At 47.3% G+C, this 60,802-nt stretch overlaps 7 protein-coding genes, 2 long non-coding RNA genes and 1 pseudogene across 23 annotated transcripts in view; 2 read left to right on the top strand and 8 right to left on the bottom strand.

Moving 5' to 3' along the window:
- LOC100835536 (dnaJ homolog subfamily B member 13) overlaps positions 1 to 1,918 on the bottom strand; it is a 3,902-nt gene extending 1,984 nt beyond the window's left edge. The window contains exons 1-2 of the mRNA XM_003569004.4: positions 1,548 to 1,918; positions 1,022 to 1,437 (exon numbers count right to left, since the gene is read on the bottom strand). Of these exons, the coding sequence (XP_003569052.1) occupies positions 1,022 to 1,437; positions 1,548 to 1,706 (575 nt within the window). The 5' untranslated portion in view covers positions 1,707 to 1,918. The remainder of the gene's footprint in view (positions 1 to 1,021; positions 1,438 to 1,547) is intronic.
- Positions 1,919 to 7,339: 5,421 nt separating this feature from the next.
- LOC100826219 (putative serine/threonine-protein kinase-like protein CCR3) lies at positions 7,340 to 10,416 on the bottom strand. Its single transcript, XM_010233502.3, has one exon. It carries the CDS (start codon positions 10,178 to 10,180, stop codon positions 7,604 to 7,606), a length of 2,577 nt encoding a protein of 858 aa, XP_010231804.2. The 5' UTR covers positions 10,181 to 10,416; the 3' UTR covers positions 7,340 to 7,603.
- A 2,590-nt stretch (positions 10,417 to 13,006) lies between these two features.
- On the bottom strand, positions 13,007 to 19,654 carry LOC112271165. Its single transcript, XR_002964110.1, has 2 exons — positions 19,336 to 19,654; positions 13,007 to 13,697 (listed from the first exon to the last, which is right to left on the bottom strand). It is a non-coding gene; the product is annotated as an uncharacterized LOC112271165 (long non-coding RNA).
- LOC100825905 lies at positions 13,112 to 19,086 on the bottom strand (annotated as a pseudogene).
- Positions 19,655 to 20,060: 406 nt separating the features above from the next.
- On the bottom strand, positions 20,061 to 21,357 carry LOC104582768. Its single transcript, XM_024460231.1, has 3 exons — positions 21,218 to 21,357; positions 20,510 to 20,704; positions 20,061 to 20,439 (listed from the first exon to the last, which is right to left on the bottom strand). Exons 1-3 carry the CDS (start codon positions 21,230 to 21,232, stop codon positions 20,203 to 20,205), a joined length of 447 nt encoding a protein of 148 aa, XP_024315999.1. The 5' UTR covers positions 21,233 to 21,357; the 3' UTR covers positions 20,061 to 20,202.
- An 11,989-nt stretch (positions 21,358 to 33,346) lies between these two features.
- LOC100835224 (phosphoinositide phospholipase C 2) lies at positions 33,347 to 38,622 on the bottom strand. Its single transcript, XM_003569003.4, has 8 exons — positions 38,048 to 38,622; positions 35,652 to 35,984; positions 35,276 to 35,512; positions 34,694 to 34,923; positions 34,465 to 34,582; positions 34,205 to 34,354; positions 33,991 to 34,077; positions 33,347 to 33,866 (listed from the first exon to the last, which is right to left on the bottom strand). The coding sequence occupies exons 1-8, from the start codon at positions 38,405 to 38,407 to the stop codon at positions 33,573 to 33,575; spliced, it is 1,809 nt and encodes a 602-aa protein (XP_003569051.1). The 5' UTR covers positions 38,408 to 38,622; the 3' UTR covers positions 33,347 to 33,572.
- Positions 38,623 to 43,220: 4,598 nt separating this feature from the next.
- Positions 43,221 to 44,001, bottom strand: LOC106866260. The gene is made up of 2 exons (XR_001406402.2): positions 43,859 to 44,001; positions 43,221 to 43,778 (listed from the first exon to the last, which is right to left on the bottom strand). It is a non-coding gene; the product is annotated as an uncharacterized LOC106866260 (long non-coding RNA).
- Positions 44,002 to 44,087: 86 nt separating this feature from the next.
- On the top strand, positions 44,088 to 45,007 carry LOC100825591 (uncharacterized protein At4g08330, chloroplastic). Its single transcript, XM_003566617.4, has 2 exons — positions 44,088 to 44,224; positions 44,336 to 45,007. Exons 1-2 carry the CDS (start codon positions 44,151 to 44,153, stop codon positions 44,688 to 44,690), a joined length of 429 nt encoding a protein of 142 aa, XP_003566665.1. The 5' UTR covers positions 44,088 to 44,150; the 3' UTR covers positions 44,691 to 45,007.
- Positions 44,815 to 48,590, bottom strand: LOC100834915. Of its 15 annotated transcripts, none has more exons than XR_002963727.1 (6): positions 48,285 to 48,588; positions 47,365 to 47,551; positions 46,576 to 46,817; positions 46,184 to 46,239; positions 45,081 to 46,019; positions 44,826 to 44,906 (listed from the first exon to the last, which is right to left on the bottom strand). XR_002963727.1 is itself a non-coding variant. In XM_024459789.1 (6 exons), exons 2-6 carry the CDS (start codon positions 47,491 to 47,493, stop codon positions 45,500 to 45,502), a joined length of 330 nt encoding a protein of 109 aa, XP_024315557.1. In that variant the 5' UTR covers positions 47,494 to 47,551; positions 48,285 to 48,590; the 3' UTR covers positions 45,087 to 45,499. The 15 variants fall into 15 exon arrangements, 2 of the variants coding, with proteins under 2 accessions (XP_024315557.1, XP_024315558.1); XM_024459789.1 differs by lacking the exon at positions 44,826 to 44,906 and having other exon boundaries at positions 45,087 to 45,516; positions 45,938 to 46,019; positions 46,772 to 46,817; positions 48,285 to 48,590; XR_002963733.1 differs by lacking the exon at positions 46,184 to 46,239 and having other exon boundaries at positions 45,081 to 45,516; positions 46,772 to 46,817; positions 48,285 to 48,589.
- A 4,359-nt stretch (positions 48,591 to 52,949) lies between these two features.
- On the top strand, positions 52,950 to 60,335 carry LOC100825285. Its single transcript, XM_010233500.3, has 5 exons — positions 52,950 to 53,288; positions 53,391 to 53,727; positions 53,839 to 54,567; positions 55,086 to 56,204; positions 57,117 to 60,335. Exons 2-5 carry the CDS (start codon positions 53,517 to 53,519, stop codon positions 59,960 to 59,962), a joined length of 4,905 nt encoding a protein of 1,634 aa, XP_010231802.1. The 5' UTR covers positions 52,950 to 53,288; positions 53,391 to 53,516; the 3' UTR covers positions 59,963 to 60,335.
- The last annotated feature ends 467 nt before the right edge of the window (positions 60,336 to 60,802 follow it).

Genomic DNA, 60,802 nt, shown 5'->3' with positions numbered 1-60,802 from the left:
GCAGCAATAAACATAAGCTACAAGCCTATAAACTTTCCAGCGTAAAATAGTCTCCCTTGTTGGATCGTCAAATGCACGGGTATGGTGAGAGATCATACTAGTGATAGTTTAGTGTGAAGGTGGTAATGACTTCTATTGGTGAACAAATAAATCATTTAACGTGTAATGAACTAATGACACAAACACAAATAGAAGAGCACATCAGGGTACACACTATAGAACTATCCCCTGTTCATTGCCTTATTATTTTGAAGCTACACGGTTTCTGCAATGTTCCTTTGAGGGTGATTCCATGGAACTGGAAATATTGCCAAGAATTTAAATTTATTCAAAGGTATAATATTGCTAGAAGCTGGAGACGACACCTGGGAACCACACCAAAGATGTAGCTTTCAGGGCCTTCAGGCACCTGTGTTATTGTCAAAATGTAAACATATCACGGTAGTTTTTTAGAAGTATGAGACTACATTTCAACATGTGTCATGGATCCAAATCGCGTATAATTTCGACGTCATGTCAGTGTTGAGTGGGTATATAAGAGAACATTGAGTGCTTTAGCCCATAAGAGGCATCAGAGAAGGTAAACAGCAGCTGTCAGTATTGTTCTAAGTTTCCCATCCTCTTGCCCACCATGTGTATAAAATCTCTCTGTTATTAACCTTCCCTCTGCAGTTCCTCACTATGTCCTGCCCTTCATATTTTGTGACTTGTCAACTAATTAGAAAATGCAGTGATCCCGGTAGTTCAGGGAGTGATAGACCAAGAGCCACCACAAAAAAAGCGCTCTTTTTTCTAGTCAACACAACTACACAAGCATATCAAATGGCAGATAAAATTAAAATATCCATACCAAGCGGCAAGAGCTGGTTACTGAAGCTACTGCTAGTTCTTACAACAATTCTCAAACTGAAATCATTCATCAAGATCACAACAATGCAGATGCTTCTAAGCTAATCTACCAATAAAACCTTATATATCAGGGGAAGAGTAAAGAATGAAAGAGAGAAGGGATCTGTCTCACCCGGAGGAGTCGAGGACGTCCCTGGAGATCTTCATCTTCTTGGTGGCTCCCTTGTGCAGGTCCTCGAGGCTACAGGCCAGCTGCCGCTCGATCGCCGGCGACTTCCTCGCCGACGCCCCGGACGTCTCACCTGACCTGGGGGAGATGCCGCCGCCGCTGGCGGCGCTGGCGCCGAACCCTTGGAAACCTGGTGAAGGGGCGGGACCCCCGGGGGCCGGCCCGTAGAAGGAGCCACCGAACATCTCGCGGAAGATCTCGTCCGCGCTCCTCGGGCTGAAGCGGAACCCGGGGCCGCCGTGCCCGTGTGGGTGCACGTGCGGGGGCGCGGCGGAGGCGGATGGCGGCGGCACGCCCGCCTTGAGCCCGTCCTCGCCGTACTGGTCGTACACGGCGCGCTTCTGCGGGTCACTGAGCACCTGCGAGGAGAACGAGAGATAGAGAGACCGTAAGGCGATGGATTCAGCGCTTCTCGACGGCGGCGGCGGCGGCAATGGAGTGGGGGGATAAAGGGGAGGACGGAGCGTACGTCGTAGGCCTCGGAGACCTGCTTGAAGAGGGAGTCGGCCTGCGGAGAGGGGTTCTTGTCCGGGTGGTACTTCATGACGAGGCGGCGGTAGGCCTTCTTGAGCTCGTCGTCGGTGGCGCCGCGGCCGACGCCGAGCACCTTGTAGTAGTCCACCCCCATGGATGGACGGCGACGGCAGGGGTGGCTCGGAAACTTGGATTGGCTTCCCCTGATTTTGCTGCAGACAACAAGGGGACGAGGAGAGGAGGAGGGTTTTGGTTCCTCTCACTTCTTCCTTTGAGACCTTTCTCAGGAGATTTCTTTTCTTTGTTTTGAGATAATCCTGCCTAATACTTATCTACTGCCTCCGTCTAACAATACGAGGCATACTAGGATTCGGTTGACCAAACATTTGACCACAAATTACTTCATGAATGCGTGACTACTGTGATCAAAATCATAACCGTAAGCAAATATTCTTGAGTAGTAACATAATAGATATGAATCTATGTCATATAATTATATATTAATAGAATAATTTGTGGTCAAAGCATTGGTCAAATGAAAACTAATACGCCCCATGTTGTTGGATGGGGGGAGTATTACTATCTATTAAATTGAAGTCGGTGGTGATTGCCGCGGTTGTTATGATTTTGATCAATATATCACTGTCCGTTATTTTTTTTTCTTCAGTTTTTTCACGATTTCTCATGCTCCGTCTTACAACCGACGCCACCACACCCGCATCCCGACCTCTATGGCGCCATGAGTTGCCTACACAGAAAATAAAATTAAATAATTTGTGATTTTGTTAACTCGTAGCAACGCGCGGACACACCTGCTAATATAAAATAAAATATAAGATGCCATTAAAGAAACTAATATATGTGATGTGTAAATAGTTGTTTTCTAGGGCCATCTTTGCTATCAGCAAGCGTTGATACTATGTGATAGGGAAATCATAAGTTTTAAGGATATTATCGAGTATAATGGTCTAACAGTATATATGCTCTTTGAAAACCAAAAAGTACTTTGAGCGTGACACGTAATTGTTCTGATTTCGATTTTTTCTTATGTGCCTACAATTGTGGACCTAGACTATGACTTGATTTAACAACTCTATTATTGTTTGACTTCGTGCAATCTCGTCAAGAATTGTTATGTTGCTGGGCACTCTACCATTTTTACATGTACATGGATCGATTTAGTTTTACCGATCTCTTTGCTCAGCCGACTCTGACCCCGCCTTACGGTTCTTTGCTACAATTGTTTCCCTCAAGCTTATGTGAATACTTCTATGTTACATCGCTATTTGTGCGTCGAAAAGAGAAGGGACTCTAAGTGAGGCATGGACATCAGTAGATGCCGGCCTATGCCGGTGCCGAATAGGGTGGCATATGTGGTAGTAGAGTAAGACATAGTAACATATATCCAAATTTGGCTCTTAATAAACGGTTTAAGAGACCAATTTTCTCACTCTTTTACACCCTTAGTTGGCCTCGGATGCTGGGAGTTGGACTTGTGTTTTTTTTTCTTGAAAACTTATAATTAGGTAAGCTGCAACTGCAAGTGATTTCTAAATTGGAAGTGTAACTTTAGAATTATTGTTTTTCTATAATCAGAACATAATAACATTTTTAGACTGGGACATTGTGTCATTTTTCTTGAAAAATATACTTTTCCGGAAAATAAATAATATAGTCTTTTATAGGACAACATAACATTATTTAGGGAAACCTAGGGCACCAATTTAATTTTTTCTGAGGATCAACTAGGACAACAACATTTTTGTTTTGAGGGAACTAGTACAACAACATATATAACTTTTGTTTTTGAGAAACAACAACATATATAACTGAACCTCTTGAAATTCCCGTGAAACTCCAACATGTCAGGGGCCCAAGTAGAACAACACTACGGCTGGCTGAGAGTCCGCAGAATCTATAACTCAAGCCCAACAATGTAGCCCTAAAATATTTAACTAAACCCATCCAACAGCTCGGCCTACAGTCAGCCCACTGGACTGGACCGTACATTGGTGCCCCACCTAAAAAACATTCGCTTGTCTTCCTGACCAAGAAGTGAGAGTTGAATAAAGGTGTTTTACCCGCTCAAAAAACAAACCTAAAAAACATTCGCCCTGCGAAATTGGCAAAATGATCAGGAGCAGAGATAATAAACGTTGTGTTCACAAAACATCCAACAAAACATCGAACGAGTGCTACAGGACACACTGGTGCATTCTTATCTCAAATTTATCCAAAATAAATGTATCTATTTTAAAAAACATCTAAATACATGTAATATTTTGACAAGAATTATGAGACGGACGGAGTGCATCTTGGTTTTCTCACGTGGTGTGTGCCTCTCTGCGTTACCTATCAAGATGTGTAACAGTGTAAAGCGTTTATCTTATCCTTTCCTTCTGGACAGTGCAATCTAAGACTGGAGTCTGGAGATGAAGCTCAAAGGTCGGCGAGCTTAACGAGCGCTTGTTAGTTCGGCTCGTTCCAGCTCACGCTCATTTTGTAACGTCCCGACCCGACAGTAGCCCGTAACCTTGACTCCTCTTCCTCGTTCAATCATTCTCACATGCGTCATGCCGAGTGGTGTCCGGCAGATTTGAGCACCGATTATATTCGATACTAAATTTTTGACTCAAATTTGTCTAAAAATGAATGTATCTATTCTTAAAAAGCGTCTAGATACATGTAATATTTCGACAACAATTCAGTATCGGAGGAAGTATTACTTAACAAGCGCTAGTGATTGTTCGTGAGCTCGTAACGACCGGTCCTTAATGATGTATTTCCATCTTGTGCAAGCAACCACATATTTCTAGCCATCATCGCTGCAGCTCCTCAAATCTCTCTAGTTTTCCTCCCTCCGGTTTCCTCATCAACATCGTGTGATAGGGGGCCATGTATTCAATTAGTTGTTACTGATTTTTAGATTAGGTTTTCTGATTTCTTTTCCATATTTGTCCTTAGGCGTTGTTCCCTTTCACCAAGCGGATAATAACAGAAGTTACAATAAGCGTGCTACATCGTGTCAAAGCCTAGCAAAAAGTTTCGAAGTCTGCCGTCTCTCCGTTGCGGTGAGCCTAGGTTTTCGATCGGTTGTGTTGGTAAGTGGCGCAATTTCAAGCTATTGTTTCTCGTGCTTCAGCCAATCTTGATGGTACGCACCAGAAATATTATACTCCCTTCTCCCTCTGGTGTTGACGAGTATCGTGGAGATCTTATATGTAATAACATGATGGTGTCGCATGCGGATGTTGTCCCTTTAAGCGAGAAGGTCGAACATGGACCGGTGGCTTCAAGCTGCCCTAGGGGAGAATTCTTGTCGAGGACGTTGATCCCGTGGATCTGTATCTTGATAACTTCCTATCTATTCTCTCCGATCCTAAATTCTTGTCGTGATTTTACTTCAAAAGAAATACAACATTAACGTCAGGCTGGCTGACTGGATCTACCAGTGAAACGACCCTAGTGACCCGCCATCGATTCATGCTAGTGAAAGTAGACAAAGAGTTTTTCAAATACTAGTGCCGTTTACGAAGAACTGCTTTTCCAGAAGAAGAAAGAAGAAACAGGAGTATATTACCTGCACTGCACCAACCCAAATCGATCCTGTAATCAGGGCCAGCTTGACCGCACCGCTTTCGGCTCAAAGCTTTTGGCCGCGGGCCGCCTCGAGTCGGCCGGCTGCTCCTGCACTGCACTAGCCAGTCCTCACTACTGGCCTACAAATCAAGTTTGCTTTGTGAAAAGATCATCACAAGGGAATTCAAAGCCAGGTTTATTATACTACTAGCAGCAGCAGCATCTCACAATGGCGCCAAATATATAGAGGCCCTTGCGTTCCCACACATTAGAGAATGAAATGAATTCAATAAAGCGGTCGTTGCCGCGCAAAACAAAACAAAACAAAGACAGGGACAGGGACCGGGAGGGGGGACACAGGGGGGTTGGTGATGGCAAAACCAAAGCTCACATTTGAATAAATCAGACCCATGCGTGCACTTTGGTTAGTTAGTTACAGGCCAGTGGTACCTTGTTTTTGTTGACTGATCATCATCATCATCATGCAATACGCCCACGAGATAAGAGAGAAATTAACGATTAGCATCAAGTGCTTTGGAATTTGGAATTGTTTAATTTGTTTCGTTAGGCAGGCTCTTTTTGAATTGAGACGACTATTGGATGCTCTCGCACGCCTATTGGATGCTCTCGCACGCCTATTTTGGGGTAGAAATGAAAAGTCCATTTTAGGGCTTCTTCGGTTGACATTGTTCCGGAACTTATGATTGAATATCATGACATTGCTGAAAAAACATACACACTGAAAGCACATGGATTTGAGTGCACCACAATAAAAATGCAAGACTTTTCTTGAAAATTTAGATATTTACTATATATGGTGGTCATAGACATGGAAAATTTCCATATCGGTGAATTTTGTTCGTTGGAATTCCATGCAAGGTAATTTATAGAAAATAATTGTATGATTTTCAAACTATATAAGCTGGAAAATATTCGAAAGAGTATAATATTTCAGTATTCCTGTGGAATTTCTCATCAAATTGAGAGTTTGGATGGAGTCATGGAGTAGTCATAGATTAGTGGTAGTACAATTTTCAGTAGCCCTTTGCAAATAAGAAGGCTCCTGGCCTCCACATTACTTGACCAAATCCTCCTCACCCTCCTCTCATGTCTGGGGAGGCACATTATCCCGTCTTTTCTCTGTCAATGCACTGTCGGAAATCACATAACATGAAACGACCTTTTCTTGTTCACATGATCTTGTTCATTCCTTTCACTCCCCTCCATTGACAGAGATCGAGGTTTTTGTCCACAACTGCACATGCATGCTCTCCAACCCTCTCCAAATATCCATGATCGTGTTTTTGAGGCGACAGGACGAACTGAAGGATTCGTTTCACCAACTCCCCTTTCCTTTCCATATATAATCGACAAAGTGTATTGTTGAGATGTCTCACGCGTGCCAAGCATGGATGGATCGAGCCTAGATAGGTCAATCAATCCGTGCGACACTGTTCAGTGATCAGTAGCGTGTCACTCGGAGGAGAAAAGGGCACAATAATGCATTGGGAAAACGGAAAACCCAACAGCATATATGGAGACCGGAAACTGGCTGATCGACCCGTCTGATCACCGTGGAGAAAGGGGCTACCTGCCATGCATATAATGTCTAAAGGAAGTAACTCAAAATCTAACGACACAGGACGAAGGTTTCATACGGATTTATTTAATTTACAGTTTGTCTAAAGGAAGTAACGAAGTCAAAATCTAACGACAGAGCTCGATGGTGTCATCACTGCACCAGGAGGGAGGAGGAGGAGAGTACTGCGGCTACCAGATCGGCGGCCAAACCGAACTGATGTGAAGAAATGCAGTGAGAAAGAAAACGACCTGCTCTGGCCGTGACCCGTACAGTTCCCACCCGTCGTCTTTGGTACAGAGTTTGCAGACCAGATACACACCAACCTGGGAGGAAGCATCCAAGCTTCGAACTTGTACTACCAAGGAATCAACGAACCCGTCTTGACCGCCCGGCGAACGGTGCGTCGAGCGTGCTTGCACGGCTTTGAATTTGACCAAAGAAGAAGAAGAAGAAGATAAAGAGGAACCGGGGAGGAGTAGTAACGAAATGCTCACGGGTTGGAATTTGATTCTAGTGTCGTTGAAAACTCCAAAACGTGTACTACTAGCAATGAACGATGACCATTCAGGCCTTGTGTTTGAAAAGTCGAGAAGGCACTTCCGTTTCCTAGAGTGATCATGGAAAAATCATGGAAACCAGGGAAAAGAATTTACTCATGTTCTCTTCTTTGGAGGAAGAAGAAGAGATGGATCTAAAAAGTGTATATCATGTACAGCCACCAAGAACCAAATGCGTGGAACGAGATATTTCCCCACACACGGACGGACCTCCAATCTATCCGGAAAATCAAAAAAATTGAACTAACCAACAGTTTTGAAAGAACCCCTTCTTCCCGGGCTAATCACAGTTTGAAAGCTCTCGAATTGATGGATTCAATGGCGACTATACCACTAATCCTCCCTCCTCCCGGACAGCTCCATGGACGTCAAGGAGATGCTAGCACTAGACGAGCTGTTCCCAAACCCTCCGCCGCCGGCTCCATTGCCGCTGCCGCGGCCGCGGCTGCCCCCCGCGCTGCCCTCGCAGAGCGCGAAGGCCGTCTCGAGGTTCGCCACGATGTCGGCCATGGCGGGCCGGTCCTTGCCCTCGAGCCTGACGCAGTGCACGGCCGTGTACGCCACCAGCTCCACGGCCTCCGCCTCGTGCGGCGTCGGCTCCGGCGCGCGCCCGTCCAGCACTTTCCCCAGCTCCCCCGCCACGATGCTCGGCTGCGCGTAGTCCACCACGCTCACCGGCGCGCCCTCGTCGGCGTCCTTGAAGATGGCGCGCTTCCCGGTCAGCGCCTCCAGCATCACCACGCCGAAGCCGTACACGTCGCTCTTCACCGTCAGGTGGTGCAGCCCGTAGTACTCCGGGTCCATGTACCCCACCGTGCCCGCCGCCTTCATGTAATGCTGCGGCGCCGCCGCCGCCGCCGTTGTCTCCTCCGTCTCCGGCGGGCCCATGAGGGAGAGGCCGAAGTCGGACACGCGGGCCACCCAGTTCCCGTCGAGGAGGATGTTGGAGGACTTGATGTCGCGGTGGATGATGGGCGGCACGGCGTACGAGTGCAGGTAGTCGATGCCCCGGGAGGCGTCCAGCAGGATCTTGATCCGCAGCCTCCACGACGCCACCACCGGAGACGGGGAAGACGACGGCGAATCAAGCTTGGGGTGGAGGTGGTCGTAGAGGGCGCCGTTCTTCATGAACTCGTAGACGAGGAGCCGCTCGTGGTCTTCCTCGCAGTAGCCGACGAGGGGGACGAGGTGCTTGTGGTGGAGCCGGGACAGGAAGGCCAGCTCCGACCGGAACGCGCTCTCCTTCTCCTGGAACCTCCGCGCCGGCGAGTCCCCGGCGCGCTTGATGGCCACCTCGCGCCCGTCGGGGAGCTTCCCGCGGTACACGGCCCCGAAGCTGCCTTCCCCGATCTTGGCTTCTGGAGCGAAGCCGCCCGTCGCCGCCGAGAGCTGCGCGAAGGTGTACTCCTCCGTGGACTCCTTGAACGACGATGGTCCGCTCCGCTGCCGCGTCATGGCGCGCGACAGCTGCCGCCGCAGGAACAGTCCCCCGCCGCCGCCAACGCCGCGAGCTCGTGACCCGTTGGGCGAGCCGTAGGGGCTCGCCGCGACGCCGACATTAGTGTCGGCAGCTGCTGCGGCTATGGCGGGGGCTCCGGGGAGATTGGGCTGGACGGAGTTGTGGATCCGCTTGTGGCTGCAGAAGCCGAACACGAAGCAGTAGACGAGGGAGCAGAGGCCGATGAAGGCGCCCACGGCGCCGACGGCGGCGAACGCGATCCAGCCTTTGGACACGCCCTTCGAAGGCGCCTCCGCCGGTGGCGGCGACTGAGGCGGCGGGGACGCCGGCGGCGGTGACAGCTCGCAGAGCCGCTTGCAGATCACGCCGCCGCCGGAGCCGGCGCAGAGCTCCGCCGACCGTTCCAACACGCCGCAGGCGCAGGAGCTGCCGTCCGGGACGCACGCGCCGGGGAGCACCGGCGGCAGCGGCAGCTCGACGGCCACCGAGGAGGAAGAAGATGACCAGCACTCGACGGTGAAGTTGGTGCTGACGAGGCCGCAGGTGAGGTTGCCGCCGGCGACGAGGAGCTCGAAGGGCGTGCCGTAGGCCGGGTAGTAGAGGGTCGGGGTGGGCCCCGCGAGGCTCCAGCAGACGGCGGTGTGGTTGGGCCGGAGGAGGCCGCAGGCGTGGGAGTCGCCGACGGCGAGCCCGTGCGGGTAGATCCCGGTCTGCGCGAGCGCGCCGGCGCCGGAGCCGGAGCAGATGACCTGGCCGCCGGACCCCTCCTCGACGCCGCAGGCGCGGGAGCCGCCGGCCGCGAGGGAGGAGACGGACGTCGCGTTCGCGAACGCCGCCTCCACGGCGCTGCCCTGCGGCCCCCAGCAGCGGACCTTGGAATCACCGGAGGAGTTGGTGGTCTCGAGGGCGCAGGTGAAGCCGTCGCCGGAGACGATGGAGCGGAAGGCGCCGAGGACGAGCTCCGGGAACTGGCTCTGGCTCTGGTCTGACCCCCGCCGCCACCATCGTATCCCGCGGGCCTGCGCGTCGTAGGCTGCCACGTGGGTGTCCCCGACGGCGAGGTCAGCGAGCGTGGCCGCGCCCCTGTAGACCCGCCTGAGGCTCCCCGGGTCAGTCGGCGGCCAGCAGAGCAGCGCGCGGTCGACGGAATCCCCAACGCCGGAGCCGCGGGCGGTGCCGAGCGCGCAGAGGAAGCCCGCACCGCCGGAGACGCGGGAGAAGACGAGCGACGGCGCGACGGGCTGGGCGGAGGAGGAGGAGGCGTTGGCGGTGGCGTTTGGGAGCGCAGGGACGGCGCAGTAGAGCGTGCCGTTTTCGGAGGCGACGGCGCAGACCGCGGAGCCGGCCGAGACGGCGAGCGTCGATGCGGAGGCGCCCCCCGCGAGCAGCAGGAGGACGAGGAGGAAGGGGATGAGGAGCGCCGGTAGGTGGACGGTGGGCGCGGGGGTCATTGGAGGGAGTCAGTAGCGGCGGCGGCGGCGGCCGTCATCTGCGAGGCGCTGTACGGCCGGCTGCGGCGCGCGGGGGGAGAGAGAGAGAGAGAGAGACGAGTGGCGGGCGGTGGCAGGACAGCCTGAGCTTCGTTGGGGAGCAGGAAAGAACGGGCGCGGGATTAAATTAGATCGCCGTGGAAAAGGTAAAAGGGGGAGAAAGAAAGAAAGAAAGAAAAGAAAGGCAGCCGCAGACAGCGAGGAAGCGAAGAAGACGCGGGACGGAATGCAAATGGACCGCGTCGGGGTGGGCCGGGGTTTCGTCTTCCGCGCTGGGTTTTGGACCCATCGATCTTTTCTCGCGTTTCCACTGTGCCTGCCGCGGCAGGATTACTACTGATTTCGTCGTTTCGCACGCTACACGTGTTGGCGACCGGCCGTCTCCGGAGACGCGGTGACCGCGGCCGGGGCGAACCACGCGTCAGCCAGTTTATATAACCTACTGCCTGTTCCGATGCTCCGGGTCGGGAGGAGGAGGAATATTGCCTTCTTTCCCACAGCAGCAGGAATAAAACGGGCTCTTGTTCCTGGTGCCTATCACGGGCTTGCAGTACTATCTCTGAACCCCCATTTGCGCTCTAGTTTTCCATGCAGCACGAGTGGAGTGTTTCTGAACGAAAGGGATACCACTGTTTTTTTGTTTGTTTGAGGTTCTTTGCTTTGCTACGGCTTAGATCCACGGCGATCTTCAGAAACCGCAGCGACATTCATTCACAAAATCGGACGCCTCTCTCGATCTCGATCTCGATCTCGAAAGAAAGAGCGCTCGCTGAACACTGGCCGCGCTTGGGTTATGCTAGCTTTTCACGGAAGCGAGAGACGTACGTACTGACGGTTTTAGTTTGCCGGTCTTTCCTGCCGGCGACGATTCACTCGTTCACTGATGATCCGGCCAAAGAGAACGGTCAACTTTAAAGGCGCGCAGTACTCGTACCAGTACAAGTGTGTCCTGATCATCATCAAAAAGTAAAAGCGCGTGTCTGGCCGCCGGACACGTAGGACAGGGAGAACCTCGGGCTTCCCGTCAGCCTTCCAAGTTCCAACTCTCTCGTTCTCTTCTTTCTTCTTCCTCCAGGGAGGATAACACAAAGGAGCTGAAAATGTTTGACCAATTTTAGCCCAAAAATTGCCTGTATCATGACGCAAAATGGAAGGACGACAGAAAAAAAAATACTAGTACGCATAACGCCGATGAAGAATAAGGAAAGAAGGGGTCTAGGGTCCAGGCCAGGACTTTTTGCAATGATCGTAGACCAGTCGCTGTTCCACCTGATCATTTGACTTCGGTGTGTCTGCGGCTGCGGCTGCGGCTGCTACTGCCTTCAAAGCTGAATAACTGACGTGCTCTTTGCAGGGACCTAATTTCCAATTGATTTGCTGTGACTGATGCAGATAACTTTGTCCTAGTGTAGCCATTTTTTCTTTCTAAAACTTCTTCACGGCCAACGGTATGAGCTACTCCTTTCCGTTTGTGGTTGCCCGAAAGGCCGGAGAGCAAACTGACGGCAAAGATAGTGCCAAGTGGACATCCAACGGGGCTCTTGCGTCCTTCTTTCTTTAAGCACCTGTCACTCTGTCAGAGAAGAGCAGCTGAGCAGGCCAGCTTCTCTGGCCGGGTCAACGATCACCCGGGCTCGTTCCGAGTCCAAACAGGATTAGATTGGAGGCCAATATGTATATTCTGGATAACATAGACTAACAGATGGATCTAATTTGTTTGATCATGCTAGACCTGAATACCCATGCAGTGACAACGTTCGTAAACATACTGTACTGTCCTCTGAAATCAATCTTAATTTTGTGGCCAAAGAAAAATACCGAGATTAATCAGAAGGCTGAAACTGGGGTAATTATACTATAATATGACTGCATGAATAACGTTGTGAGAAAGTACGCGCGCATGTTTAACGTGACAGCAGCATTTGACGTTCTTTATAAATTGGGACTAATCTGATCGATCTCGGCTGTTGGTTGGTTCACATGCTCAGCCAACAAACATGGGTGTTGCTTTATTATACGGAGTATATGTACTACGTACAATACTATTCCTTCCATGTTTTCCCATTGTTCACACTGCGTGACGTGTCGCATGATTCACATCACACTCGTTGCAAAGGTAAAAAAAGGGAGTATGATACGTAAGAGTCTCGTTGCCAATGCCATATGGGGAAACACACACGAATTAGCTAGGTCAGAGTAATATATGAAAAGTCAGCTCAATTGAGTTGCTATACTAATCTCACTTTCTTCAGGAGGCTACAGCTCAACCGGTCACGTTTTACCGTTCATGTATGCTGCAGAACCCTTTAGGCCGTACTCGTACTCCCTCCGTTCCTTAAAAATTGTCATATTAGTTTTCATTAAGACAAGATTTTGACATAAATTATCATGTCAATGTATGTTTATATGACATGAAATTAGTATTGTTAGACTCGTTATTAAAAGTACTTCATGATATTTGTGGTTACATGTCATATAAACCACACTTTAACATAGTAATTTGTGTTCAAAGCCTTGTCTTAATGAAAGTTAATATGCCATTTTAAAAAAAACGGAGGGAGTATTTGGTACCAGAGTTTTTGGGGTGTTTTTAGGCATTATCCACTCCAAATTGAAAACACTATAAACCTCAAATGGTTGTTTGGTATGAAGATTTTGAAGGAGATTATCTCTAGTTTTCCCAACAAAACACTCCATTTGTTACCAAATTCAAACACTCCTCAAAACACTAGTGTTTTGGGTTAACACCCAAAACTCTCAAATATCAAAACACCAGTGACTAAAAAATACACTAACACCAGACAAGACGTTAGGAACACGTGATGCAACTGCACATGTATTTGTTCGGTTCGTGTTTCGCAGGGCTAATTGAAGCCCACGCTGTTTACCTCAGACTAAGAGGAAGCATGTATTACAGTTCCACTTTAATTAATTGGGAACACAAAAGCTCACGGTGTTACATCAAACTAAGAGGCTGCACCTGCAAGCGACGTCTGACCCTCGATCCCCCTCTCTTCGATTAATTTTGGCCAGCATGCCGCCATGTCTGACCGAAAGTCGTCTGGTCAATATCAAGACTTCTCCGGCCCCTCTCTTCTTAAGAAAACTCTACTCCGATATCAGGCTGGAAAATTGAGTACGAAATCTCTTAAGATCATACGTGAAAATGCATTTTGCTCATGACGTCTCTCTGCTCTGAAAACCAAGACGTTTTATCTACTCCGTATTTGTTAATTGCCCAATCTCCGGAGCGCCGAGTTCCCGCCCTTGGCCTTGGTCGCTCATCGCTGACATTTTTTCTTTCAAAAACATCGGTGAAACATGAGAAACGCAGACGCTCATACACGCGCATACACTCACAGACGCACACACGCACACGCTAAACCCTGAGTACCTCCAAGACATTGAGCCGGCAGTTCTTGAGAGATCGACGAAATCACCGCAGACGCCTCGTTGTTGACGGATACGTCACCTACCACTGAAAAAATAGTGTCGGTTAAATTCTGAAATATATCCAGTTAAATGTGAGCATCCACGTCAAGTCTATGACTTGAACGAGTTTTGTCATGCAACGGTTCATAATTAAACGCCGACTTAGAGAAGATGCTCTTTGGACTTGGCTTGATGATGGCCCCCAAAATACCTCTGTACCAAATGTAACTATTTTTGCTAGTAATAAGCTCAAGTTCCTGCTTTTTTAATAAAAAATCCGAAGAGGAGCCATGGCAGTCATCCCGTGAAAGCCCAGCAAACAGCGACGTAAAACGTCCTCTTGAAGCCACCGGACCTACAATCGAACAAGGAGCAGGATGCCATTGCCATTTGCCAGTTTGTCCTTCCAAGCAGAAAGCCCGGTGAATGGTGTCAACTGTTTATGAGAAGGATTATGAATCATGATAACTGCGACAAGGTTTAATGATGAGACAAACATAAATCAGAACCATATAAGAAGAGCTTAACTACCTGAAGATCACGTTGCCAGCTTGTGAAATAAAGGAGGAATAACAGAAGCTAGATAGGAACATAGCCTGGATGTTTCCTGAGACTGAGAGAAGAAAGATCGTTATACGAAAGAAGTAAGAACACCATTTTAAGCATAAGCTTGTAACACTGGGATGATGACCGATGAGAATGTACTGTACTAACATAGATGTTCCATTCCAATATGATGCACGTACAGTTTGCAGAATCAACAGGTTTGTTGAACCTCATGTTTGGTGTTCCCAGCAGTATTCATTCACGTGTCTGGTTCCAACATCTGGAGCAACTGGAACACATACTTCAGCCTGAAGATCGTCACTTGATGAGATTCTATTTAACAAGAAACAGGCATTCACCTCCAGGCCCATTGATCAGTTGTAGGCGCCGCCTTTGCTTTGAATTTTTTTTCATATGCAGAACTGTAATAGTATCCCTCAAAGAGAAAAAAAATCTCCGAAGCAAAACTAAGAGTTGAAAAAAAAACTGGCTTGTCACAAACTAAAGACACAGTCCCATCAGGGGGGGAAACAGAAACATGAAGCATCAGGCCTCCATCGCCTCCACATTGGTTTTATCACTCACAGCTTCGAGTAAAAGAGACAGACAGAATTCAGCTTCTCTTGGAGAGTTCGCCTTGATTCAGGGGCAAGAACTGACACCAGGCTGAGGAAGCTTGTCTTTGACATGAATTTGGAGTGCAGCATTTTATCTCCGAGGGAGAGCTTTGAACAACTCCCAGCGAGAGAAGGTAAGGTTGCTGGAGGAGTTCAGAAATGTGCTTGTACACAGTCTGCACCTGCTGTTACAAGATGATGCATGTACACTTTGGAGATTCGATAGGTGGTTGCACCTCCTGTTGCGTGTTCCCAGGAGCGTTCAGCACTTCAGTCACATGTCTGGTTCCAATCTCTGGGGCAATTGGATCACATACTTCAGCCTGAAGACGTTCACTTGATGAGATTCTATTTAAGAGTTAATCTAAAGAAGCAGTCTGAAGTAAGGACAGACTTTGTTACCTTGGGCTACGCAACATACACTTGCAAATCTTGGTTTGTTCTTTTTAATTTCTTCGCTTGCTCCTTTAGCTCAGGACTGCATTCCATGATGGTTATCTCTCGCAGAGAAGTGTTGATCCCCTCCTCTGGCAGTGACCTGATTTCCGGGCAATAAAAGACTTGTAGCGTCCTGAGAGAAGAAACACTGTGTAACCTCTGAGGGAGGGATGGCAGACCCGGGCATTCGTAAAATTCTAGTTTTTGGAGAGAGGTGAGGAGCTGAAGTGCATTCTCTTCCTCTTCCGTCAAGCTTTCCATGCGCTCATCAAATTTGAATTGTAATGTGTGGAGGGTAGAAGCGAAGAGGCTGCAGATGGGAGCAGCAAGCGCCGCTGAGATGGTATCCACACAGAGCACTTTCAGTTGAAAGGAGTCAACTGCAGGGGGTAGTAATAGTTTGCCCCGGCGCCTTGTTGTTGCAATCGCCAATTCTGACAGAAGATCAGCGGCTACAGAGCGAGGACCATTTTCTGTAGTGTTGTAGACCACCAATTCCTTGAGGTTGACAGCTGTGATGAGAGGATTGAACCCATCCATTGTTATATTCGTGCAATCTACAAGTTCTAGACTGGTGAGGGACGTGAGGTTTGAGAGCAGTTTCATTGACAGGATGCTTGGCTCTTCGTAAATCAGGATGTTTGGCTCGTGAATCCCAAGTTTCCTGAGGGAGGTTAGCTTCGGGAGTTCTGCCCCTGGGATTGTTGATCTCCCTACAAATGTGATGTTCTCTAATTTGCTGGCCATATTGTGCCAGGCTAATGCACATCTATACGACGTCAAAGACAATCCATGTCTAGCATACTCCATCCTCCCTGGACTACCAGACACATAAACACGAGTTAGTGTTGAAGTGTGAGGCATGTGGGGTAGGAACAACTTAGGGCAACTCTTAATTTCAAGTTCCAACAGATGGTTATAAGAGCCAGTAGAGCACTCTAGCAGGAAGGGCAGAGTAGAGAGTTTGGGACATTCTCTGCAAAAGATTTTCTCAAGCCTTGAAAAGGGAAGGGCATTAGGCACACCAACCCACTCGGTAAGTTCTGGCAAAGTATCAAGAACAATCTGTTTCAACTGCATAAAACTTTTATCCGTAACAGCACCAACGCCAGGTCTGATCTGAACAAGCCCATAAATTCGAATCAATGTGAGTGACATGAGATGCAATAGCTGCCCAAAAGGTGGAGGAGTGACCCAAGACACACCATCTAGGTGGAGAGACTTCAGCATTAAAATGGCTAATGTCATCACACAACCAACTGGGACCTGTTAAACCACGATGATTTTTAATGACAAGTGATCGAACATTAGGGTGTGGCTCAAGACCATCAAGAACATCAGATGGTTCTGTTGTACCGTCAAGGACACCAGATTCTTTCAGATGGCGTCTTAAGCCCCAGACTAACTTCAACTCTTTCAAATCACCTTTTGACACCAGTTTGGCTTTCATGGACTCTTCCTTGGTTGCAACCTTTTCAAGATTATATATACCGAGTTCTCCTCCTAGGTCTGCTAACTCCCCCAATTCACTCAATTCAAATCCAACACTCTCTTTCTTAACACAGAATTTTTTCAGCTCCTGTAAACACTTCATCTTTCCAACCTCAGGAACTTTGGAATGGAGTTCATTTCCAGCAAATAAATGGCGTAAATTGACAAGGCGGCTCATGTCTTTAGGCAACTTATCACTACCATACCAACCTCTTAAGTCTAATAGTTCCAAGTGATAAAATCTGGATAGTGTGCTAGGCAAAATCACTTCTGTGCGAACGCCATTTGTACTAATTTTTAGGTATCGGAGGTGGATAACTTTTGAAAGGTTGCGTGGCAAAGATTCTGTGGACTTGACTACTACAAATAGGACACGGAGACCATTTATTTCCTTCAAAATATCTTTCAAAATCTCATCAATTGTATCTCCATATTGTCTAAAAATCATCAAAGCTCTCAAGTTTACAATGTCTACCTTCGTCCTTAATTTTACCATCTCTCCCCTAAAATTCTCTTCATATCTATCTTCCATGGTAATGGACAAGTGTCGGATTGATTTTGGGATGTCATCGGCTCTAAAACTTTCACCACTATAAATATTGAGGCATTCTTGTGACGAAACACTCCGTGCTAGTTCATGCAATAAATCATGCATTACATAGTATTGATTCAACCAACGGTCATTCTCCTTCACGAGAAAACCATTGTCCACTAGTTCTTCCATGTAATTCTCATATTTGTCTATGATTCCTATTGCTATCCAAAAATTTGTTATCTCTAAATTCCTAAACCTATAATCTTCGGGGAACAGAGCAAAATATGGGAAACATTTTTTCAGATGGAAAGGAAGGTAATCATAACTAATCCTTAGGGATGGCATAATATCGTCAACATTTTTTTGTTTTTGCCATTCATTGTTTTCAAGAACTCCAATCCAGTGTTCCTGAGATAGTTCCTTCTTCAATATCCGACCAATTGTTTTGGCTGCTAGAGGCGAACCCTTCAACCTCTTTGCAATATCTCTTCCAAGACCAGTTAAGTCATCTTGGTAATACTCAGGCTTTTTCCCTTCAAATATAAATGCTTCAAAGAATGTGAAGAATTCATCAGGCTCCAGACCTTTCAGTGCTATTGGATCAGTTGTTTTCACAATATCAGCTTTAGATGGGAACCGAGTTGTGGCAAGAACCATGTTACCCTTGGCTTCCCCCTTCATGAATGGAGCTAGCAAGTTTTCCCAACCCTGGCTATTGCATTCCCATATATCATCAAAGACAACTAAAAACCTTTTAGACTTGAGTCTCTGTGCGATGGATACTTGGAGCTGGTCCAAACTTGTTGTTGGATTTGCGATGTTGCTTCCTTCTATGAGGCTAAGGATCTGTTGGCTGAGCTTAAGCACATCAAAATCAGTTGACACACAGACCCAAACCCTAACAGGGAAGTGCTCCTGTACCCTTTTATCATTATACAGGTGTTGAGCCAAAGTTGTCTTTCCAATACCCCCCGGGCCAACAATAGGAAGGACAAAAAGGGTTTCACTGCTGTTTATGGCATTAGTGATATCATCTACAGTTTTCTCAAAGATGGCTCTCCTCCCATACAATGTATCCTGTGCAACGGTTGATCCGATGAGAGGCCGTTTCAAGTTGACAATTGCAGTGCTGCTGCTATGGCGTGGAATTATTTTGAGCAACTCAGAAACAGGTTCGCACAGGGAGTGTATTTCCTCTATCGCTGACTTAATTTTCTTGGACATGGCCACTCTGTCGAATGGCAACTTATCAGCCGGACCATCATTAACGCCACTATAATGTTTATTGGTACCAGTAGCAGCACCAGCATCATCATCATCATCATCTTGCATCGTACACGAACAAGAAAAGCACGCAAGGCAGTTACCGACAGTGTGGCGAAGAGCGTGGCGGCCATGGCAAGCATGGCCGTGGAGGCCATCACCCAGATCCGGCACCGCATACTGGGTGCCGTCGAGCTGGTCCTGGATGATGAAATAGTGGAGCTCGTCCAGGGCGTCCTCGGCCTTGTCGGCCTTGGCGGCGAGCTGCTGCAGTAGCCCCTGCAGGCCGGGGTTGTCAGCCGCACCCCGCTGCCGGGCCTCGTGCAGCAGCCCTTGCGTGTACATCAGATCCCTTTTGATGTTGTCGGAGTTGAGGCCGAGCTGAGCGCTGGCCACATACGCCTCCACCAACTCATCGGACAGCTGCTTCACCACGCCGCTGACGAGCCCGCTTGCTGCTCCAAGAGCCGCCTCCATCCCCTCCAGCACCGGCCCCCCTCTTAGTTGTTTGTTTGTGTTACGTTTGATCAAAGATGTGTGTGCAATTGATTTGGGAAGAGTCCCACATGGTAATGCCTATGACTATGATTGGCGCGTGAATATTTTATCGAGATGCTTGTCTCTTGAACATTTGAGAAGGCATCAATACCCAGAAGGTGGTGGCATTTTCAATTAGAACAGACCCACCTCTCGCAATAAAAAAACAACAACAGACAGACCCACCCATTCCAAGGGAGTAGTTAACAAATTAAATAGCCTAATCGAACACTGCTTAGCGTGTAAGGCAGGCTCACCTGGACGCTGGACGCCGGCGTCAGCCGGACTCGGAAGACGGAGGCGATCCCCCTCGACCCTCCATGAATTTCGAATTGACTTGGCCAGTGCGAGGAGGGGGAGGGGGGGCGGGGGGGCTCGAAGGAAAGATCTCGCTGCCTGCGAACCAGGGCTCGAATCGGATTGTCACCGACGAGAAGGGAGGTCGCCGTCGCCGGTGGGGAGGCCGTCCGACCTTGCCGACGGACCCAGCGACCACGGGCAAACACGACGTGTACGGGGTCGGACGGCCTGTAATTCTTGTGAAACCGTCGGTCCAGCCCGTTCGATCATTCCAGCCCACTTGTTTTAAGTTTCCACCCCTTTGCCACGGCAGGCCAGCTGAATCGGAACAAAGAGCCATTCCAGCCCACTTTTTTTTAATTCTAAAAAATGAAGTCTATTTTTTAAGAAAAATAAATCGAAATCTTTAATTACCAGTCTAGCGCATAAAACAGTTTTTTATGGAAAACTAGTAAGTGTGCATGTGCACGCACGTTCTAAAACGTTCATGCAATTTAAATATTTGTCACTGTGTAACGACGTACGCTTCGCGTGAAATGATAATCCACACGTTAGTTCAAATAAAATACACGAGCAGAAAAGTACATTACAAATTAAATGAGATCAGGAGCAACAAATTAAATGTACAAGAGCTGAGAGTAGTAGAGGATAAAGGACCATGGCAGGCGGCAAACAGACACGGTTTACAAAAGAGATTTATTGATGAAATTATATCGAACCATAGTCTTACAAGAAACGCTTCCGTTCCAGCATCCACAAACTGAGCACTAAGCTATTTAGTACTAAACAAAATGGAAGGAAAATATTCACCAACTGCAAATGAATCAAGAAAAAGTCCAATAAACTATCCATGACATGGGGACTACTGAATCATCTGTAATATACACATAGTCAATGCAACCAAAATTCAGAGAATCGTCATCATATTTGAATTTTGTGTTGTTAATGTATTCAAAGTTCAAGCTTGGTGTCTTTGAATGCTGATCTCTAACGATATCAAGCAGCTTCATGATATTTGGACCACCAGAGCGATTCTGAAGTATTTTGATCTCTCTTTTCATCTACATAATCATGAGAAACATATGGTAATATCTTAGAAAACATGCGACAATTCAAAACAAGATGAATTACCTTCTTTTTTTCACAGGCTTCACAAACTATCTTACTCCAGAGCATAGGGAACTTCCAAGAAGCAATCTTCATCCGAGCTTTGGCTGCTGAATACAAAAGATCTTCGAGCGAGTCATTTTTCACATACTCATACATGAGTGCACAATGCCCAAAGGTCACACAATACACCAGAAGCGAACATAGGGGTGCTTTAATCTGGACATATTTTCAAAAGAATGTCCATGAGCTCATCTTGTTCAAAAAGCCATAGCCAGCACTCTATATGTACCCAAAAATTGAGTAGTCACAGGTCCACAGTGAAAATTAGCTCATTATTGTTGCCATTGCAGGTGCACTGCCTTTTCATTAAAGAAGGAGAAAACAATACAAAACTGAAGTCAAGAGACCCAAAAAGCAAAAGAAAAAACTAAGGATTCAATCTGAAGAACATATCAGATTGATTGTACAGGGGCTAGAAAACATCTATGGTGCCCAAGCAGCAGTAAGCATCTTAAACATGCAAAAATGTACTGCATACAACAGTTTAGTATACAGGCAAAGACTACATGCACTCAGCTAGTCGTCTACAAAATCACAACTTTAATCATATCAATTTAATACTAATGATGCAAAATGAGGGTTTAAAATATTTGTTCCGATGCCAATGAAGTTCGGTTTTCAAAACCATAGCACAAAACAATAAGGTGGCATTCAAAATTCTGATCTTACATAGACTTGCAACATTTATCCACATTTATAAATAGTTCATGTTCTCCGTCTTGGTATCTGCATCATGGGTCTTTCACTAAAAAAGAGAGCAAAATGTCATGTTCATAAAAGCATCCCCAATGATTTCTCTAAAACCAGACAGTACTCCCTGATTCATGGTTCCATCTCCCCCTTAATTGACTGCAACCAAAAAGAATCAGGATCTTCAGCGTTCAGATGGCTCATGCAAGAACTTAAAGTTGAATGCCTTATTTGCCTACTTATCTGAATAAAGTGCAGAGAGTAGTGAGCATAAACTGAACATTACGTTTTGATATCAAAGAGCAGGTAATTGCATATTTCTTTATTCTTTACTAAAGAATAGATATAGAGTACTTCTGTAGCAAACACTCATGTCACATGAAAAGAGTTTAGAATCCCTGAAACCAGCTTTCAGATTTTGTACCTTAGTCAACTATACCATTTGGCTGCCTCTGATGTTCACACACACACTTCACTCCTGTGCCTATGAATGAATCAGAATTTAAGACCATCCAGTCAATTGTTTTTAAGACAGACAGGCATGCTGCAACTAATAGGTAGCCGCCAATGTATCTATAGCTTCAATTGAAGCATTCGTAAAACAACCAAGATATCAGAATTCAGTAAAACAGCTGCACTGAAGATTGAAGAATACGCATAGGAAATTAGTCAATTGGTCAGTTCTATCTTTTCTTATAGGGTACCCATCTACTTACAGCAGAGAGGAAACTCCTATGTCTCATGTAAATCGGACAAGTATATTGAATTAATTCTCAATTACAAAATTTTACTTATTATTTTTCCATGAGAATGCAATTAACTTTACTTCTCAGCATTAACATTACAATGATGCTTCCATGGCAACCATCATTGAATTTGATTACAACAAAGGCACGCATTAGCTAGACACCTCTATCAGGAATTAAACAACAAATGTAACGGATGAAGGCTGCTGGTTATACCTGAATCGAAGCATATCTTACCCACGAAGGATGGATGTAGCCTGCTCCTGGATGACATCCCATGCCTGGGGAACAGGGCGCTCCGGCGTTGACATACTCCTCATAGCATGCACGTGTAAATTAACTACATTGGCGGCGCTCACCTCCTGCAGCAGCCTCCTACTGCTGTGAGAGATCGTATCAATCCAGGAGCTATAGGAGTAAATCCACCCCATGATGAGGTCAACGCCAGGAAACGATGCAGACACCACGACCCCTGTATCCCCAGCAGGGAGGACTACACCGTGGAGCACGATGTCGGAGGCGACCATGCGGATGGTGTGTATTACTGGGATGCTTGCAATCGCAGACCGCTCGATGTTAGAGACGTTCAGGTGTGCGAGGCTCTCGGCGATGGAGAGGCAGTGCGCGAGGATTCGACGGCGGCGGTGCCGGTGCGTGAGGAGGGGCAGGGTAGCGGCAGTGCGTGAGGATTCGGCGGCGGCGCGGGGGATAGGGCCGCGGGAGCTGCGGCGGTGCGTGAGGACCGCAAGGCGACGGGGCAAGAGGATTCGGGCGGCGGGGGTCGGCGGGCGCGTGAGTGGCGGCGGCAGGGGGCGGCGCGCGTCGGGCGCGGCAGGGCAGAGGCGGGCGTCAGGCGCGGAGTCGGGGGTGCAGAGGCGGGCGTCGAGCGCGAAGGCAGGTGTGCAGAGGCGGGCGTGCAGCGGAGAGTTCGGGTTTGGTTAGGGAGGAAGAGGCAGATCGGTGAGGCAGAGTGCGTCGGACGCAAATTAAAAGCTAGATGTACATGGCTAAAAAATTAGCAGAGTAATGTTAGTTGTTAGAGTTGAATTTGTGTACGTTTTGTGGGTAGCTAAAAAAAATGTTGGTGTCTTTATAAGTATATTTTAGTAGAGATGAAATTTAAAACAGTTTTTAATAAATTTCACAAAACCGGATTCGTGCAATGCCAGTTTTTTTTTTTAGAATTGACCAATGCGACTCAAGCCGGCTGGATTCGCATATGATCTGTCTCTCTAGGCCCAGCTTTGATCTCGTGAGGGCCCAGTAAATGCGTGTAGACAGCTCAGGCCGCTGGCCCAATTACAAGCGCCCCCAAAATCCATCAACGATCCAAAGAGTTGTGCTTCGCTAAAACAAAAACAAAAATCCAATGAGTTGTGCGAGTCTCCGGCTCTCCGCTACCGACGGTAAGACGGTAACCGTTCTGTACACGAATAAACGTCAGCGCCAAGCCACCTGACATGCGATCCCGCCCGTCCAAATTGAAATAAACGGTGCAGAGAACGACGCCAAGAGATCCAGCGGGCGCATATATAAACGGGTTCGTTCCTTTAGATAAGCCAAGCCACTCAAACCCCAGATCAGAGATCACGCCGGCCGCCGCCGCCGCCGCCATGGCCATGCCGCACCTGGACGAGGGCGTCGTCTCCGAGATCCTGCACCGGCTCCCCACCAAGGAAGCCTACCGCCTCGCCGCCTCCGTCTGACGGCGATGGCGCGCGGTGCTCTCTGAACCGACGTTCCTCTGCCGCCACCTCTCCGTCCGGCCGCTCCTCCTCGACGACCGCCCCTTCGCCTTTATCGTGCCGCCCAAGGGAAAGGTAAAATACACCCACGTCACCGTCGTCCCCACCGACACCGGCGACGCCGTCCGCCTCAACGTCCGCCCCAAGTTACATGCCCAATTGATGGGACGCGCCCGATCTTCACGACGTAGGATCTCCACGAGCACGATAACTAGCATCACCTGAGGGATACGGTAATGAACACTGACTCCAACCAACGACACTCTAGGGTTCCTACCTGCGAACAGCCAAAATGATAGTGCAACCTGACGATCTTGAGGCCAACCACCGCCTATGCAATGACCTGCAACAAGTATTCACCCAACCACACTCTAAGTTTTCAATCCACACAACCACGCACGAAGTTGGAAGCACAAAGAGGCTGCCGTCGAACGACCGCTTCTGCAATCTCACAAGGCAAGTTTTACAGGAGCAAAGGGGTAGAGAACTCTCAAACAAGATTCTGGTTGCTCATAGCTAACCTATTCTGAAATCAAATTGCCAAAGAGTTGGGGAAGAAGTGAGGGAAGGGGTATTTATACTAGGAATACCCCTCCTAGCTTAGCTGCTCATTGACATTGTCCATAAGTTGCTGCAAATCTTCGGACATCTTGTCTTGCTTTTCTTCAATTGGTTGAAGGCTGTTTCGGAACTCTCGACAAAGATGATCACGTAAGGCATTGAAGTGCAGCCTTGTGATGGGCTGATTGAGGTGCCCTTCGCCCTCAACATCAATGTCATCACCTGCCATAGTTAGTAGTGCAAATCCCTACACTAAAAGAGATGTGTTTGTAGATGGTGTAACAACTCAACCTCACCTTCTCTTACCAACCGAAGCTCATGTAACTTCCAAGTGAATGCAGATTCCGGCTCAATCGTGGGGTTGGTGATTGGTTTTACAAAGAGTCATAATCAAGCGAATACCAATCGAGGATTGCACATGCAGGGCCTATTTTGGTGGAGCTTGGGTGGGGTATATATGTAGCAAAAGAAACACAAATCTGCAATCTAGATGTTGCTAAACCAAGTAATCATCCAAAAAAGATTCTAATGCCTTAGTTGCTGAACAAGATGGAACTGAGGACTAGCAACACACACAAAGGAATCTGATTAGCTGCAAGCAAGGATTTGGAAAACAACACTTGTCTCAACTCTTATAACACAAATTGGGGTCAAACAATATTTGAGTGAAGGACAATCCCAGATTTCTCTTCTTTCTTTCCTGCACGCACTTTTACTTGGACAGATCTTTCTTTTTTTTGGATCCTTTTTTTTACAAACTTTCAACAAGGTACTTGGATCTGGACACACACTTTGGAATCCTCACAAGATTTACAAAGGGAAAACACAAGAATCCCAAACATGAGCTGAAACTTTGGAGCAGCAGAGTAACATGAACATATCTGTATTTTGGGGGTGGACAACAAACTGGAACTGAAATCTAAAAACTACCACTGGATACATCACGAAGAGAGCTTTCCAACAAGTACAAGAACAACAAAAATGGACTCCGGATTACAAAGATAAACACGATTTGGTGGAGGGGACAGATCTCAAAACTGTGATGAGAATGAACACAAGGGAAGAACATATGATGGGAAAAAAGCTCAGCAACCAAAACAAAAGATCTGTTGGACAAGAACTTGATAAAACTCACTAACAACAGATCTAGGCTGCAAAAGGCTAGGTAAAGGTAATCTTTTTGTGGGGCAATTTTTTGGACTATAGGAAGAACAAGAACATGAACTAAACTAAGGGTACAAGATCCTACCGTGTCAACCGAAGCTCTGATACCAAAGATGATGCGGGGGCGCCCGATCTTCACGACGTAGGATCTCCACGAGCACGATAACTAACACCACCTGAGGGATACGGTAATGAACGCCGACTCCAACCAACGACACTTTAGGGTTCCTAGCTGCGAACAACCAAGATGATAGTGCAACCTGACGATCTTGACGCCAACCACCGCCTATGCAATGACCTGCAACAAGTATTTGCCCAACCACACTCTAAGTTTCCAATCCACACAGCCACACACAAAGTTGGAAGCACGGAGAGGCTGCCGTCGGACGACCGCTTCTGCAATCTCACAAGGCAAGTTTTATAGGAGCAAAGGGGTAGAGAACTCTCAAACAAGATTCTGGTTGCTCATAGCTAACCTATTCTGAAATCAAATTGCCAAAGAATTGGGGAAAAAGTGAGGGAAGGGGTATTTATACTAGGAACACCCCTCTTAGCTTAGGTGTGAAACCAGTCCAAAGTCTGGACTCATAAGAGTGGTAACCAGCTTGTAGAAGGGGGCAGCCACATGGAGTCTCGTGCAGCATTTAATGCCCTGAACAACTTGCATTGAAACTCACATATCTTTTGACTCAAGGCTTCAAATGACGTGCCGTTTGATTTTTCTGAAAGTAAACTTCATATGCTGTCCATCTTTAACCTCCAAATGTACTTGACAAGTCCATAATCATGCGCAATGTTGCAGCAAGGTTGGTGACGAATTCTGGAGTTGCTCGTGCGTCGTTTGATGGTTGGGGCAGCATGCTTGACTTCGTGTTGTGAACCTGAGCACAAGTAGCACACTAGAGTTATGTAGTATAAAGTTCTCATTGATATTATCATTAGGAGCAGCAAGGAGTGAATTCACCTCTTGTTGTATTTGTTTAGCACAGCTCCTTGTCATGGGACCCAAGTATGTCTTCTTTGTCGATGTTTCAACTTTCGGCTGTGATTCTTCATGAGGAGAAGATGATGAATGAATTAAACCAGGGATGTCCTCATCACCAATCCTCCTCCGCTGCGGTGGTGGGCTCAGAGTAAACGAAAATTCCCCCGCGCGGTCGGGCCTCCACCGCCCGTGCTCATCGACGATACGGCCACCGAGATTTCGGTCCTCGGCCTTCTCTACAGCCCGGAAGACCCCGTCCACCCACTGCAGCGCCGGAGGAAACGAAGAGCCCCGCGCGCGGGGGGGCCTCTGCTCCCTGCGCTCCTCAACGACACGGCCGCCGGCAAGTCGGTATTCCACCTTCTCTACCGCCCGCCGCGGCTTCAGGAAGTGCCTCCGCCGCCCGCGCTCCTCGACGACACGGCCGCCGGCGAGTCCGTCCTCAGCCTTCTCTACCGCCCGGAAGACCGAATCTCCCCGTCCGAGCTCCTCGACACGGCCTGCAGCGAAGACGACGATGACGACGACGACGCTATCTTCAGCTTTGTCTTCCCCAGCGCTGGCGCCGATGATTTCGTTCCTGTTCCGGAAGAGGAGACCGTAGTAGAAGCCGACAGAGGCAGAGTTCCTCCTGGTGGCAATGACTACGTCTTCTTCTTCGAGCAGACCGTCCCCACGCTCAACATCTCCATCGTGGCGTCGCGCGGGCGGCTGTTGCTGGGTCGCAGCCGGGCCGGCTTCTGTTATGAACGCGACAAGCAAGAACGAAGAACGAAGAAGAAATCACAGCACAAGGACACACGGATTTAACGTGGAAAACCCTCTGAAACAACGAGAGGGGAAAACCACGGGCGCCAGCCAGCGATGACTTCACTATATGGGGAGTGTTTACAATGCCAGGGAGATTTCACGAACTCAACTCATCCCAAAACGGCGGCATACAAGGGGTATATATAGCAGGAGCATTAGGGCAACTCAGATCCGTAACGGTCACACCGGAAGTTCCGGTTGGAGGCCGGAAGTTCCGCATATTCTTGAATATCCGGAAGTTCCGCAGCAAGTTCCGCAATTTCCCGAAAAGTAACAGAGAGCATCCGGAGGTTCGGCCGGAAGTTGGGCCGGAAGTTCCGGCGCCTGGAATGACCGGAGGTTGGGGTGGAAGTTCCGATCACTGGGATTTGGATCACAAGTCAACAAACTCCACCTTGAGACAAATTTCTTCTTATAGTAAATTTCTCCTTGTAGCATGAACAGCAACAACTCCTGAAACAACAATGAAAACACTTTTGACGCCAACAGCCACTAGGAGCTAAACAGTTATACCAACTCAGCTTGAGCATAGCTCAAACTTAGCAATAGGAACATGATTTGTCATCATATCAACAGGATTATCATGATTGCTGATCTTGCATACCTTCAATTTACCTTGTGCAACTATATCGCGAACAATATGATACTTGACATCAATGTGCTTGGTTCTCTCATGGAGCATCTGATCCTTAGTAAGGTAAATAGCACTTTGACTGTCACAAAACAGGTTAATGCAAGAAACATATTGACAAAGCTCAGCATATAAACCCTTCAACCAAACAGATTCTTTGCAAGTTTCAGCAATAGCCATATATTCTGCTTCGGTTGTAGATTGAGCAACAACTGGTTGCAGTGTTGCCTTCCAACTCACAGCACATCCAGCTAGCGTGAACACATAACCTGTGAGAAATCTCCTCTTATCCAAGTCGGCAGCAAAATCTGAATCCACATAGCCAGCGAGTCTCTCATTAGTCTTGCCAAACTTCAAGCAAGCATTGGATGTGCCACGGAGGTACCTGAAAATCCACTGAACAGCTTTCCAATGTTCTTTACCGGGATTAGCCATGCAACGACTGACCAAACTCACAGCATATGATAAATCTGGACGTGAACAAACCATGGCATACATCAAGGAACCAACAACACTAGAATAGGGAACTCGTGACATATACTCAATATCTTCATCAGAAGTAGGACATTGCAACGCTGGCAAATTGAAATGAGAAGCAATAGGAGTACTAACACACTTTGCATCATGCATATTAAAACGGCAAAGTACTTTCTCAATGTAACTTTGCTGACTAAGAAATAGCAATCTAGATTTTATGTCCCTTTTAATTTCCATACCTAGGATTTTTTAAGCAGCACCAAGATCTTTCATCTCAAATTCACTACTTAGTTGTGCCTTCAAAGTAGTGATTACTTTCATGCTCTTGGCAGCAATTAACATATTATCAACATATAACAACAAGTATATAGGTGATCCATCAGCAAATTTAATGTAGACACAACTGCCATACTGAGATCTACTAAAACCACGTGAGATCATAAATGAATCAAACCTTTTATACCACTGTCTAGGAGATTGTTTCAAACCATAAAGGGACTTCTTCAACTTGCAAACAAACTCCTCTTTACCAGGAACTATGAACCCTTCAGGTTGGTCCATGTTTATTTTCTCCTCAAGCTCTCCATGCAAAAATGCAGTCTTCACATCTAACTGCTAAAGCTCAAGATCATGCATAGCAACAATACCAAAGAAAGTACAGATGGAAATATGCTTTACCACCGGAGAGAACACATCATTGTAATCAATACCTGGTATTTGACTAAAACATTTTGCCACTAACCTTGCCTTAAACCTCATAGGCTCATTAGGAGACAAACCCTCCTTTCTTTTGAAGATCCACTTGCAGCGAACGGCCTTCTTTTGTTTAGGCAAGGGCACAACATCCCATGTGCCATTCTTCTCAAGAGATTGCACCTCCTCTTGCATGGCAGATAACCACTTAACACGGTCGCCGGAAACAACAACTTCATTATATGTGGCCGGTTCACTATCATGCTCCACCTGTTCTGCACAACTCAAAGCGTAATAAACAAGATCACACTTTTCAATTAAACGTGGGCGAGGACCTTTATTTCTCTTCGGACGGTCAGCTGCAATAGACCGTGTGGGTTGCTGCAAAACAGGTGGTGAGGGTGGAACTCATCATCATTGTTCCCATCATCATTACCATTATCAACCTGAGCATCACCGTTGTCAACAATTTCATCAACGTGCTCCACCTGCACTTTAAGTCTCTCCTCTTCAATGCGAGAGGCATCAGTGGACAAAGTATCATGATACATAACTTTTTCATTAAAGATAACATTCCTGCTCAGTAAAATATTTTTAGCTTCAGGGTTCCACAACCTGAAAGCTTTAACTCCAGAACTATAACCAAGAAAAATGCACTTAACATCTCTAGGCTCTAGCTTTCCATTATCAACGTCAGCATAAGCGGTGCAACCGAAAACTCTCAACTATGAATAATCAGCAGGTTTACTAGACCATACCTTAATGGGAGTTTTCTTGTCAAGTGGAATAGAAGGTGACCTGTTTATGAGGTAGATGAGGTGGAAGCTGCCTCAGCCCAAAAACGCCTACGCAAACCTGCATTGGACAGCATGCAACAGGCCCTTGATATGATGGTTCTATTCATGCGTTCAGCCACGCCATTTTGCTGTGGAGTACGGGCAACCGTGTAGCGCCTAACAACACCATCGTTGCTGCAAAACTCCTCAAACTCATCAGAAATAAATTCACCACCATTATCAGTACGCAAATTTTTTACCTTCCTTTCAGTTTGATTTTCTACCGTAGCTTTCCACTTCTTAAAAGCACCAAAAACATCAGACTTGTGTTTCAGAAAATAAGGCCAAACTTTTTTTAAATAATCATCAATAATGGTAAGCATGTAATTAGCACCACCAATAGAAGTCTTACGGGAGGGATCCCCAAACATCAACATGCACATAATCTAATATGCCTTTGGTGGTATGAACGGAAGAAACGAATTTAACCCTTTTGTGCTTACCATAAACGCAGTGCTCACAAAACTCAACCTTACTCAAGTTGCAGCCATCGATCAGCTCTCTCTTGACCAACTATGCCATCCCATGTTCACTCATACGCCCAAGACGCATATGCCACAGATTCGTTTTTGCACAATCATCAGAATCATTAGGTGTAACGGCAGCAGCAAAATCAGGCAAAGTGCTACCTCTAAGAACATATAATTTGGCAGAATTCATATCACCTATCATGTGAATGAGAGAACCTCTAAATACCTTCAAAAGTCTACGCCCTCCGGCGTACTTGTACCCGTCACAATCCATGGTACTAAGTGAGATCAAATTTCTTGCCATACTTGGTATGTATTTCACCTCTTTCAATGTGCGTGTCATGCCATCATGGGTCTTGATCTGAACGGACCCAACGCCAACAATATGACAAGGATTTCATTGCCCACACGCACAAAATCTCCGGTCTGCACAAACTCATAAGAACTGAACCAATTCTTGTTACAACAAATATGAAAGGAACATGCTGTATCAAGAATCCATTCATCATCACGGGAAATACAAGTAGCAAGAACAGCGAGGCATTCACCCTCAGAGCTGTCGGTGGAAACGACAGCGGCCTTACCAGTACCATCGGATTTATCTTTCGGTTTGTAGGTACCGTTCCTTTTCTCCTTGTTCTGCAGTTTATAACAATCTTCAATGACATGATTATTTTTCTTAGAATATCTGCAGAACTTATCTTTTCCACGGGACTTTGAACGAGCTTTTTCGTCCCGGCTCTTATCTCGGTTGCCATAGTTGTTGTTCCTCTGCTCGGTCCTGCCACGAACCTGCAGAGCTTCTACCTTTGACGACGACCCACCGGTCTGCACCATAGACTTCATCTTTTCTTTCTGTCTAAGTACTTCTAAAACCTCATTAAGGATTAGAGAGTCATGGCTATAAAGAATTCAATCGTGGAAATTTGTATAGGAACTAGGCAACGAGCATAAGAGTAAGATGGCTAAATCCTCATCATCATACTTAACCTCCGAAGCTTGCAAAGTCAGAAACTATCTCTCGAAAAACAGTTATATGAGATATTATCGATCCACCTTCTTGCAGCTTCTGGGTGAACAACTTCATCTTTACATGCATCTTACTGGTTAGATCTTTAGACATGCAGATCGATTCCAGTTTCAGCCACAGGGCTGCTGCGGATTTCTCCTCCAACACTTCCTGCAAAATATTATTGGACAGATGAAGTTGAATCAAAGACAAAGCCATACGATCTTTGTGTTTTTCTTCGGCAGTCCACTCATTTTCATCCTTCTTACCAAAGGAATCAAGCGCTTCATTCAGCTCTGAAGTTTGGGCGAGAATCGCCCGCATCTTTACTTGCACAACGAGAATCGTGTGGTGTAGTCCAACTGCGGCAGATCAAACTTCAAGGTAGACATGTCGCAAACCCTAGGCGGAACCTGAGGCTCTGATACCACTTGTTATGATTAGCAAGAACGAAGAACGAAGAAAAAATCACAGCACAAGGACACACGGATTTAACGTGGAAAACCCTCTCAAACAACGAGAGAGAAAAACCACGGACGCCAGCCAGCGATGACTTCACTATATGGGGAGTGTTTACAACGGCAGGGAGATTTCAGGAACTCAACTCATCCCAAAACGGCGGCATACAAGGGGTATATATAGCAGAAGCATTATGACAACTCAGATTCGTAACGGTCACACCGGAAGTTCCGCTTATTCTTGAATATCCGGAAGTTCCGCACCAAGTTTCCCAATTTTCCGAAAAGAAACACAGAGCATCCGGAGGTTCGGCCGGAAGTTCCACGCCTGGAATGACCGGAGGTTAGGGTGGAGTTCCGGTCACTGGAATTTCTCAACAGCTTCTGCGTCTGCAACCCGACCGCCAACCGCTGGCTCGCGCTCCCGCCGTCGACGACCGTGCCGGGCCTCGAGACCAACTCCGGCCTACACTACGACATCCTCGAAGACGACGCCGCCTTCACGGTCGTCCTCCTCGCCCGGCGCAGGCGGCGCCGCGTGCTCATGGAGACCTTCTCGTCCACGACCGGCAGGTGGGACGCCCGGGAGCTCGCCGCGCCGGGCGCCGCGTCCCCCGGCATCCATGTCGGCACGTGCTTCTACTGGCTTTGCCGGGACCGGCACCTGAGCGCGCGCCGGTGCCAGGGCGGCATCCTCCGCTACGACACCGCCCGCGGCCGCGTCTCGGTGCTGCGCGAGCCGCCGGAGCCGGAGCAGTCCAAGGGCCGGGTGGGGCGGTCGCTGGGGTCCGTCGGCGGGCGGCTCCGGATGTGCGCCTTCGACATCGTCCGCGACGACCACGGGTCGAGCCAACCCCGCAAAGGTCTGGAGGGCGCGCACGGCGTGTGGATGATGACGGCGGCGGAGGAGGGCGGCGACCGACGGCGGTGGCGGCGCGTGCGCGAGGAGGTGGGGGGGGGGGGGGGGGGGCGCATATCGACGTGGTGCTTCAACATACTGTTCAACCACGAGGAGCCGGTGGACTTCGCCGGCGCGTGCGGCGACTTCATCGTGGTGGAGAAGGAGAAGCTCCTGCTGCGGTACGACCTCGAGACCGGCACCAAGGTGGAGCTCTGTTCGCTCTACCGGTTCAGCGGCAACCTCAGACACCTCTGCAGCCGCTTCCATGCCTTCGCCTTCTTCAGGTGAAAGGATCCGATCAATAAATACTTCATTTGATTTAATTCCTTCTTGTTCCAACCACTGTTTTTAGCTGTCCATCAAATTGTGGTCCGTCAAAAAATACCCCTAATGTAATTTCGTTATTATGTTACTGATCTTAACTCGATGGCACGCAAGTTGAGTAATAGTTGAAGGTGATTAATATTAGTGTTTCTGATCCATCTAGATTCTGGAGTCATAGCCTGGATTGGTTGTTCTCTTCAGATAGTAATACAATCTCGATCTGTTCCTGACCTGACGGAAATTAACAGGCGCAGATTAGTTAGAGTAACAGGTCTACTTAAACTCAAGTCACTGCTACAATCACCAAAGTAACCCACACTTGATCTTTCATCTCATATAAAAATTATCTTCTCGCAGACATCAAATGACAATAATAATCGCATTTTGAGTTCCACCTATATCATCATATACACCATCAGCACGTCCACAATGACAGAGTCAGAGACAGGGCCAACCAAACAAAATTCTAACTTTTTTTTACACGCACCACCGACATTTGCCGGGGTGAAAGAGGAGCACGATAATCAGGCGAACTCGAAGCGCATGAGGAGCTTGACAGACCTCAGCAGCTCGCCGTCGCGCGCGCAGAGCCTGACGGAGCGTATCCCTTGCCGGAGCTCCCACACCGGTAGGCAGGTCTGGCCGGCGAAGTCGTCCTTCTGATGGTTGTCGGCCTCGTGTACCTCAATGCGGAGCAGCGCCAGCTCCGGCACGGCCAGCGAGAACACGAACTCGTGGTCCCACGTCGGGATCCAGTTGTCCATGACTACCTTGCTCTCCTCCATCCTTGTGTCTGCTGCCACTCCTGCTATACCCACCTGCACTCATTTTGTTTTTCAGACATTAAGCCTAGCCATTGGTTTCCCAATTACTGCTTCCCCACATTTCATCTTACTGATGAACCAAGTGATTGATTGCTGAATGCATGAGGCTAATGCTGACCCTTGCATAGAAGTCCGGTGGCGAGAACTTGTCGAAATGCGTCTTGTGGAAGTCGAATCGCCATCCGTCACCCATGTAGAGAGTCACCTGCAGATGGCAGCAGCATTGGGGAGAGAACAACAGGTTACAGACTTACAGTTACTGTATCAAATCTGACAAAAGAATGGTGTTGCATTGTAGGAATAGATGGCTGGCTAGTGTTTCTGCAGTTCACCTTGAGCCTTGTCTTCACTGGTAGCTTGGATCTGGGGTCAAACATTTTATCCGGGTCGCTGTTCATCAGAAAATCGGGCTTTTTCACGTAGCCGCAACCGCCATTTGCCCTGAACATCCCTTGAGTCAGCCATAGTTTCCTTCCATGGCCCTGCAGAAAATATGCCCAGAAGTTGGGGAACAATTAGTTTCAGTAACCTCAGATGGTCAGATTTCGGCAGAAATAAGACCATTTTTACTGAAGGAAATCATAAATGCTACCTGCATGTTTGCTGCAACCATCTGAGCTCCATACCTCCAGCCCATCAGAGGATTGTAATTAGAGGAAGTAATGCGTGTCGTCCGTGGGAAAATCCGCAGCAAATTCCTCTGTGTAAACCTGAATGAAAATCACTCGAATTCGCTAATCTATATTGTATCACTGAAAGTTCATTCAAGCAGCCAAAGGAACAAAACTTCACTGAAGAACAATCACTTCCATTCAAGTCACCTGATAATGTCAGCTCCATGGGTGATGGTGGCCTTCTCGTACGCCTTCTCCCCCAAGCTCATCCGCGTCACCTTCTCGGGGTCAACCTTGAGATCCTCATTCATGTCGTGCTTCCTTCGGGTTAGTTGGATCGCGATGAGGCGCTTGTACTCGCCATCAACCCCTGGCTGCACCTTCTTGTCCATCTCATCCTCTTCTTCCACGCCCTGCCCATTGTCCGGCTCTGACATCTACACATCCATTCCATATATGGCTGTTATATCAAGAAACTTGTGTGCATTTTTTTTAGCAACATCTAAATGCATTTAGGATGACTTGTGCAAAATTTGTGAGCCCGCTATATGGAAATAATACTCGTAAATTTATCATTCAAATTTCTTCAATCCCGATCATTATTTTCAGGAAAATGTCGTTGATTAAACATTTAATTACTTAGATTTGATTAAACAGCATCATTTGTAATACAACATTGGTGCTTATATTTTTCTTGAATAGTAGTACAAATAAATTTCAAGTATGTACGACTCCTGGCCACGTGAATGACTTAAACCAACCAGTGAATTAATGAGAACCAGTTAATACCTGGCGAGCAACGGCAGGTTGGGCCTTGTTGTCGGGGATCTCCTCTCCCCAAACGCTCTCCTCCTCTTCCTTGTCGCCGTTCTGTGAATCCTCCTTGCTGCTCTTGGTCTGGAGGTACTCCTTGGGCTGCTTGGTCGATATGATGATCTTCCCCTTGAGATCATCAGGGGAAGGGAACTCTGCCATGGTCTCGGATTGCGAGATGTGGAGCATGTCCCCGAATGTTTCCTTGATCATCTGCAGTGTGGTCAAACAATGTTGATGCACCAGGATATAAATCAAGAGAAAAGCAGACTCTAGCTAGTCTTTCTCAAGTGTCGAGACAGTCTAAATTCGGTTTAAGATGTTTACCAAAAACTTGAGAGTTGCTGGTTACCTTTGCAACTTTGGCCTGGAGATGGGGGGTGAGATGATCTTCGAGGGTGAGGATGACGGGGTAAGGAGAGGAGACGAAGGCGTGCTCCTTCACGGCGTCCAGGCACTCGCCGAGCCCGACGGGCGACGTCCATGTCCTGCCGTGCAGGACCTCGACGTCGTCCTTGCCGGCGTTGGGCCAGAGGTCGAGCTCGATGACCCTGACGCCGTCCAGGAGGGACTTGACGATGGGCGCCACGCTGGAGCCGCTGCTCAGCTGGTTCCCCGTCAGGTACGAGTTGTGGCCCGTGTAGATGTAGTAGTGCGACAGCGGCTGCCCCATGTCCTGGTGAACCTGAAAATATTGCACATGTAGTGTACCAAATTAATTACCAACGTGTACACAGTTAATTTTTGTAGATAATTGGACACACGGTTAATAAGAAGCGTTTGGTTCATCGCTAAGTTATACATGGAGGTTCACGGAAATTAATTTAGGGAAAAAATGACATGGATAGAAATACAGACAAATTTGTGACATGTGAAGTACATATCAAGAAAGCTCCGTGGTACCTAACCGTGACGTTTTGGGTAAAGCACTTGTTGCGTCTAGCCGGCCAGCAAGCAAGCAAATACGTCCGGGAGGTAAGTACAGTTGCTGATAGCAGTGAATAAGTCCAATAACAAATCCAATCATATCATATATACATCAACGTCAGAGCCTGGTCGGAGTCAGGTGTCAAGAATCCACAGAAACTTATTGCGAATCCAGACACATCTCTGTTTCATCAATTAATTCAAGCAATTTTCTACTTGTATAACGATTGAACAAATTAATCGTAGCACTCACCTCTTTGCAGTTAATTAGTACATAACATTTGCCTATGAGAAATGCCCTATTGCTCTTGTGTCACTGACAGTAGTGGTCACTGACATGTAGGTCTAATGAGAGCGGCAAATGTAGACCCAAAATACACATTTTTTTTTTACATCAGACCCCAAATATACTTTGTTAGGTAATGTTGCAATTAAGAGTGGGAGCAGGTGATCGATTAGATCGCTAAATATACTTTTCCCCGTGTAGTGGCTTAACCTCAGATGTTACATATGCATATGGCCCCATAATTTAGTGATTATAAGTCGAAGCTATACTTGCAGATGCATGTGAAGACATGGCAAGTTGGTTCGGTTTGATCACTTTATGGTAACACCAGCAGGGTTCAAACTGCTCCAAAGTGTAAAGTGCGTCTCTCAGTTTCTGGTATCTTCTCTAATCCCAATATGTAGCAGTTAATCTCTTTAGGAAATAAAGGTTTGTTAATTACCCTCGGTCCACCGGATTTATTTCAGGGCTTAAACGGCATTGTTATTTCAGTGCGAGTGTCGTACCCGTCAACTATGAGGTGTCTGTGGTGACTTCGTCAATCTCATGATTTGCCGGCCGGCTGCTCATAGGGGTATGGTGTGCGTGCTAGTGTTCATAGGGGTGAGTGTGCGTGCCTGTGAGCGTTTGCGTTTGTAATGTGTTTCAAAAAAATTCCTCAAGCAAATCCATTGCCAAAAAAAAAAAGAAAGTTTACACTCAAACGGCTCGCCAAATAATACTCACTCCGTTTCTTAATTTACATCAGCACATGCAAGATGGAGATAAGAAAAAAGCGGAGGATTGAACGAATGACTAACTAATTGCAAGGAATTATGAGGGGTAACTAAAGCATTAATTCGTCTCCCTTCCTTATTTTGTCTTATCAATAGCTTCACCATCAAATGATGGTTGTACAGAGTTTTGTGCAAATAAATGGGAGACGAAAAACGGCACAGCTAATACTATGTCGACTGATCATAAATCCTTGGTGTCACCATCTTAGGATAGGGCAATTAATTTGTACACATGGCTAACACTGCCGTTTGATCCTTACACACGGGACATTTGCACATGTGCCCGACTGTTCATCTACTAGTACATTCTACAGTACTCCTCATCAGCAGCATCCACCACTGATTATGAGAGGAACACCTAAAAACTACTCCATAGGAGGACCCTGCATGTTGACTTCGATGCAAATCTTGATTATTTTTTTGCCCCCACAGAAACCGTCGGATTTATTTATAAAATTAGTAACTGGCATGAATCTGACCAGGTGTCCAGGAATCAATCAACATAAACAATTTTCAGAAGGACAGTAACTATCAGCTCGCAATATTAAAACCTTGCTTAGAACATTCTATATTGCACCGGAAAAATTAAAATTGTAGTCTTTCAGTGTCTTTGCACCAGTAAAAGAGGATTATTAGTTTGTGCCAAAAAACCGCAGAAGCATGTTTAGCCTAAAGTTGAAGAAGAAGCGAAGAAGATGATTTTCCATGAGTATAATTAAATGGAGCTCTAGGAAAGTAGGAAGTTTTGACTTAGCTTACCCCGCGGCGAGGATGGATGGCGGCGTTGGCGTCGCTGCAGAGCCAGCGGTGGAACCCCTCGGCGGCGATCCCCCCGCCGCCGCCGCCCTTCTTCAGCAGCTTCTGCTGCGCCGCGAACGCCATGATCTCCCTCACCAACGCCTCGACGCCGCCGTCTTCGTCTTCGTCCCCAACGCCGGCGCTGCCGCCCTCCTCCCCCTGCACCTCCCGGAGGAACCTCTTGAGCGCCTCCTCCCCGAGCACGTCACCGGCGCTGGCGGCGGAGGCGTAGGACCGGAAGACGGCGGCGATGGCCGCCGACGGCTCGCTGGACGCCGGCCGGAACCGCCGCAGGAAGCAGCACACCCTGTATGTCGTCATGGCCGGCGCGGGCTCTCCTTCTCCTCGTGCTGCTAGCGCGTAAAGTGGAGTAACTGGTCTTGGTCGCTAGCTAGTGCGAGCTGGCTGGACGGGAGTGTTGTGTGAGTTAATTAGCTGCATCCTGCATATATATCTCACTGAGGCCAGCAGAGTAGGTGGGCAAGATTAATCAAGAACAGCAGCGCTCACCATGTCCATGTGTGTGTGTGACAGACTGACGGTCAAATTTACTCGGTATACCGTGGTACTGCTGTACAATACTCTCTCGGTACCCTATTAAATGAATTTTTATTTCATGTATGTATCTAGACATTTGTTAATCATAGATACATCGTCAGGACTGGAAGACATGTAATCCAACGCGTGTCGGGGACGCGTGGCTCCAGGCATCGCCATCCCGTCTGGCGCTAATGGAAATTTTCTTCAGATTAGTAGGTGCTAACTGAAACCATAATTAGTTAGCTAGATTGACCGGGAGAATCATAATTTTGGCTGTTAAGATATTCGTTGGTAGTTGCGTACGTGTCCAGGATCGTGGCCACGTCGAACGTGATATGTGCACTAACATGAAGCATAGGAAGTATAACGGCCGGTACATATAGCATGATGCATCAGCCGTTTTCTAGCTACTCCCTCGGTATCTAAATTATTATCGTTGTTTTTATATAGTTCAAATTTGAAACAAGGACAAAGACAAAAATTGAGTAAGGGAAGGAGTAATTATGTTCATATCTCTGTATGTGGCTAGTCTCGTCGCATATGTCTACGATACTGCTGTGAGTGACCGTCACCTTGAGTATGATTGAAATGCACCGTTAGCTAGCTTGCCATGAAACTAGCTTGTCGTGAGTCGTGACGGTTCGATTCAGTCTTTGAACTTAGAAAATACTCCTGCCGCCCTTTTCGGTCACAAAAGGTTAGTTAGGCGCCTGCAAATAGACGACGCACGGATAAACCGTGGCGTTCAATATGAAATGCCTCCGGAATCAATACCGGCCGGAGGTACACTACCAAAACGTGGTCCTAGACCTTGAGATTCTACGCTAGCTCTCTGCCTTTGTGTGCGGCACGCCCAGATATTGTAAGAAAAAGTACTTTTCAAAGTGTGAGAGTGGAGCGGATAAGGCATGCACGAGTAAGCTAGTACTACTACTCCCTCAAAAATGTCTTAATTTTATCAAATTTTGAATATATCTAGACATAAATTGACGTATAGATGTATTCAAATTTAGTCATGGTTGAGAAATATTTTGTTGGACGGAGGGGATAGCAGTAGTCGAGCTTCCTGGTGTGGTTTGCACTCGCATCGGTCATATAGACCCTCGTGATGAGTGTGCAATGGGACCATGGGAAAAAGAAGATTAAAATACTAGAATGAGTGTGAATTTGACTGCGATGGGATTGTTTATCCTATCCCTGTGTGTATCACCACTCTGTCAAGCTAGGAGTATTATCGTGGCGTGTTAGTTAACGGCCAGTGCTTTAGCTGCTGGATTGATACAGACCGATGCTATATCTACATGCAGGTCCCGCCCGGTCGGCCACGGCCACACCCACGCAGGCACGCACGCTCGCTTTCCACTGACATGTGGGACCGCGTAATCCTGACCGGCGTCGAACTCTCCGGTCCACTATGGCTACAGCGCGTCTCACTGACAGCCGGCCCGCATGACCTTTTTTTGGGGGGGGGAATCAAGAAGCTTTGTCCCTAGCGCTGAGCGAGCCGCACGAGTTTGTTTGTCCGCTGCGCGCGTACTCCTTTGGAAAGGTTTGGCAGTGACCTGTGGGAATTGGCATTTTTCAAAATGCAGTGGCGGCAGCAGCGGACTGAGGATGGTCGATCGTCCCGTCTGTCCCCACGGGAGTAGATCGTGTACGTGCGTACGCCAATGCAGCGCCCATCGTCATCAGGTTCTTCGGGACCAAAATTATTATGTTCGCCAAGGTCGGGCTCGCTCACGGCCGACCGTCGTGCAGCGGTGGGTCTCGTCGCAGCATATAATTTTGATCCTTCCTTTTGCAGCAACACGTTACTACCTTTGCTTCTTCTATCGTGGGAGGGACTCTGTCTCTGCGAGCTACTGCGGGTAGTGCACGAGGTTCGAACACCGGTCCACCGCACCAAATAATGCTAATCCTACTTATAAATTTTGGATAGATTTGGTCTTCGTCAATTCACTTCTTTCTAATATTTTCTTCGTCATCCCTCGCAATTGTATCGTACAGACTCATGAGTTAAAATTTCATGCATAATCCTTAGACTTTATGGGATTGGTTCGTAAGCTGAATGTCATGTTGTTTTCGGTTATAAATTTACTCTCGATAATTTCGTAGTAAAGCACGGGCACAAAACTAGTCACTGCTAAAGTACTAAGATCGTCGAGTAGAACACAAATACGAAGGCGGGGTAATTAATTATAACGGAGGTCACACACGATGCATGCCTCCAATTTGCCTGGATGTTCAAATGTCGTAGTAAGCTAGCTGTCTTAAACGCTCTGATGTTGATTCGTATGTTCAGAACCGAACGAGTACGTCTCTAGGCCTTATTATTTGGTTCGGTTAAAATTTGTTCAACACCTTGGGACATTCACGACAACCAAAATTAACCTTGTGGAATGGAAATCCTAAAGCTTATACGGTTCTATAGAACGATTGATTGATTGCGCATTTGCACCTAACAAGGACAATCGTTAATTCGGTTTTGTTATGGACGGGCGCGCGGCTTCGTCGCTAGGCCACGTACTCAGTGTTTAGTCCTTTTCACAAATAATGTGCTACCACTAATCATATACTAATGTATAGTAAGTAGTACTTGACTATTTACAAAATAACTACTCCTGCCAGCACTGATCACATATGATTTACGACTTAACTTTTAGTGTTTAATTAAGTACTAGTAACATGGAGGAAATTCGGGCAAGAAAAAAAAAGGTAAAACATAGAGAATCATGCATGCACCTGTTAGTGAGCTAAAAGGGTAAACTGGGTGCACGGCGCTTTTCTTTAACCATGCCTAATAAACCTCGGTCAGATTTTTACTTTTTTGGAGGGAGCGACCGGATCAAGCGATGAGACGATCTCTCGAGACATTTTCCACCCGATAGAAAAAAGTGCCCTACCGGCCACCTACCGCAGGCTCCAGATTGATCTCGTCTCCCGGCCGGCCGGTCCAACCTACCGGGGCACGACGTTCCTACTTCTTCCCGATAGAAAAAAGTGCCCTAGCGACCACCCACCGCAGGCTCCAGATTGATCTTGTCTCCCGGCCGGGGCACGACGTCCCTACTTCTTCTACGTTTAGTGATTTAGTATGTCTTCAAACATTAGGGGTTGGTCGACCGGCAGCCGAGGTATGGTGGTGATGACGGCACTGTACGGGTCAATAATAAGGTTTTCCCGACTCCTCATCCACCTCATCGACGGCGATCCTGCCGGTGGCGTTGAGGAGTGCGGGACGGTTGGTCGCCACTCTTCTAGAGTGGTGTATCTGGTTCTGTGTTTGTGCTTTGCAGGTCGTCTATGCGTATCGGTTTATTGGTTCCTTTTCCGATCGATGAGACTCGGCCAGTTTCGACATCATCGTGGAGTTAGTGTGGCCAGGTCTTCTCGAATCCGTCTGGCCGGATCTGGAATGGTCATCCAACCCTCTTCGTCGTCTTCTTCTCTGGGATGGTGGTCCGTTTCTCAGATCATCGCCACCGGCGTCTTATGGCTCCGACCGGCGACTTCCCGGCTGCTTCACCAACAACGGTTTCCTGGTTCCGACGTGGTTCGGAGGTCCAGAGACAGCATCGAGCTTCGCTCACGGCGCGCCACCGGCGAGTGCAAGAGGAAGACAACGACGTTTACCTATAAGAACTTGCGTGTAATTTTTTTTTATTTTAAAGGTGGTTCTGCAAGGGTTGGTTGATTTTAATATATGGCATCGGTGTTCTCGCTTTTTGAGATTTACTTCTAGTCTCTGTTAATTCTACATATAAATTTCTAGAAAGCGCCCTCTCGAATGTACATGTGTACAAACCGAAGAAGTATTGGTATGACACTACATGCAAAATAAGTTGATTAGTAGGTGAAGATAGGCTAGTTTAGTCGTTACAACTGCTGAGTCAAGTCATCATCTTGTCGGGAATAATAGTTAACCATGTGATTACGTAGTTAGACTAGGTAGGCAAAACAAATTATCGAGCGTCTACATGTTTTTAGCCGTCCAAGTGTCCTGTGCTCCGGCGTCTGTTGCTCAAATTAAGGAGATGCGTGATTCCATTTGGCGGCTTAATTGTTGCCAGCCCGATCCGTCTCATAGTACATAGTTGTTGACCAATCGATGGAAGCCACGCCTCATCTCTTAGTTAGCTTCTGTAAAATCTTATTCCAAACTTCCATGAATCTCGGTCTCCTACCCCGTACTATTTACTTGCTTTTCAAAATCTGAGTGAAATGATCGTGTGATGGCCAGAATCCATCATTAGACAGACAAGGAACCTCGTTCTTCTGATTAATTTGCACAGCACCGATTGGGTTTGTGTCATCCTGGGCTGTTCATCTCGGATGCAATGGTGGTAGACTATAATGGTATGGATAGTTCATGAATCATGATAGGAAATGATTAACACGGACGATGACCGCTCGAATTATCCAAAAAGTTTTGGAATAACACAAAATTGAGGTAGGAAAACCTTCCGATTCAGTACAACTCAGGTCGGTCGAAATCCCAAAATTGTATTCTTTCCGTTCCAAAACACAAGTTATATAGATTTTTCTCATTTGTTTCAAAACACACCTCGTTTTTCTTTTGGTACCTGCACCCGGCTAATAACTACTGACATCCATTTATTATTAATCCAATATGAATGGTCAGCACTAGAAATGAGAGTTGCCTTGGTCTAAGTGCACAAATTTATATGAGTTGTGTTTTGAAACGGAGGGAGTAGGACGCAGTGGCCTCTTTTTTTTAATAAATAACGCAGTGGCCTCTTAGGCCCCAGACCAGACTTGTTCGATATTGGGCCGAAACAACGCCAGCCCAAATAGGATGGCTGCTAGCAAACATATTAAGAAGTGCTGACCGGCCCAGTAAGCGAATCATGTTGCACCTGCCAGGTGTGCGCGTTGGATGTCAACGGCGGCGACGCGCCGGAGATCCTCCTCAGCCGGGCCATCGCCGGTAGACAGACCAAAGAGGCAAGCAATACTACGATGTTGGGCGGCATTTTAGAGGCCCATATATGGCCCTTCCATAACTGGGCTGCCCATCCGAAATGGTCAACTGCACCGGCCGGCGGGCATTTGAACATTTTGCCTTTTGTTTAAGGTCAGAACCAGATAAAAGACGTCTGAGAGCTTGGACTCTATCCACATGATCATTGACCTGAAGAAAAATACTCCAAGATTAGAGAAACGAAATCCGATTGCACAGTTCAACTCCAAGATAATGATAGTCGAGCTTACAGTGAAGGAAGGAAAAGGATGATTGGGTCGGTCGCTCGGTCGGTCGCAACGTGGGCAGCGATGATCAGCAGCACCGCCCACTCCCATTCCCAGCCATCATCTTCTGCAGACCCCACACGTTCTCGAATCTTCCGCCCCATTCCCGGACACTTCTCCTTGCGCCTCCTTGTGTGGCCATCTATATATAGACACTCTTCATTCTTCAACGATTTCTCATCGACACGGACAGAGACGAATCAAGAACACAAGCCGACGACACGGCCGCAGACAATTATTCTCGAGATCACCACGGATGGATCAGGACACGGCGAAGCCTTCTCCCCCTGTTCTCCTTCCCAGGAGCCTCTCCGCCGCCGTCACCTACTGGTCCGTCTCCTGGTCTCCGTCTCACTTCCCCTGCATTGCAATTTGAAATTTTGAATCTTTGTTTTTTCATTCTCGCTGAGCTTCTCGATCTATCGTCAATTCGTCGATCAGCTGCGGGGCGTGCGGGTACGACCTGAAGCTGAGCTCGAACGCGCGGGAGTACACGGCGGACGGCATCGTCGGGCGAGGCAGGGCGGCGACGGTGGCGTTCGGCGCCATCGACGACGACCGGTTCGGCCACCTGGACGAGTTCCGGTGCCTCGACGTCCGCGCGCGCCGCCTCTTCGCGCGCCGGACCAGGCTCCTCTGCCGCAAGTGCGGCGCGCACCTCGGCTTCGGCTACGACGACACCGCCGCCGCCCGCAGGCCGCCACGGTACCTCATCAAGATCCGCGCACTCCACCCGGCCTCCTCCGACTCCGATGGTGGCGCCCACGTGGCTCCACGGCAGCCGTCCGATGAATGACGACGCGCCGTTGGACGCCGCGTGAGACCTGTTGTTATCAACCGGATCTTTGCTTCTGGTTGGTTGCCGCCCCTCCTGCAGCCTTCTTCTTGTGCAGCTTCCTCTGTCTCTTTTGTGATTTTTGTTGTCTTCTTGCCTTGCTTTTTCTTTCTCTTCACGCGTTGCCCTGTCGCTCTCGAGGCGGTTCTTTCAAGTCCCTCGGTCGATCGCGTGAGTCTGAAGAAATGTACAAACAGATTGATTATTGGTTGATTGATGGGCATCATTTTCTTTACGTCTTTCCTTCTCTATTAAATAATGAAGGGAAATTATACGTCTTGACTTTTGTAATTGGTATGGAACTTAAAAGTCAAAAGATTTTTGTTGCGGCAGCAGCTGACTTAACCATACCCAGGCTGACTGAATCATACAACTCCATTTTACAATTCCAGTACATCTTAACAACGAGCTCCCGTCTGAGGATTACTGAAGAAATTAGTAATATCCTCTAGAGTTCAGACAGACAGGCCTACAGCCAAGAGGGTACCGCATCATCATCAAATTGCAAAACCCAGATTATGTCATGGGTCATGTCCTGTATCCAAAAGGGAGAAAAAGAACTAGTAAAAGGCTTTAACTTTATCTGTCACCTGTTGTAAGGCCCAGGGTTTCTGAAGAAACCAGGTTGCTCACTTGCTCGGTGATAAAGGGTTAAAAGACTGAAGACACCAACAGGTCCACACCAAGCTTGGGGGAATTATACTTGGTTCAAACTGGAATCTGAGCTCCCTCCTGTATTTCATCTCATCACGATCATCGACCGCCAAGCTTCATATCTCCTCACATTCTGCCCAAACATTATCATGGTTAACAGAGGGGACTAAACAGCATATCAAGTCAGGAAAAATTGATTTTTTTTTTATGGATGTCACCCATACATAATGGAACAAATGAATTTTCTTTAAACGATAGTAATCAAATAAATGAACAACGTGGTACAGGTTCTGGAGCCTGCACATTGGGGTGGAGTTCAAAATGCAACAGAAATGGCTGTTAATCTTCAGAAGTGGATGTCACCACCGACACCGACACTGGCTGTCATCTTCTCCACAATCAGCAGCAGCAGCAGAAGCAGGGGTGGAGAAGAGGCGGAGAGGGGAAGGGGAAAGCATTGGCTTTATGTGAGTTGCTATTGGGGGTTCGTCAGTTAGTGGTGCAAGTTACTGTGTGATAGTAATGTGTAGAGGCGGTACTGTATGGGGTCATGCCTACACAGGTCCCTTTCAGATATAAAGAACTTGGCAGTACGCCCCTCAGGCACCTAACATCAAGGCCTACCAGAGTTACGACCTGCAAATTTTACCAATGCAAATATGAGAAATGGTGGCAACATATACTAAGAGCTTGCATCACAGTGATGTGAGCAAAAGTAAAATTTAACCCGTTGATCTCTGGACAGAACGTAAATTTACGCGGCCTAATCCATTGCAGCACGAATGCTTTCAGAGAATTACAGAGCAAGGCTGGAATAAAATGATCGACTGAGTTCCTCGCACCACAATTGTGAGTTCTGCATAAACCAAATTCACTGAATAAATTTAAGAGTCAACAACGTGGGATTAACTTCACGGAATAAATAAGTAAATGGACAGCGAAGCGTCGAATGTGCTAAGTAGAGCAATTGTTTGTCTTTTTTGATTCAGGAGGTACACGACCCCCAATTTCACATAGTGAACCCAGAAAAGCACAGACTACAGTCTACAGAGATTCAACACGATCATATCACCGGAATCCAACCATACTTGCAGTAACAGGCTATTACTAATGCCTCAAGATTAAGTCATGGGTTTAACAGGTAGTTGAACACTTGGACAATAGCATAAATTTGGCTTTGAGCTATGCAGACCTCGGAACAGCAGTGAGTTCATGAGTTAGGTTCAGTTGAATATCCCTAGCCTCCAAGGAGATAAAATTATATACATATCTTCTATCCATGCCATCCGATGGAAAGAAACTGACTAATCCAGCAGATGTATGTCTATTTGGTGCTTCTCGCATGTAGGATGGTTACGCCCTTCATGGGTGGTAGATATGTGTTGTACCTCTGTAAGTTGTGTAAGTTTGTTGTTCCATTCCCTGATTGTAAATCTAGCATAGCAAAGAACAAATTATGCATAAACTTAGGGCAGGTAGAAAGAATGAAAAAACAAACTAATACAGTAAACTAGTTACTGTATTTCTAGGTGAAATCATTTGGCTTAAACTGATCATTATGCATTATCTATTAACGACAAACACAAATTAGTAATTATCGTATTATAGGGAATTAGGGGAGGGGAAAACAGACTTTCCCCCTAAACACATTTAGATTCTTATCTTCTCGGAAAGAAACTTAGATTCTTGTCATAAAGGAGTTATGTTGTAAGGAATGAAGGATATTTTTATTCTATCCTTGAAGATAATTGTTAACGGATGCTCAAACAATTATGTTTTTATTAAGGCAATACATGCCCTCAAACGTGAAACCAAATGTAAGCAAAACACGAATGGTCCTATATAATGCCAGTTCCCTACTCTAAACTTGAGAGGTATTTTAAAAGCCTTAGTCATCTAACCATAAGTCCATCACGTTTGAACAGCAAATGTGGACATTCCGCCAAAACAAGTCGGCATGTTTTTAGACGAATAGATTTACCTGTCTGGCTGCATTGAAGAATAGATGCTGGTTGCTGGTGAGCTGATCCTGAATAGTGTAGTACAGGAAAATCTCCAATGCAACATCCAGCAGTCCGAGGACTTCATCACATTTCCCCATATTCATCATTCCTTGCGCGCTTGTGGCTTGCCAGAACAAAATAGAGGGGTACTGCAATTTTCTTAAACTGCAAAGAAATTTCAGGATGAGGAAACTGCTACCAGATGGCTCACAAAAGGAAGCAGAAAAAAAAGACATGTTCTGACGATCTGGATACAGAGACACACTGCATGAACCAGTACACACACACTAGTGCGTCACATACTAAATGCAGTTGCCTATCCGAACGTGCGGCAGCGTGCATCCGTATGGCATGAGCCGCGCGCATGGCGTGCTTTGTTAGTCTATCAACCTGAAACTTGAGGAATCTAGCGTGGCTTAAGCAAATCAACCGCACATTCGCACCTCATAGTTAGGATCTCTTCACGGTTAGAATCACATAATGCAGCAGGTTTGCAGCATGCGCATCCCTGATCTTATCCCTGGATCGCTTTTTCTCTAGTTACCCTTTTCAAATCAGTCGCGCGGATCAGCGCCAGGATGTTAACGATCGCCGGTGTTATTGTTGCTACCGCATCCGCATGGATCGAGCGAAGGGGTCCCGATATCCATCCGATCCACGGGCCGGCCACTGGTAGCAGAAACAATATTTGGCGGCGACGGAAAACAGGGGAGAGATCAGAGATGGAGCCGGACAAAACAGATCAACGAAGCAACCAACAAACCCAGCAACCAACCGCGCATCCGCCAGATTGAACAGATCGAGATTCACCAGCCGCGAAGCAAGCAGCTAACGGCAGCACCCAACCAGAGCCGGAGGAGAAGAAGAAGAAGAAGCGGCGGAAATCGTCGTAACGAACCTTACGCGGAACACGGGGGGCGATAGGCCGGGCTAGCTGCCGCCGGTCCGCCGCCGCCGCCGCCGCGGGGCTTAGACCCACCCACGGCGCTGCCGTCGTCGCCGCCTGCTCCACCCACCCACCGACGCCAGCTCCGGGAATCTTCGGGACATCTTTTCGGTGGGGATTTTGCTGTGCCGGGTTCGATCGGGGACCGAATCGCAACCGCCTCGGCGTGCGGCTGACGAGCGGCCAGATTCGCCGAGCGCACGTACGGGGGACTGAGCTCGTGCTGTGACAAGGATGGCAGGGGAGCCAGGGAAGCACGTGAGGGTGGTTTTGCGTTGCCTCGTAATTCGTGCGTGCGGAGAACCGTTCGGTCAACGGTCAATGGCTGCAGTACGGGGTTTTTTTCCCCGGTCAGGCACGATTTGAAATCATCTCTATTGACCGGTTTTCAAACTAATTCTCGCGGGGACGCAAGGAAATAGCTTGAATCACTATTGCAATACTGCTTGTCAAACCATTACACATGCGTTATACCTTTAGAAAAGTGCTAATTATGTATTACAGTGTGTCAAATCCTATTTGGAAAATGTTTTTGCTATGTTAGAGCTGGACATGGCAAACATGTGCATGGTGTGGGTTTGCTTTTGCTTACTAATAAACGAGGATCACGATCCAGAAATCATTTTGTGTGTCCTTATCTATGCATTTTGTGTGTCCCTGTCTATGCGGTGCTCTATTTTTGGGCAACCATAAAAGGCATTCTACAAACAAACCATCTCGGTGAAGCCACTTTATGGTTGTAGCGACAAAACACATGTACTCCTTGTACTTCGGAGTTTACGTACTTACACTTTTATCTTGTCGATCTCTCTGCACATGCCAACACTTTTTTTTGTAAGGATCTGTTTGGAGTGGAGGTGTTTTCGAGAGTTGACAACAAAGTATAGAGATCCGATAACTAACCGTTCATTGAGTGAATATCAGGTTTGATATGAAATGCCTTCAAATTTAGAACTTACATGCACCATGATAAAAGCATGGATTTAAAATGAAACTTTTATGTCGTCGTACAAATTACGAAGTGCACCTTCCAAAGGAAAAACAATTTGTTTACGTGTCTCCTTCACCTGGTATAAGGTAACCGGAAGAATGGCATGAAGTCGCACCGACACATGAAGTTTTCAATAATTATATAAGCGTAGTCCATGCTACAACACTTCGGGCCACACAAAACCTGCGGATAGACACATATGTGTCATGTTCGGTTCATTGGGAGTGGACTCATTCTCGGGACTTGGGGGTACTCATCAAGAACATCATATGCTATTCGATTTCATAAACGACACACTGAGCTCAACACTACATCGGTCTTGAAGGTGAAACCATGGCCCAATTAAGTGCAAAAAATTGGCCCAATTAAGTGCAAAAAATTCTCATGGATCATCGTGTCTCATGGTCATACTTGCCTCCCATGCTTTGGCAACGCCAAAACTATACACGAACAACCATTGCTAATAGACCTATCAACCACTGGATTGAGACCTCCACCCTCACACTATCTTGCACATAGCCACTATTGGTAGGAGTCCGTTGGGTGCCTTAATCACAACACACGCCTCTCTACCTCATCACATGTGGTGGACTTGTGATGGCCGAGGTCCTCGCCTAGGATGGCCTCACATTCTTGATTGCTAATCTTGTATCAACAACCATTAATATGAGGAATGCTCTTTTCAAGAGCACGATGTGGGGACGTTTTAGCCAATGGTTTGAGACCTCTATCCGGACCAAACCTTGCACACCTGTTGTTGGTAGGAGTTTATTGGGTGACTCATCCCCAGCATACGCGTTCTCTATATCACGTGAAATACTCTTTGCTCGCCGCATACGGTGGACTTATGATGGTGGAGGTGCTCGCCGCAATGGACGGTCTCATGGTCCCATTTGCCAGCCATGTCTCGACAACCCAAAAACACGGAGAACCGTTACTACAAGTAATGCTCTTTCATGAGCACCATGTTTGGACCCGCTAGCCACTGGTTCGAGAGCATCACCCCGACGCTACCTTGCACATCTCCAGTGTTGGTGGAGTCTATTGGCTAGATCAATTGCAACGCGTGTCTACTCAATGCCGCGTGAAATGCTTTTGGCTCATCACATACGGATATGGTGGACCTAGCTATGAGGGTTGAGGTCCTCGCCTCAACAGGTGGCCTCATGATGCCACTTGCCAGCTACCCGTTGAAAACGCCCCGCTTTGCACGCCTCCATTGACCGTGGCTCCCATCGTGTCAGATGGTTTCTCGTGCGCTCGGCGCGTGACGACAAAGCTTATTGTAACAGCATTCTCGATTTTCTTTGATCTAATATTCTAACGGCAATGGACCTTGTTGTCACTAAAAAAAAGGGTGCACATGTGTAAACAAAGAGGTCAGCAAATCATTATCATTACAAAAAACACAAAATTCACTCCGGTGAAATAGTGACAACTGCTTGTGATAGCTCGGTCTCGAGCTCTCGATAATTAACCATATAACCTGACCACGCCAATGCAGTTATTGATTCTACGTGCTCTCTCTCATATAGTAACCTCATATGGTGGCTCATCCGTAACACATGCCTCATATGATCCGCGTCACGTGAAATACTATTTACTTGCCGCATATGCTGGACTTATGATGGTGGAGTGCTCGACGCAACGAGCGGCCTCACGTTCCCATTTGCCAGCCATGTCTCGACAACGCCAAAACTGTGGAGAACCTTTACTACAAGAAATTCTCTTTCACGAGCACCATGTGGGGCTCGCTAGCCACTAGTTTGAGAACATCGCCCTAGCTACCTTGCACACCTCCTGTGTTGGTGGAGTCTATTGGCCAACTCAACTCCAGCGCGTGTCTCCTTGAGTCACGTGAAATGCTTTTGGCTCATCAACGGTGGACCTATGATGGTTAGGTCCTCGCCTCAACCGGTGGCCTCACAAGGCCACTTGCCAACTACGCCTCGAAAACGCCAAAACTATGAACCAAACACTGCAAAGAGAAAGATCCTTCACACACGCCATGTGACCCGTCAGTTACTGAATTGAGATGCACGCCCTATCGCCACTTGGCACACTTCCGTTGACGGTGTTGACGGTGGCTCCTATCATTTTGGATACTTTCTCGTGCGCTCAGCCCGTAACGCATAGTGCTTGACAAGCTTATTGTAACCGCAAGCTCAGATTTTCTTTGTTCTAATATTCTAATGGCAATGGACCTTGTTTTCACTAAAAAAAATGGTGCACACGTGTAAGCAAGAGGTCAACAGATCGTCATCATTACAAAAAACACAAAATTCACTCCGGTGAAATAAAACAGCGACAACTGCTTGTGATAGCTCGGTCTCGAGCTCTCGATAACTAACCATATAATCTGACCACGCCAATGCAGTTATTGATTATCCGTGCTCTCATATACTAACCCCAAACAAAAGGAAAGGCGACACACAGCACACAACACACAGTAACAAAAACCAAAAGATAAAATTCCGACGCGCTAGATCATTGTTTTCTAATGCGAGGTTGTAGAACACGTCGTCGTAGAAAAAGAAAGTAATAAATATAAAATAAATAAATAAACAACATGAGGTGTGGGGGACCCTCGAAAAGCATGTCCATTAGCGCTCGACGATCCTCCTCCTAAATATCAAATCTCCCTCAAAACCTCCCCCTAATCAAATCCGTCCCCGGCCACAAACATTGATCGATCGCGAACCCGAGATGATTCCGTCTCGTCCAAAACCTTTTACCCCAATTCTAATTCCAATTCGTCTCCATTGCCAAGAGAAGATCCCAAAGCGGCAAAGCGTGTTCCTGTCTGTCACTGCCCATGCCAGGACGTGCACCGCAGCCGTTTGTCTTTGAACGGACCGCCTGGATCCACCCCCTGCCTGCCACGGACGGGCTGCTTGCTTGATTGCTTCACCGTCTGTATCTCTCCATCTACCGCGGTTTTGCCAAACCAGAGACAAGGAAAGGAATCTATTCGTCCATCATCGCCTTCCTTCCCGGCCGCTGTTTCCCCCTCTCTCTCTCCCCTTTCCCGCGCAATTCCGCTTCCCGTCGCTCTTGATCTGATCCATGTCCTCCTGCTCGCCGACGATGGAGCCTGCGAGCGAGTGAGCTCGCCGGTGGCAGCGGACGGCGGCGGACCCACCGCCGGCGATGGCCGTGGTTTGGTGGGCGGCGATGCCGATGCGTGTGCGTGCGAGTGGCGTCGTCCCCGATCCGATCCGGACCGCGAGCCCGTGGGCAATCAGGGCCGTTGATCGCGTGAATCTCGTGCGGGGCAAGGGGTAATGTAAGGGCCGCGCCAGGTTTGTTGTTTGGTTGCGTTCCGCTTCTGCTTATCCTTCCATTTTTCTTCTTTCTTTCCGGATGGAAAGGAATTAATTAACAATTAATAATCGAAATATCGGTGCTATTTGTTTTTGACAGGAAAAAGATTAATAGAAAAAAGAGTACGTATTATAATTGGTTTTTCTTTTTGGAAAGATTTGTTTTGTTTCCGGCCTCTCTCTCGGGGCAGGAGGAGGAGGGGTGGGGTGGGGCACACGCGGACGCGAAGGGGGTTGCGAATCAAATGGGGTTAAGGCCCGGCTGCGTCCGCTTTATCGGCTCACGTTGTCACAGCCTCCGTTTCCTTCCTCTCCCCTCCTTCTCTCTTCTTCTTTCTCTCCCTACCCCCACCTCTCTGCCCTCTCTCCGCCTCCACCTTCTACCCGGCAAGCAGGTCCCTCTCCGCAGATCAGCAACCCCCGCCCGCCTGCCCGCCCTCGCCTCCCCTGCTCGCGAGGCGGCTCTGGGCGCCCGCGGCGTCTCCGGTACGTTTCGCATCTCCGCACGCCGCCGCCGCCTCCTCACCGGGTGGGCGGCCTTCGTCTTCCCTCCCCGCTAGGTGTTTTGGCTGTCTCGTCGGACCGACGCCCGGCGCCCCTGGTGATACCTGCCTGCCTGCCCGCCTCCGGGGACCCTGAGAAGTAAGCTTTCTGAATCCGTTTTCTCGCCGCCGGCGGCGGCGGCGTCTGTTATCTGACGCGGAGGTATTTTTTTCCTGACTGATTTGCGCGGTCCTCGTGTAGGTCTCGCCCCTGGATTGGAGGGTCGGTGACGCCGCGGAGTTGGCTTCGCCGCGCGTATGTGATTTGTGGCGCCGGCCGGAGCTGAGGATTGGTGTTGCTGCTGGGACGACGACAACGACGACGTGGATGCCTCCTCCGCCGCCGGATCGGAGGGACTTCCTGTACAGGGACGGCCGCAGGCACGACGGCGGCGGCGCCGGCGGGGACCATCTCCCGCTGCCCGCCCCCACGCCGCCGCGGTGGCGCGACTCGCCCTACCACCCGCCGCCACCGCCGCCGCCCCTCCGTGACCACGCGCGGCCCTCGCCTCGACGGACCACGTCTTCGGTCTCCTCAGGTAGGTTTCTCCCCCACAGATCCTCAGATCTGATGCCGCCGCCACCTCAGGCGCCGTGTCTGGCTTCTCCTCCTCCCCCGCTAATTTCCCCGGCCCGCTATTTTGTTTCAGAAACTTATTACCGGCAGGGCGCCGCCGCCTACGAGCGCTCTTACCCTGACGAGCCGCTAGGCTACACCCCCTCGCGCTCAGACCGCTACTGGCTGGAGGAAGACGCCGGCGGCTACAAGGGTTTCAGCAGGTATGGTGGTGGCGGCGGACGGAGGGAAGGCCGTGATATGCGGGGATCCTACCGGAGGTCTCCCTTTAGGAGCTATGGAGGCGACTTCCCGAGAGGCCACCAGGAGCCCCCGCCTCCACCGTTGAGGAGGTCTCCTCTGAGGTCGGTAGCTGTGCCGATCTCTTACGACCCTCCCGGTGATAAGGCTGATAGGGAGGATAGGGAACACCATCCCCGGGTGACCCCTTGGCGGCCGCTGCGGCGGAGGGAGACTAGATCTGATGCTGCAGACGCAGCTGGTGCTGGACCTACGTCTGTTCGTCAGAACACCGGAGAAGGGACGGCTTCAGAGAAGAAGGCCCCAGCGCAGTCCTTGGCCGTGGCAGCTCCTCAGACTTCTGAGGAGGAGGCACCAAGGAAGAAGCCCCGTCTTGGATGGGGGCAAGGTTTGGCCAAGTATGAGAAGCAGAAGGTGCACGGTTCTGCGGACCCTGCTGAAGCTGTTGCTGATGGGAGCTCAGCTGACGTTGAACAGAAGGTGGATGTTGGCACACCTGCATCTGTACTGTGTGCATCTCCGGTGGCGGCATCACCACCTGCACCCCCATCTAGCTCTCCAGGTATGCTACCTGTTTTGACCTTGTTTTCCTTCGTTTAACCTAGTTGCTTATCCCATTTTTAGTTCCTTATGTTTTATAATCTAGGTCACTTTTCTGTTTGCTGAATCAGTTCTGTAATTTTGATATTCATCAGGGCATCTATATAAGTTACCAGAGTTATTGCAGTGGAATTAACAGTCTGCAATACTTGAAAATGATCTGCTGCTTGAACTTCATTCATGAACCATGAGACAAAATATTTGTTCTATTCATCTTACTCTATTAACTGAAATACCAAATGCATACCTTCTGCTGGTCTGCAACAATATGTCAGTTACCCCTTTGGCTTCCTTTCATAATGTCCACAGTATATCTTCTCCATCCACTAATAGACACCTTCCTGTGTATTTAGTTGAAATTTAATAGTTGCAGTGTTACCCATTTATCCTGCTGGTCCTGTAGTTCCATCATGTTTAGCACTGAGATCATACATGTCAAATGTCTTGTTCTTACTTCTCCATTGCATATTTTGACTGCAGACACTGATAATAAATCCTGTGAGCTGACGACTAATACCGCCACCGTGTCAAATAAAGATGTCCCTGGGGCTGAGGTCCAGGCTTACAACGATGAAATTCCCATTAAATTAGGTCAGCTTGATGGTGATCCCATTGGTTCTCTTGCAAATGTCCTTGCTGAACTGCTCCAACATGATGATTCTTGTTCTGGGGATTCTAGAAAACTGACCAATACCAGTAAATTGTTGTTACTGAAAGAGAACATTACCAAGGAGATTGAAAAGACTGAACTTGAGATTGATTCATTAGAATGTGAACTTAAATCAGCAAATACTGATATCGGAAATAGGGCTCTTGAAGATGCACAAAATCCTTCTCCTTCTAGTGGGACGTCAAAAGTTCCAGTCAGGCCGGAGATCTGTGAAACATCATCTCCTCTGAAAGAACAAGGGGAGATCAGTCCTTGCAAGATATCTGTGGAGCAGGACACCGATGCCAAAGGTGCAGAATCGATGGAAGTTGACACAGCTCCTGCTTACAATGTAACAGCAGTCTCATCAGAAGAGAGTGTTGCACGTCCTGTAGTTGCTGAAACTCAGGTCTCTGTCGCTGCTTCTGTTGCCCCAGTGAAGCCTTCTCGAGGAACTGGTTCTCAAATTGATGCTGACAGTGAGAGGCAGGGACCTAGTTCATGCCATGATAATGTTAATTCCATGAAAGCAGACGGCAGTAATCAGTTGTCAACAAGGCCTTGCTCGCACCATGTTGACACCCATAATTTAATACCTTCAATTTTAGCTGTGAACAATGGTATGGCCAAAGAATTTAATGAATTGGTTTTCAAACCTTTGCCTTCTGATCAACCCTTATCGGCACTCGGTCCTTTCTCGATCCAAATGAAGAATGACTTGAGTATCAAAAGGAAGCTTGCCATACATAAAAACAGACTAAGATTCAAAGAGCAAACACTTACCTTCAAGTTCAAGGTACTGCGTCACCTGTGGAAAGAGGATGTGCGTCTCCTTTGTGTAAGAAAGCAGCGTCCAAAGTCTAATAAGCGCACTGATCAGAGCAACCGTGCATCACAGAGTGGATCTCAGAGACAGCGCTCCTCCAACCGCTCTCGATTGGGCATTCCTGGTCAGTATTGCGTTCTACTTATTTAAAGTACAGTTTGCGTAGATTTACAATTTATAGGATATTTGGTGATGTCTTTTTGACCTTTTCGTAAGGTTATTGCGAGATGTTTAAATTATCAAGTCCAAAGAATTTGTAATTGACTACCAGGGAACGTCCTTAGCAACATCTTATAATGGTATTTTTTTCATAACGGCATCTGAATATAAGTAGTATGATATCGCCAGATTCTGCTACTAAATACTGCATTTCTGTTGCTGAAGCTGAAGATTATTTCGCCTTAGGCATATGAAAATCATTGGCAATGATATTTGTTTTTATGTGGCAATTTTAGTCAGTTTAGTCCATTTGTTAACCCATAGGAATCACTTGCCAGAAAAAGGGAGTCTGTAGTAGACATTCCAGTGAACAGCTGTCAAAGCTCTTGGTTTCATCTTACTTATTAGATATCCAGCTCTCGGTCAAGTACTTGGGATACATATTGTTTTGAATATTGTGCCAAGCATTGAATTCTTACAATTTAGTCATGGATAAGGTGGATTTAGAACAAGCTATACTTTTTGGATACCTTCTACCAAGTTATTGCAGTAGGGCTTAATGTTGGCATGCATAAAGGATGAGTGAATTGAATCAGGTCAACACTTATGGAATGCCGATAACATTAAAAAGGTCTTGTTTTGCGAATTCTGGAATATTCCGTCCCCTTTTCATACCTGTGATGAACCCATGAAATACTTCCATTTGCAACTAATAACATGCCTTACTTTTGTCTGCTTGACTGCACATGTGTGATCCTACATTTGTTATACTTATGGCTATTACATTGTTATCTGCTGTTACACCCTTGTATTTCTTGCATATTTGACCCTTCGTTCTTGATCCCTGTTTGACTTTTGTGTTATGTTTTGTCTGCAGCTGGTAATTTAAGTACGTTTCCTACCTCAGAGATATCAGAGGTTGCAAACAAGATGTTTACAGAATTTCAGTTTAAGCGCTGCAGAAATTACCTGAAAATGCCAGCAGTAATTATTGATGAAAAAGAGAAGGCATGTGCTATGTTTGTTAGCAAGAATGGCTTAATTGAGGATCCTGTTTCAGTTGAGAAGGAGCGGGCTGTGATAAATCCATGGACTCACGAAGAGAAGGAAGTCTTTATGCAGATGCTTGCTACCTTTGGAAAGAATTTCTCCAAGATTTCCAACTTTCTTCAGCACAAGACAACCGCTGACTGTGTTGAGTTCTACTACAAGCACCATAAGTCTGACAGTTTCCGAGAAGTTAAGAAACTTCTGGATCGTCGTCAGCAACAGCAGCCCACCAGCAATTACCTAGGAACAAAATCTGGGAAGAAATGGAATCCTGAGGGAAATGCTGCATCTCTTGATATGCTTGGGGCTGCGTCCGTTGTGGCGGCTCATGGCCTTGATTATGCAAACAGAGTGGAGAAAACTTCTTCCAAGTCTATAATCCGTACTTCTTATAGGTCTGATATTTCGGCTGTGGCCAAAGGATCTTTGGACAAGGATTGTGTTGCTAATGTATCTTTGCATGAGAGAGAATCTGTAGCTGCTGATGTCTTGGCAGGTATATGCGGAACCCTGTCCCCTGAAGGAATGGGCTCTTGCATTACCAGTTCTGCTGATCCTGGCCAAAAGATGGGCGGCGCAAGAATGGAGTACCTCGTGACTCCAGAAGTAGACAAAAGCTGTGATGAGGAAGGTACTTTCTCAGATCAGGAATGTGAAGTTTATTCTGTTGATTGGACTGATGATGAGAGGTCAATTTTCGTCGAGGCTATGAATATCTATGGGAAGGATTTTGCTCGAATTTCCTCTCGTGTGAAGAGCAAGTCATACGAGCAATGCAAGGTCTTTTTCAGCAAGGCTCGTATATCACTCGGTTTGGATATGATCCATCCACGCAATGCTGATGCTGGTTTGCCGACTAGTGATACGAATGGAGGGAGGAGTGATACTGATGAGGCCTGTGCTGCTGAGATTGATTCAGCTATTTGTAGCACACAGTCCTCTCAGAAGATGGAGATTGATGCATGTCCTGCTGCTGATGAGACCACTCAAGGGTGCCATGTTTCTGGTATCACCTTTATACAGTCAAAAACGGATAGATCAACCGAGCCCGTTGTTGGTGACATAAAATTTGAGGAAGCTGAGAACAAAGCAGAAGATAGAAGTTGTAACATTCTTGTTGATCATGAACTGTTAAGTGAAGCCACACGTCAAGCATCACAATCATGTGATCCTATCGACATCAATTCTTCAGCAAATACAAAGAATGTGCAAAACAAAGTGCACGGCAACCAGGTGACTGTGCATGGCAATGTTGCCATGTCCTCTTCAACTGAACAGCCTGTGGGGTCTCAACTGGAAATTAGGTCCAATCTACATGACACTGAAGTGATCCAGTCAAGCAAGGCGTCTGCAGGGACTTGCACTCAGATTTCCAGTATGGAAGGACCTTCAAACCATGCACCTGAGATTGCTCTCATGAAAGTTGGAAATTTTACCCCTTCTGTTGTCTTATCTGGAGATTGTGGCAGTAAAGAAAATGTTGTCCACTTCCAGGACATGGCTGGTGTTTCCTGCATCAGGCCTGCATTTACTTCAAGTTATCAGCAAAGCGTGCCAGCAGACCTGCTCCAGTCAAAGCCAAAACCACAGGTCACCCCTCTTACCCCAAAGGATTTAATGCCTGTTCAGTTTAGTTCTGACCTTCCTGATCCTACCTCAATTCGTTTTGAGGGCATAGCCTCCATAACTTCGCCCAATTTTGAGGATCGTGCCAACAAAGTCAACAATACTTCGGGGGCCAAGGACATGAACAGGTTCACAGTATTTGGTGAACGGTCACGTAATCAGCAGGATGCTCTGTTCCGTGACATTGATGGATACATGCAACTTCGGCACAATCATCATCTGCCAGCTGATGTACCTGCTCTTTCTGAAAGTACTGTAAGCTGCACTGGGGGAACTTCTCATTCAGATCAGTTCACATCAAGCAAATACCAGAATGGCAGATCTGGTTGCTCAGCCCTCTCAAATGCATCTGCTGGGTTTCCGCTGACTAGGAACAGCGCAGGTTTGCGGGAAGGCCAGTTGGAGACTTGTTCCCAGAAGGCAAGCACAGAGAGTTATGATCAGGTAAAGCGTCCTGGCGATGTCAAGTTATTTGGGAAAATTCTTAGTCATCAATCATCCTTGCAAAGTTCTGGCTCATCATCGAATGGAATCAAAAGCAAGCCCCCCTCTCCAAATATTGATAAATCAGAAGCAAGATTGTTGCAAAGCGGAAGGGATCGCATGGTTTTTCCATCTAGGCCTGCAAACACAGCTCACCTGGGGCTAGATGAACAGTCGGTGATGAGTTACACCCACTTAGATGGGAGCCCAGTACATCCCGACTCTATGTTCAGGGCAGCAAATTGTCAGAGATCGTTAGCTGGTGTGCCATTTTACTCAGCTAAAAATGGCACACTTGGTGGATTTGCAGAATATCAACAGCCTTCAATGCAGCAGCTTCCATCAGATCCGAAACGGGAAAGTTTTGCTGATCTTCAGAAGAGGAATGGAATAGAGCTTATTTCAGGGTTCCAACAACCGGGTAAAGCCTCCCGGCTTGGGGGTGCTGGGATCATTGTTGGCGCTGTATCTGACCCAGTGGCTGCCCTCAAGGCGCAGTATGGTCCCGGTCCGAAGATTCTGGGCAACAATGCGGACCCCTGGAAAGACCTAGGAAACAGGTAGCATCTGTAGTGGTAGTGGCAATAGTGCATGCTTTCTTGCTCTCTGTACCATATTTAGTTTTGTAACTTAAATGAAATTAAACAAGGAAAAGTGAATGGCTTTCCTGTCCATATTGCTGTAGGCTTCGCGGTAGCTGTTGGCTATGTTTTGTCCTGGAATTAACCATTATCCATCTTTTCTGCAGCTCCATACTTATTTAGTTTTGCCTGCCCGCAGTGATGTAGGTTTGCTAGAGGCGACAATATGTTTGTCGGTTAGGGCTTTATTGTTATCCAGTTTATGCAGAGACCTCACAGTTCGTTGTCAGTTGTAATCTCATGTGGTACTGGTAATGCCAAACTCAGTTTCCTCTTGTACTGGAGTTTTGGTTTAATGGTTTGCCTTGGCCTGGTTCTCCTCTTCCTATTCTTACAATCGTTCGCTAACATTGTTTAGTATTTTATCATTATAAGCAGCGTCAGCATGCAGGGAAATGCCATCTGCTACTGCCATGTTGGACATGGGCAGCATAAGCTGCTGCTCGTGGAGCGCGCTGTATGGCACAAATGTTTTGCTGCAGTTAACTAAATCGTATCTGACTATGTTACTTGAAATGACCGATGTGCTGATGTTTTTTTTTTCAATTTATTGCCATTGTTTGGTTCCGTTTCTTGCTGGATATCATTTCGCAGTTCCGGTGGTTCTGCTGCTAGCATGGATTGTATGATCACTGGACATCAAGTTGTTTTGTCCATCCATATCAGATTCTTATCCACGCCTTGTGTCTTGCTGATCCCTTTTTGTGATATCTTCATGTTATTTATCTTTACATGATTCTTAATTTTGGAACTACGGCTACAT

Source organism: Brachypodium distachyon, chromosome 2, assembly GCF_000005505.3.
Source record: "Brachypodium distachyon strain Bd21 chromosome 2, Brachypodium_distachyon_v3.0, whole genome shotgun sequence".
Lineage (NCBI taxonomy): Eukaryota > Viridiplantae > Streptophyta > Magnoliopsida > Poales > Poaceae > Brachypodium > Brachypodium distachyon.
The sequence above is the reverse complement of the archived record's forward strand: the minus strand, read 5'-3'. Positions and strand labels throughout refer to the sequence as shown.

Coding starts and splice junctions, on each gene's coding strand:
- LOC100826219 (XM_010233502.3), bottom strand. CDS start 10,180: ATGACCCCCGCGCCCACCGTCCACCTACCGGCGCTCCTCATCCCCTTC.
- LOC104582768 (XM_024460231.1), bottom strand. Junction 20,440..20,509: donor AAGCCTGTGAAAAAAAGAAG/GTAATTCATCTT, acceptor ATGATTATGTAG/ATGAAAAGAGAGATCAAAAT.
- LOC100835224 (XM_003569003.4), bottom strand. CDS start 38,407: ATGACGACATACAGGGTGTGCTGCTTCCTGCGGCGGTTCCGGCCGGCG. Junction 35,513..35,651: donor TCCAGGCCAAAGTTGCAAAG/GTAACCAGCAAC, acceptor ACCACACTGCAG/ATGATCAAGGAAACATTCGG. Junction 34,355..34,464: donor TGGTTGCAGCAAACATGCAG/GTAGCATTTATG, acceptor TATTTTCTGCAG/GGCCATGGAAGGAAACTATG.
- LOC100825591 (XM_003566617.4), top strand. CDS start 44,151: ATGGATCAGGACACGGCGAAGCCTTCTCCCCCTGTTCTCCTTCCCAGG. Junction 44,225..44,335: donor TCCGCCGCCGTCACCTACTG/GTCCGTCTCCTG, acceptor TTCGTCGATCAG/CTGCGGGGCGTGCGGGTACG.
- LOC100834915 (XM_024459789.1), bottom strand. CDS start 47,493: ATGATGAATATGGGGAAATGTGATGAAGTCCTCGGACTGCTGGATGTT. Junction 46,240..46,771: donor AACTTACACAACTTACAGAG/GTACAACACATA, acceptor TGGTTTATGCAG/AACTCACAATTGTGGTGCGA. Junction 46,020..46,183: donor TTTTATTCCAGCCTTGCTCT/GTAATTCTCTGA, acceptor TAAAATTTGCAG/GTCGTAACTCTGGTAGGCCT.
- LOC100825285 (XM_010233500.3), top strand. CDS start 53,517: ATGCCTCCTCCGCCGCCGGATCGGAGGGACTTCCTGTACAGGGACGGC. Junction 54,568..55,085: donor ACCCCCATCTAGCTCTCCAG/GTATGCTACCTG, acceptor TTTTGACTGCAG/ACACTGATAATAAATCCTGT. Junction 56,205..57,116: donor CTCTCGATTGGGCATTCCTG/GTCAGTATTGCG, acceptor TTTTGTCTGCAG/CTGGTAATTTAAGTACGTTT.